The 72,089-nt window shown below is 30.7% G+C and overlaps 1 long non-coding RNA gene across 2 annotated transcripts; it reads right to left on the bottom strand.

Moving 5' to 3' along the window:
* Positions 1-13,465: 13,465 nt before the first annotated feature.
* LOC127722428 (uncharacterized) lies at positions 13,466-32,544 on the bottom strand. Of its 2 annotated transcripts, none has more exons than XR_007991724.1 (3): positions 32,506-32,544; positions 26,751-26,945; positions 13,466-13,652 (listed from the first exon to the last, which is right to left on the bottom strand). It is a non-coding gene; the product is annotated as an uncharacterized LOC127722428 (long non-coding RNA). The 2 variants fall into 2 exon arrangements; XR_007991723.1 differs by lacking the exon at positions 13,466-13,652 and adding an exon at positions 25,376-25,560.
* Between the last annotated feature and the right edge of the window lie 39,545 nt (positions 32,545-72,089).

Here is a 72,089-nt window from a genome sequence, read left to right as displayed (position 1 = left end):
GGCGAATTACATTGCAATGTAATGCAGTATATTACAATTATTTTGACAAAACCATGCATTATATTACAATTACAATTACATGCATTTATCAAAGAAATGCATTATATTACAATTACTTTTGCAAAGTAATGCATTATATTACAAATACTTTTGTAAAGTAATGCATTGAATTACACATTACATTTGTAAATTTTATTATCAAGTGAAAAGAAAAATCAAACATTTTGAAAAACAACATGAAGTCACAAAAGATTCTAGCATATGCAGTAACTGTTCTATGTATTGAATTTAAGTATACATGTAAAAAGTCTATTCAATACGACTATTACATTTTAACATCATAAGGGTTTCGAAGGTTTCATGATGATAAATATTTCTGACTACCCGACTGTTTCACAAAAACTATCAAAGTAGATTGCTCTTCTATCATTGGTTTTAATGTTTAAAGGTAGACATCTCTGTGTTTTCTCAAAAAAGAAATTACAGAGATGAAATTTAATAGTTATTTTAACTAAATGTTAACTTTACTTTTATAAATATGCATTTTTTTTTAATTTCAATTAAGATATTTACTGAAAATGTCTTTCCTGATTATATAATAAACATAGAGCTTAATTTATGGCCAAGTGTCAAAATGGTGAAAAGATTGATTGTAAAACAAACAAATTAGTGTTTTATGACAATGTTCAATTATCTGTTATTTAATCATGTGATCTTTTGATAACAATGGAACACTTTTACAGTAATGCTTTTCAAATATCAATCTTTTTATGCAGGAAAATGTATAAAATAAAATGTAACAATTAAAAAAAAACTTTACCTGATACACAGTGCTGTGTTATTCATTTAGAATTGTAATTTAGTCATTCTAGTATTTATACCACTTTATTTTTTTTTCTTTTCAATTTCTACCTGGGGCAAGGCTTAATCTCCGAATTCCCTCTAGTAATTTATGTAAAGTGTGAAAAATAAATAAAATAGAAAATCAATATTCAAATGTACAATTACAAATTTGCATTACTCCATGCCTGTAATTAGTAGTGGAACAGTGGCTTGAACACGAAATAAATCTATATTTGTACGGTGTTTTGTGCAACTTCGGAAGCCACTACATAGTTGGAACTTTCACTGTATTTGGTTCTGCTTAGAAAAAAGTAGCTAAAAGTTTATGTTTTTTACAGATGTCATTTTCCGAAAATGGAGTCAGTTGGAATGTTGGTGAATTCGTGATTTCCTGTTGCAGAACCTAAATGTAAAATTTACGTCAAACAATAATGATATTATTTGCAGCCTTATCAGCCGAGACAAAAACAAATTCCTTGGCGAGTTCTTTTAGCTTATGTTTGATACGAGAAATAGGGTTATTATTTCTGTTGTTAGGAGTAAAATGTTCTTTAAATGTTGTATACGTATATCAACTATGTTCATTACTGAATTAAAAAAAGAATATAAGGATTTCTTGTGCGCTTTTCTCGTTTTATCCATTTCGAGCAGTAAGTACGAAGTGAACACTCTTTCAAAGTTATAGAACACTCTTTCAAAGTTTTTTTTTTCGAATGTTGTTATGTTGTCTTATTATTGCAGTTTGTACAACAATTGATTTTTCTAGACCAACAAAGTAATAGCATAAGTATTATTATATCAATTCTAGTGTTCATTGTAATGTAAGTACCATTGAACAACAAACACAATGAGAGCTCATGTTCTAGACTTTTTCCAATTATTTTTATTCAATGATTATCTCCCTTAAATCGTTACTTTTTTTTTATTTCTTATTTATTTACAAATTTGTTCTTTTATTTTCTTATGTATTTATTTATCAAAATATTATATATTTCTTTCTTTCTTTCTATAATTTCAAAACGAATATTTCAGGATATTATTGGTACTTTATACGATTATTAAGGACGGTTTATTCTATTTGTAATTATATTGATTTCGGCATTTATAAATACTTCATTTATTTCATCAGATTTATGGATTATTGTTAATAACGTAAGGTATACATATCATTAGATATGACTATTTACTGTTATTTTGATAAATCAGGTAAACTCAGGTTACCATCACCCCCCCCCCCCCCCGCCCCCCGGCCCCCCTTTCCCCCCTTTTGGAAATATATAAACACGTGGTAGTGAATATTAAACTGCATAATTGTCGATATAGAGGATATATATTTAGCTGAAATATTAGAAACATATTTTTGCTACTGCTGTATGATTATTGCGACCTGATGATGCAAAACCATTGTGATATATTGTATACACAAAAGTGTTTTATTAAGTTATAACTGGAACACTCTTTCCAAGTACCTGTATTTTTTTAGATTTTTTTTATGTTGTATTATTTAATAGATTGTACAACAGCGAAATATTATTTTTCTAAACCAACACAGTGATATCATAGTTACGTATTATCATGTCAATTCTAGTGTTCATTGTAATGTAAGTACCTTTGAACAAAAAACACACGAGAGCTCATTTTCCAGATTTTTTTTTAATCAATTTTATTTAATGATTATCTCCCTTAGACCATTACTATTTTAGCATTTATTTTTATAATATTGTATTATTGAGATAACCCTTTGTTCATGAGGAAAAGGGTGTAACTCGTGCAATTAAATATAGAAAGTGCCTTACTTATAAATGTCAAAAGTCGTATGTGTTGTATAAAGAGAAAACTAAAAACAATCTTTTTTTTCCAAGTACATGTATAGTTATTTTGAAGTATATATTGGCAAGGTCATCTTTCTTTCACCATGTACAAAATTGAATTTAAATTTAAAAACATACCATATTTTTCTGTTTGTACTTTTTTTTATTCATACCAATCTTTATTTTAATAAAAGAGCTGCGTCGGATAGACATTCCCTTATGTAAGGGCACGTATACATGTACCTGTATAAAAATTTGATTGATTTTGGAACATTCAAATACGAAATAATAGATGAATTTTGGTCTGTTTTGTAGGGTTCTTTTATCGATTCAATTTTCAAACCGTTACAGACTTTGCATAGAGATGTTTTCAACCCAAAATTAAATTAACAGATGTATTGATATTTATTTGCATAAGGTCAATTTCTTTCCAACGCAGCTCAAATAATACTTCTGCTTTACAGATATACATGGTAGTTCCATCAAATGAACTGAAAATATTTACAATAATTTGTATGTATTAATTATCTCCCTTACACCTCTTACACTTATGATAACTAAGCGATTATTTATTCTATTCATTTAATGACATTTCAGCACAAATATTGATTCAAAAGAAATTCATCAATGAATAAATTGATGTTGTGTTCAAAGACTTGAAAAGTATTTGTTTTTTACATATATTTATACGTTGTTCGGCCCTAAAGAACAAGATTATGCAGTTTTCTTCCTACAAAAATATTTTTTATACAAAAATTACACATAAACAATCACAATCACAAAAGCTTTTTCCTTTTGTGTTGTAGTCTATGACAAATGTACGAGACCGATACAAAAATGTACTAGGAAACATAAGAAAAATAATCTTCTCTGTATGTTCGATTTTCTTATAAAACGACATTCCCTTGCCTTCTGTTAAAATGTGTATAAATATTATAATTGTAAATATATATTTCTAAATCTGTTGTTTTCTACTACGTTTACTTGTACAGCTCAAGTTTGATAAAAAATTTTAAAACATGGTTATGAGGAAATGTGCCGTACAAATAGAGCGATTTGCATACGTTTACATAAAACTGAGAGTCTTCACCTTCAAAGAGTGGTGAAAGATACCAAAGGGACATTCAAACTCATAAGTCGAAAATAAACTGACAATGCCGTGGCTAAAACACCACTACTAACCGTATATTAAAATAAAACACGATCACTAACCCCATATTAATTATACAGGGTCTCCATGTGTTCACTTTTAACCAATGATATTCCTAGAAATATATAGGAGGTAAGATAAAGTATCTTACATATATATTTTTAATTGTTTGTTGGAAGCTTATATATGTGGTCGATGCATATGCAAAAATAGAATATTCCTTTAGACTTACCTAATACATGTACTCAATGCTATATTAGGAAAAATTATAATGCATCAGCAGTTATGTTCTTGTCTTTTTGTCGGTCCTTCTCAAAGACGTAAATATTACTGCTCAATTAAGAAAAATGAAATACTTGTTTAAAAAAGCTTCAAGTAATGCAAGTTTCCATAGATGAGCAGTCAATTCATTCTGATTAACCAACATTTTGAACTCCTATAAAACTAGAAAAAAAAAATCATGTTTATAACGTTGGCTTACATTCTTTTATTTTTTTTCAAACATAAATATATGCTTATATTGAATTTGATATCAACACACGTGCCTATATCTTACTTAAACTTTCATCTCCTTGACGTCCAGGTATGATTTTTTTCCCCATATTTTGATAGTGTGACAAAAAACAACGATATCACCTACAACAAATTATTTTGTTCTTTATGTTGCTACTTCATTGATGTGTATCTATTATCATTTGTAACTGTTGAAAGAGGCATATTGAATGCTTTATAGGTGTTGTATTGACCAAAAATAAGACACAGCGTGTGATGTTCTATATGTTTGGCTTTCACGACTTTTGATCACTACCGTATGTAATAAATTTTATTCAAAAACAAATTGTTGAAATTGTCGGCAACAATAGTTTCGATGATTTGGGTCCTCATTAATCTTTAACTTTGAACTTTATTTTGGCCTTTTGTACTCTTTTTCGAGCATCACTACGTGTCTGGAGTACAATACTAATCCTGGTAGCTATGATGAGTTTATTAACCAATATTGATGGCCGTATTATGATCTACAGCTAATCCCACTTCATTTGGTGTCTGGGCGATAGTTGTCTCCTTGTAAATCATAGCATACCTCCTTATATTTATACTGATTAAGGCTATACAATAAACAGGTGTTGTAGGCACGTACATCATATCATTTGCTTTATGACGTTTCCAATGGAAGCTATCTAGAAAAATATGTTTTTGCGTATGTGTGAGTGTGCAATTATCATAAGGGCATGCTGAAAACCTTTTTAACAGATAATAGGATTCCAAAGATGGATTACATATAAATAATTGAACGATAAACCAGAAAACGCCACACAGAGAACAAAAGATAGAACAACACACACCTTTCAAAAATTAGAAGGAAACAATTTTATGGAATTATATGCGACTGTCATACAAGTAAGAGGTTTTGGTAGCTATAAAACCAGGTTTAATCCACCATTTTCTACATAAGCAAATGCCTGTATCAAGTCAGGAATATGATATTTGTTTTCCATTCGTTTAATGTGTTTGAGTTTTTTGCCATTTGATAAAGGACTTTCCGTTTTGAATATTCCATAGTTCTTTTTTTTGTTATATTTCTTTTGTCAGATGTATTGAAAAGGTAAGCAGTTTCAGTAACACTCGTCAAGCTGCCCATGACAGTTTAAAAGCTGATTATAAGTTGCATTTGTTATTGTCATTGGGTGTTTTCTTAATTTGTTATGAAGCAAAACAGCAAAAATATTTGTTTGCGCATTCGCATTCATTCGACAGAAAATTTATAGGTCTTATCTTAATGCATAGGATGTATAGCCGTCGTTTTAATTTAGAAAAACCTACCTGTGCATGTTTTTGACTTTAAGGTCTGTATATGCATAAGCTACATTAACTATTAATTGTTGTGTCCTTTAGAACTTACACTACAACTCTCCTTTTCAGGTGTCTGCATGGCATCCTGAAAACATATGAATAGACAATTGACCAAAAAAAAAACAAAAAAAAAAAACATTGGATACTTTTTTGATTAAAAGAAGACACAGGGTATATCTATGTGTTACAACAATCCTTTACCAGGTTCAATCCACTATTTTCTACATAAGAAAATGCCTGTACCAAGTCAGGAATATGACATTTGTTATCCGTTCGTTTGATGTGTTTGAGCTTGTGATTTTGCCATTTGATTAGGGACTTTCCGTTTTGAATTTTCCTCGGAGTTCAGTATTTTTGTGATTTTACTTTACCACAAAACAGTACAATCTACATTGAACTTTGGCAAATAATGCGCTTCAGCATGTTGCATTGTTTCAGGAGAACGCAAATGTACATTCTTACATAATGCACATGTTTTGAACTATTGTCACATTTAGAATTTTTGGTGGTAAAGTTTTATTCTGAAGACGATCAGAACTTATTCTATGTTTATCAATATTGTTAGTTATTTGATTAAAAACAGCGCATAAAAAGGATAAGATAAAAATATGTTTCTATATACTGACTGTTTTTTTGGACAAGCATTTAAATGCACATCATGTGAGCAATTTGAGGGGAAAATGAAATGAAATAGTGGTACTCAATTATGGTTTCTATGATCTAGTAAAAAAATGTAATGTTTCGTGCTGTCATAAGGAAGGAAAACTTATTAAAACTCTATTGTTTTATATATTCATTTACTCCTGATTTTGATCAGGAATAAGTTAATATATAACACAATAAAATATTCGTATACACTCAATACCTTATGAATGTTGTCAATGAAAATCAAACTAAAATCGGGAATTGATCAGCGTAGGTCTTCTAGTGATTTTGTCGGTCCTTATCAAATATGTCAAAAGTGGTTAAGAGCACTGCTCAGTTAAAAAAATGAAATACTTGTCTTAAAATGCATCAAGTAATGCCATTTTCCATAAATGAGTACTCAACTTGTATCATAAATCGAGATTTTTAATTCTGCAAATAAAAATGAAGAAAATATCTTGTATAATATGTTCCATTATTTTGCATTTTAACTGTAGCCAGGGTTGTGACGAATAAAAATCATGATTGGTGAAAGAATTGGGCAAAAGAAATATAACGGTTCGACTTCGTCCATCTGGTTAATTTTGTTCCAGGTTTCTCGGACTTTTTTCCTCATCAGACAATACTCAGATTTCACCTTGAACTTGTCACGTGTATCAATTTTGACAGAAAATCAATAATAAGCTGATTACATTTGATAGCACTCGGCAACAATGGTCTAATTGATAAAAGTGTTAAATTTATTGTTTAATGAAAACATGAGGTAAAACTGCGTTACATGTCACCTAAAGGATAGTTTTAACAACTTTGATAAAAATATTTGTTTTGAAGAGGGTACTTCACATCGTTTTAGCGGCGCACCTGTTTTAAGTAAGGTTGAACGTCTCAAATTTTACTTTTAACGACGGACCGGAAAAGAAACTTTTGTTTTGAAGAAAGGGTTCAAAAGTAAGAAAAATCTCTAATCTTATTTCTTTTTTTTTAACTAGGCAAGACGTATCTAATAATCTGAAGATAAATCTTGTGTTCCAAGGAGCAACATTTTACTGTTTCGTTTTGTTATCTCTTGTGTTTAATTATGACAATGTAGGTTATAAAATAGATATGAAGAATAATAATAAAAGAAATAATAATGTTGCAAAAGAGGGACGAAAGATACCAGAGGGACAGTCAAACTCATAGATCGAAAACAAACTGACAATGCCATGGCCAAAAATAAATTGCAAACTGTAATTGTTTGTTAGCAAGAAGGAAAACAAGTCCTAAAAAAATCTGTTAGTTGGCCGAAAAGAAATTTAGAGTTGCGAATAAAATATTGATTTGGGAAAGAATTGCGAAAAGAAAAATGATTGAGGAGAAACCCTGCCCCCAGCCCTAAATTAGCATGCTTTTACCCAATAAGCTTTTATTTGCCGTTTATTATGTTCATCAATTTTGTTTGTTTAAATTTGAGATGCTACGTATACAGTTATATGCAAATGGCACAGATGATGATCAGATGATGATGTAAGGCAACAACAACATACGGTTGTTGTTGACGTATACCCAGAATAACCAAATATTCTTAGCCTGCATTTGTTGTATACGTGTAGACAATAACGATATATATGTTTTCTATTTCATTATTTCAAACAGCAATAATTAACATAACGTGAAATGTACAATGTCAGCTGGATCATATTAGATTGTCAGTCAATGTTTACACTTTATTTTGCTCTATGATACTTTTAACTTATTGACGCCTGTAACTCACCCTTCTGCTTTTATCCCCGGATTGTTTTCGTTATCAAAATAAACTGTTGAAATTCGCTGTTTTTACAAGCAGATATCTACTTATTGAAAGCCATTTTCTACTTCAAAGTTTACATCATATTTGTTTTTGAATTGAACTATGTTTACGTGTGACGAAATATCAATCATTTATTCTGTATATTGTATTTTTAGATTTTATGACTAACTTCCGTATACGTGTACACGTGTTTCTCTTAGGTTTAAACGCGATTTAATGCAATCTCATCATGATTATTCATCATTAATTATTAAAAAATACATTGAATTTAATTATAATTATTCCTTTTGTAAATGCCGCAACCTTTTGTTTTACTTTAAATAGCTGAGTGGTCTAAGTAGTTCTATGCGGAAGTTGACTTCGTCTCCAATTATTATTGCAAATTTTCCTGGCAAAGGTTCGTAATTTTCTCCGGACACTCCGCTTCCTTTCACCAATTAAAACTTGATGCCACAAACTAACCAATAGTGATGAAAGTGGAGTTGAAAAGCAAACCACTAATTATTGAATAAATCTTTGCTTTTTACTTTCTTTTTCTCTGCACAAGTTCTCCGAAAAGGAAAGATATATGATACAATAGGGTAAATATTTTTTAAAGAGTATTTGCATAAAAATTAAAAACACCAAGTGCCTAAAAATGTTTGTTTACATGTCAATATAAAGCACAAATACGCAACGCCATAACTGTTGGAAATTTTATCATAATTTCAGTTTGGAAATAGAAATGATCATAAGAATGTCAATACTAAGAAAAAAAATAAATATAACATTATATGTTCCATTTAAAAACGCCCCCTTGAATCAATAGCACGCAAGAGGTTATTTTCAGTTAGCTTGCTTGCATGGTCAGTTAAAAGTTTGATAAACTTATATAAAAATATTAAGTGTAATTATATGTCCTTTAACATACATGTATAATTCAAAGTCCTGAATTATTTCCGTAAAGGTAGATACATTTAAGAGGTTTATCTAGCTCTAACATCAAGTTTAATCCACCATTTTCTACATAAGGAAATGCTTATACCAAGTCAGGAATATGACAGTTGTTTTCCATTCGTTTGATGTGTTTGAGGTTTTAATTTTGCCATTTGATAAGGGACTTTCCGTTTTGAATTTTCCTTGTAAATCGGTATATTTGTTATTTTACTATTTATGTAATGTCAAAACTTTTAAACAGTTATTATGAAAACTAAACTTGAAGATTTACATTAAACACACAATGTTTACTGCTGTACCCCAATTTTTGACATGTTTACGTATTATGTCTCAATGTTTGTTTTGTGTACACTTTTTTGTCAATATAATGGCATTTTATGCGACTGTTATACAACCAGGTTTATTCCATGATTTTCTACATAGAAAATGCATGTACCAAGTCAGGACTATGACAGTTTGATTTCCATTCCATGAGTTTTTGATTTGTCCATTTGATAAGGGACTTTCCGATTTGAATTTTCCTTGGTGTTCGGTATTTTTGTTATTTTACTGAACAATTAACAAAGCAAACTCTTTCACTTATTTTCATACAAAAGAGATCAAATTATTTCATATTTGTGACCGCGAATGATCAGTGTTTCCGTTAGATACATGGCAATACTATCTAGATGTAATGTTTTCAATTAATAATATTTAAATTACATGTATCATTGTTTATGTAAACAATATGTGTATTACATATTTCATAGTACACAGGACATGTTTACCTTTTGTAGCAATACATATCCATAGCCGATACTTAAACAGCATAAGACAAGTTATGTAATGTGATGAAGACGAATTGCAATCACCAGCTAATCAGCTGATTCTTAGGATGAATCATTTCCGTATGTACTAACCACAGAAAATGGAATTGTTTTACTATTTATTTTTCATAATTTATTTTTTATTTTTACTTAACTTTAGTACATTCAACCTTGACAATCGGTTGCATGAAACTTACTCCGCATATTTTACTATCCGTTCACAGTTTCGGCAAAAGTATGCAACCAGAGTAAATTCAGGATACACATTTTATATCTGTAGGAATACAAACTGACAGATATAAATCATTTAGCAAAACATATGCTTTTTGTAATATTTTCATAATCAAATAATTTCAGCTTCTGTTTGCAACTTCAAGATAAAATAATTCCTATGCATTTGAACAAAATTGAAGGTATAGTGTATAGTAGTTTATACTGTGACGTTTTACAAATCCAAGTGCTTCAATCATAAACGTGATCAATTCATTTTTAACAGGTCGGGAACACTACCTTTTATGGATATGCATACATAAGCAATCTTATGTCCTCGCACATGTAATTGTTTATTTACGTATGACGCAATTTTTTTTACCTGGGTTTTTGACTAATCCACTAAATGAGTAACAATGCATGATGCACTACTACGTGTTTACAATGAACCGAGAACACGTGTTATTTACTGAAATACAACACATTTTTTCATGCATTAACAATTTTGCTTAGTTTTTCATTTTTTTTCCACATTTATAGCGAAGAAACGATGTTTGAATTACCCGAAATATAGCCGTTAATATGATTGCTGATGACACGGAGATTTCAGGTATTCGTCCACAACACAGCAACGAAATAACAGTGAAAAATACAATTACCCATAAGAAAAACTTTCATTCAGATAGTTGAAAAAATAAGGGATCCTTAAATTTTGGGTTCGTAAAAAAGGGGAAAGACTTAGAGTATGACAAATATCTGTTGTGGTCACTAAAATTTCTCAGCTTTTCACAAAATTGATGTTATGATATTGTACCTTCTTTTAAGATTAAAAAGTCTTTTAAAATAGACTTATAGAAGGTATTTATTAATTTGTCTTTAAGAAACAAACACGTGTAATCATCAATCGGGGCCATTTGTAGCCGACTATACTGTATGGGTTTTTCTCATAATTGAAGGCCTTAAGGCTGCCTATAATTGCTTACATCTACTTCTTTTGAACTTTGGTGAATAGTTGTCTCATTGGCAATCATACCACATCTCCTTATTTTTAGATACAAACACCTTTCAGAAAGACTGGTTTTCCATTATCTTGAAAAGAGATATATACTGTAGAATACTGTGTAATATTTGTATATTTAGAATTTGACAGGTACAGAACATGTATAAAGCCTATATTATCTATCATATTTCATCGAAACTGCTGAAGACATTTCTTAATTCTTGTCTGACAATGTTAACATAATCTATCAGTATTGAATTTTTGGCATATTTCAGTTTTTTGGACTTTTTTTTTTATTTCAAACTGTTCCCTTTGTTCTGAAGGTAATGAAACAATATTTTTCTCACTCTATGCAAGCAGCTGTAGTTTCGTTTTGTTTTCGTCTTTGCAAAGTTCGTTTTCTTCTAATGTAGATATTGGAATTGTTGATATTTTTAACAGACTCAGAAATTTGCCAATTTTAATAAAATCATTTATGATGCTATTCATGTTGATGTGCGACAAGGAAATGAACTTTGATATATTTTGTAAAAATTGCAGCGCTGGATCTACTCTAGTCATTTTTGGTCCCTTGATAGCTCATTGTTCATCCTTGAAGGTCGTCCTGTAACCTATGATTGCTTACTTTACTATATTGTGTCTTGAATGGAGATAGATCTTGTTTGGCACTCATACCTCATCTTCTTATTTCTGTATACAATGCACGTTTTAGAAAACCTAAATGGGCAACATAGCACCCACTATGAACCGGAGGATTTAAATGATTGAAGATATTGCACATAAGTCAACAGGACAGCAGCCGAACGTTAAAAATACATCTTAGGTATATTTTTGGACTTCATCGATGGACAAAAGTATACAAAATATGTTAAACTATTTACCGTCCCCGCTTTTTATAACAATTTTTTTTTGAGAATACTGAATATTATAACAGTAGTCACTTCATTGGAAATTTCACTGTTTCACGCCGTGAAATTAATGCACAGGTACAATGCATTAAATGGACAAAACCTGTTCAACTACTTTTACAAGGCGAAAAAGGAAAGTCGAATTGTGAAGACAGTAAACAATATTGTTTTAATCTGAGCATGCAAATTGAAGATTATGTTATACATTTTACATTAAACACATTCGCTGAACAAAAACATTTATAACGAGAATCCCAGACACTATATTAGTTGACAGTTTTCCCACTAATTCAACGTGTTTTTAAATGATAATAAACTCGTAGTAGCCCACAATGCATTGTAGTTCATTGAGTCGATTGGTCAATTTTTCAAGGCCATGTTTACCTTCTATTTGGGAAATTACTATGCAAATGTATTCTGACATCATGAATCTAAAGTTCCCGACCTGTTTAATATTAGAATAACTCGGACTTGAGTTAAACGAACAATTGATAGTTTTGCTTGGTGATATGCTATTTTATAGCTATTACTTTTTGGTAACCCCTGTCTTTATTTCTATGTTTTTTAAACATATTCGTTACTTCGAATAAATTTGATTATAGCACCAATACTAGAATTGACGAACATATTATATTTGCAACGTACAATTTTCACTGTAACCAGATTTGTGTTGTATTTACAAACAGTGCATCTGAAAGTATTTCCATGGAAAGATTTTGACTTAGCAAGCCAAATGATTGTATATACTACCTAACATTATATACTTGTATAAACATAGGCATTTCTTACTGTCCACGTATGAAGGTCAAAGTTGCCAAGTTTTTCCTGTTCGACGATATAACATTTGAGTTTCGGATAAAACTACTTGAAAATGTTTAATTATAAAATTGTGTGTTTTATGCATAATTTTCGTTCTAATTATGTATCATTATGGATAAAACCTATCAACTTGACGCACACATTTTAAAACCTAATAATCGGACATTTATTGAAGTAAATTTTATGTGGGAAACAAACAGGAGAACATGTTACATACTTATTGTAGCATTCTCCCTAGATACAATTTGTCGTCACGTTTAAATCAATAGCGAGTTGAACTATCCTTGATCGTTTAGTCATTTCCGCAATCCTGTGGTTAACAAAAACTATAATAAACAAGTTATTTATATGCTAGGGTTGATTTAAAATTTTACATATTGTGTAGACTTCTTTTTGTTGTTGAGGACCTTATTTTATTAATATTGTCAATTTGTGTATTGTTGAATTTCCTTTTCGATAAGAATTGTGCAAAACAACGGCTTAACATATGATATTGATTTGATTCTTTTTTTTTCTGTTTGTTCAAAGGTATTACTGTCTTGATTTTATTCAAGCGTTGATTAAACATTAATTGAAAAAATAATAATAATAATAATAATAATAATAATAATAATAATAATAATAATGTGTCATCAAACATGAAACCTTTAAAAAAACAATAATCCTTTATGAAAATTATTATTTTTATATCGCTTATAACATATTTCTTTGTATTCTGCTTTTTTTTAAAGATAGTTCTCAGGTTTTGCCAAATTTTACTGTAGTTCTTCTTTCGTCCTATTTTGCATATTACTTTTCTTTTCCAAAAGTCTTATGTAGTACAAAAGAAACTTAAAATTTCATCAACATTTTAACAGTGCTGTTTTTCCAGTTGCCTCTAAATTCTGCAAAAAAGAGAAACAGTTTTATGTGTTTGTAATTTAGTTGTCAATTCGATAGCAACACAACGACAAGTTCAAAACAAAAACAAAATCAAAAGTCAAGATCTATGTTACACAGAAAAAATCTTTTTCATGTTAACACCAAAATAAGTCCATTACTTTTTCAACATCTGTACACTACTTTCATATATTGCACACGTATTTACTAAAACTTATTATTCGTGAAATGAGAGTCTTTGGAAAGAGTGTTAATAACGTAAGGTATACATATCATTAGATATGACTATTTACTGTTATTTTGATAAATCAGGTAAACTCAGGTTACCATCACCCCCCCCCCCCCCGCCCCCCGGCCCCCCTTTCCCCCCTTTTGGAAATATATAAACACGTGGTAGTGAATATTAAACTGCATAATTGTCGATATAGAGGATATATATTTAGCTGAAATATTAGAAACATATTTTTGCTACTGCTGTATGATTATTGCGACCTGATGATGCAAAACCATTGTGATATATTGTATACACAAAAGTGTTTTATTAAGTTATAACTGGAACACTCTTTCCAAGTACCTGTATTTTTTTAGATTTTTTTTATGTTGTATTATTTAATAGATTGTACAACAGCGAAATATTATTTTTCTAAACCAACACAGTGATATCATAGTTACGTATTATCATGTCAATTCTAGTGTTCATTGTAATGTAAGTACCTTTGAACAAAAAACACACGAGAGCTCATTTTCCAGATTTTTTTTTAATCAATTTTATTTAATGATTATCTCCCTTAGACCATTACTATTTTAGCATTTATTTTTATAATATTGTATTATTGAGATAACCCTTTGTTCATGAGGAAAAGGGTGTAACTCGTGCAATTAAATATAGAAAGTGCCTTACTTATAAATGTCAAAAGTCGTATGTGTTGTATAAAGAGAAAACTAAAAACAATCTTTTTTTTCCAAGTACATGTATAGTTATTTTGAAGTATATATTGGCAAGGTCATCTTTCTTTCACCATGTACAAAATTGAATTTAAATTTAAAAACATACCATATTTTTCTGTTTGTACTTTTTTTTATTCATACCAATCTTTATTTTAATAAAAGAGCTGCGTCGGATAGACATTCCCTTATGTAAGGGCACGTATACATGTACCTGTATAAAAATTTGATTGATTTTGGAACATTCAAATACGAAATAATAGATGAATTTTGGTCTGTTTTGTAGGGTTCTTTTATCGATTCAATTTTCAAACCGTTACAGACTTTGCATAGAGATGTTTTCAACCCAAAATTAAATTAACAGATGTATTGATATTTATTTGCATAAGGTCAATTTCTTTCCAACGCAGCTCAAATAATACTTCTGCTTTACAGATATACATGGTAGTTCCATCAAATGAATTGAAAATATTTACAATAATTTGTATGTATTAATTATCTCCCTTACACCTCTTACACTTATGATAACTAAGCGATTATTTATTCTATTCATTTAATGACATTTCAGCACAAATATTGATTCAAAAGAAATTCATCAATGAATAAATTGATGTTGTGTTCAAAGACTTGAAAAGTATTTGTTTTTTACATATATTTATACGTTGTTCGGCCCTAAAGAACAAGATTATGCAGTTTTCTTCCTACAAAAATATTTTTTATACAAAAATTACACATAAACAATCACAATCACAAAAGCTTTTTCCTTTTGTGTTGTAGTCTATGACAAATGTACGAGACCGATACAAAAATGTACTAGGAAACATAAGAAAAATAATCTTCTCTGTATGTTCGATTTTCTTATAAAACGACATTCCCTTGCCTTCTGTTAAAATGTGTATAAATATTATAATTGTAAATATATATTTCTAAATCTGTTGTTTTCTACTACGTTTACTTGTACAGCTCAAGTTTGATAAAAAATTTTAAAACATGGTTATGAGGAAATGTGCCGTACAAATAGAGCGATTTGCATACGTTTACATAAAACTGAGAGTCTTCACCTTCAAAGAGTGGTGAAAGATACCAAAGGGACATTCAAACTCATAAGTCGAAAATAAACTGACAATGCCGTGGCTAAAACACCACTACTAACCGTATATTAAAATAAAACACGATCACTAACCCCATATTAATTATACAGGGTCTCCATGTGTTCACTTTTAACCAATGATATTCCTAGAAATATATAGGAGGTAAGATAAAGTATCTTACATATATATTTTTAATTGTTTGTTGGAAGCTTATATATGTGGTCGATGCATATGCAAAAATAGAATATTCCTTTAGACTTACCTAATACATGTACTCAATGCTATATTAGGAAAAATTATAATGCATCAGCAGTTATGTTCTTGTCTTTTTGTCGGTCCTTCTCAAAGACGTAAATATTACTGCTCAATTAAGAAAAATGAAATACTTGTTTAAAAAAGCTTCAAGTAATGCAAGTTTCCATAGATGAGCAGTCAATTCATTCTGATTAACCAACATTTTGAACTCCTATAAAACTAGAAAAAAAAATCATGTTTATAACGTTGGCTTACATTCTTTTATTTTTTTTCAAACATAAATATATGCTTATATTGAATTTGATATCAACACACGTGCCTATATCTTACTTAAACTTTCATCTCCTTGACGTCCAGGTATGATTTTTTTCCCCATATTTTGATAGTGTGACAAAAAACAACGATATCACCTACAACAAATTATTTTGTTCTTTATGTTGCTACTTCATTGATGTGTATCTATTATCATTTGTAACTGTTGAAAGAGGCATATTGAATGCTTTATAGGTGTTGTATTGACCAAAAATAAGACACAGCGTGTGATGTTCTATATGTTTGGCTTTCACGACTTTTGATCACTACCGTATGTAATAAATTTTATTCAAAAACAAATTGTTGAAATTGTCGGCAACAATAGTTTCGATGATTTGGGTCCTCATTAATCTTTAACTTTGAACTTTATTTTGGCCTTTTGTACTCTTTTTCGAGCATCACTACGTGTCTGGAGTACAATACTAATCCTGGTAGCTATGATGAGTTTATTAACCAATATTGATGGCCGTATTATGATCTACAGCTAATCCCACTTCATTTGGTGTCTGGGCGATAGTTGTCTCCTTGTAAATCATAGCATACCTCCTTATATTTATACTGATTAAGGCTATACAATAAACAGGTGTTGTAGGCACGTACATCATATCATTTGCTTTATGACGTTTCCAATGGAAGCTATCTAGAAAAATATGTTTTTGCGTATGTGTGAGTGTGCAATTATCATAAGGGCATGCTGAAAACCTTTTTAACAGATAATAGGATTCCAAAGATGGATTACATATAAATAATTGAACGATAAACCAGAAAACGCCACACAGAGAACAAAAGATAGAACAACACACACCTTTCAAAAATTAGAAGGAAACAATTTTATGGAATTATATGCGACTGTCATACAAGTAAGAGGTTTTGGTAGCTATAAAACCAGGTTTAATCCACCATTTTCTACATAAGCAAATGCCTGTATCAAGTCAGGAATATGATATTTGTTTTCCATTCGTTTAATGTGTTTGAGTTTTTTGCCATTTGATAAAGGACTTTCCGTTTTGAATATTCCATAGTTCTTTTTTTTGTTATATTTCTTTTGTCAGATGTATTGAAAAGGTAAGCAGTTTCAGTAACACTCGTCAAGCTGCCCATGACAGTTTAAAAGCTGATTATAAGTTGCATTTGTTATTGTCATTGGGTGTTTTCTTAATTTGTTATGAAGCAAAACAGCAAAAATATTTGTTTGCGCATTCGCATTCATTCGACAGAAAATTTATAGGTCTTATCTTAATGCATAGGATGTATAGCCGTCGTTTTAATTTAGAAAAACCTACCTGTGCATGTTTTTGACTTTAAGGTCTGTATATGCATAAGCTACATTAACTATTAATTGTTGTGTCCTTTAGAACTTACACTACAACTCTCCTTTTCAGGTGTCTGCATGGCATCCTGAAAACATATGAATAGACAATTGACCAAAAAAAAAACAAAAAAAAAAAACATTGGATACTTTTTTGATTAAAAGAAGACACAGGGTATATCTATGTGTTACAACAATCCTTTACCAGGTTCAATCCACTATTTTCTACATAAGAAAATGCCTGTACCAAGTCAGGAATATGACATTTGTTATCCGTTCGTTTGATGTGTTTGAGCTTGTGATTTTGCCATTTGATTAGGGACTTTCCGTTTTGAATTTTCCTCGGAGTTCAGTATTTTTGTGATTTTACTTTACCACAAAACAGTACAATCTACATTGAACTTTGGCAAATAATGCGCTTCAGCATGTTGCATTGTTTCAGGAGAACGCAAATGTACATTCTTACATAATGCACATGTTTTGAACTATTGTCACATTTAGAATTTTTGGTGGTAAAGTTTTATTCTGAAGACGATCAGAACTTATTCTATGTTTATCAATATTGTTAGTTATTTGATTAAAAACAGCGCATAAAAAGGATAAGATAAAAATATGTTTCTATATACTGACTGTTTTTTTGGACAAGCATTTAAATGCACATCATGTGAGCAATTTGAGGGGAAAATGAAATGAAATAGTGGTACTCAATTATGGTTTCTATGATCTAGTAAAAAAATGTAATGTTTCGTGCTGTCATAAGGAAGGAAAACTTATTAAAACTCTATTGTTTTATATATTCATTTACTCCTGATTTTGATCAGGAATAAGTTAATATATAACACAATAAAATATTCGTATACACTCAATACCTTATGAATGTTGTCAATGAAAATCAAACTAAAATCGGGAATTGATCAGCGTAGGTCTTCTAGTGATTTTGTCGGTCCTTATCAAATATGTCAAAAGTGGTTAAGAGCACTGCTCAGTTAAAAAAATGAAATACTTGTCTTAAAATGCATCAAGTAATGCCATTTTCCATAAATGAGTACTCAACTTGTATCATAAATCGAGATTTTTAATTCTGCAAATAAAAATGAAGAAAATATCTTGTATAATATGTTCCATTATTTTGCATTTTAACTGTAGCCAGGGTTGTGACGAATAAAAATCATGATTGGTGAAAGAATTGGGCAAAAGAAATATAACGGTTCGACTTCGTCCATCTGGTTAATTTTGTTCCAGGTTTCTCGGACTTTTTTCCTCATCAGACAATACTCAGATTTCACCTTGAACTTGTCACGTGTATCAATTTTGACAGAAAATCAATAATAAGCTGATTACATTTGATAGCACTCGGCAACAATGGTCTAATTGATAAAAGTGTTAAATTTATTGTTTAATGAAAACATGAGGTAAAACTGCGTTACATGTCACCTAAAGGATAGTTTTAACAACTTTGATAAAAATATTTGTTTTGAAGAGGGTACTTCACATCGTTTTAGCGGCGCACCTGTTTTAAGTAAGGTTGAACGTCTCAAATTTTACTTTTAACGACGGACCGGAAAAGAAACTTTTGTTTTGAAGAAAGGGTTCAAAAGTAAGAAAAATCTCTAATCTTATTTCTTTTTTTTTAACTAGGCAAGACGTATCTAATAATCTGAAGATAAATCTTGTGTTCCAAGGAGCAACATTTTACTGTTTCGTTTTGTTATCTCTTGTGTTTAATTATGACAATGTAGGTTATAAAATAGATATGAAGAATAATAATAAAAGAAATAATAATGTTGCAAAAGAGGGACGAAAGATACCAGAGGGACAGTCAAACTCATAGATCGAAAACAAACTGACAATGCCATGGCCAAAAATAAATTGCAAACTGTAATTGTTTGTTAGCAAGAAGGAAAACAAGTCCTAAAAAAATCTGTTAGTTGGCCGAAAAGAAATTTAGAGTTGCGAATAAAATATTGATTTGGGAAAGAATTGCGAAAAGAAAAATGATTGAGGAGAAACCCTGCCCCCAGCCCTAAATTAGCATGCTTTTACCCAATAAGCTTTTATTTGCCGTTTATTATGTTCATCAATTTTGTTTGTTTAAATTTGAGATGCTACGTATACAGTTATATGCAAATGGCACAGATGATGATCAGATGATGATGTAAGGCAACAACAACATACGGTTGTTGTTGACGTATACCCAGAATAACCAAATATTCTTAGCCTGCATTTGTTGTATACGTGTAGACAATAACGATATATATGTTTTCTATTTCATTATTTCAAACAGCAATAATTAACATAACGTGAAATGTACAATGTCAGCTGGATCATATTAGATTGTCAGTCAATGTTTACACTTTATTTTGCTCTATGATACTTTTAACTTATTGACGCCTGTAACTCACCCTTCTGCTTTTATCCCCGGATTGTTTTCGTTATCAAAATAAACTGTTGAAATTCGCTGTTTTTACAAGCAGATATCTACTTATTGAAAGCCATTTTCTACTTCAAAGTTTACATCATATTTGTTTTTGAATTGAACTATGTTTACGTGTGACGAAATATCAATCATTTATTCTGTATATTGTATTTTTAGATTTTATGACTAACTTCCGTATACGTGTACACGTGTTTCTCTTAGGTTTAAACGCGATTTAATGCAATCTCATCATGATTATTCATCATTAATTATTAAAAAATACATTGAATTTAATTATAATTATTCCTTTTGTAAATGCCGCAACCTTTTGTTTTACTTTAAATAGCTGAGTGGTCTAAGTAGTTCTATGCGGAAGTTGACTTCGTCTCCAATTATTATTGCAAATTTTCCTGGCAAAGGTTCGTAATTTTCTCCGGACACTCCGCTTCCTTTCACCAATTAAAACTTGATGCCACAAACTAACCAATAGTGATGAAAGTGGAGTTGAAAAGCAAACCACTAATTATTGAATAAATCTTTGCTTTTTACTTTCTTTTTCTCTGCACAAGTTCTCCGAAAAGGAAAGATATATGATACAATAGGGTAAATATTTTTTAAAGAGTATTTGCATAAAAATTAAAAACACCAAGTGCCTAAAAATGTTTGTTTACATGTCAATATAAAGCACAAATACGCAACGCCATAACTGTTGGAAATTTTATCATAATTTCAGTTTGGAAATAGAAATGATCATAAGAATGTCAATACTAAGAAAAAAAATAAATATAACATTATATGTTCCATTTAAAAACGCCCCCTTGAATCAATAGCACGCAAGAGGTTATTTTCAGTTAGCTTGCTTGCATGGTCAGTTAAAAGTTTGATAAACTTATATAAAAATATTAAGTGTAATTATATGTCCTTTAACATACATGTATAATTCAAAGTCCTGAATTATTTCCGTAAAGGTAGATACATTTAAGAGGTTTATCTAGCTCTAACATCAAGTTTAATCCACCATTTTCTACATAAGGAAATGCTTATACCAAGTCAGGAATATGACAGTTGTTTTCCATTCGTTTGATGTGTTTGAGGTTTTAATTTTGCCATTTGATAAGGGACTTTCCGTTTTGAATTTTCCTTGTAAATCGGTATATTTGTTATTTTACTATTTATGTAATGTCAAAACTTTTAAACAGTTATTATGAAAACTAAACTTGAAGATTTACATTAAACACACAATGTTTACTGCTGTACCCCAATTTTTGACATGTTTACGTATTATGTCTCAATGTTTGTTTTGTGTACACTTTTTTGTCAATATAATGGCATTTTATGCGACTGTTATACAACCAGGTTTATTCCATGATTTTCTACATAGAAAATGCATGTACCAAGTCAGGACTATGACAGTTTGATTTCCATTCCATGAGTTTTTGATTTGTCCATTTGATAAGGGACTTTCCGATTTGAATTTTCCTTGGTGTTCGGTATTTTTGTTATTTTACTGAACAATTAACAAAGCAAACTCTTTCACTTATTTTCATACAAAAGAGATCAAATTATTTCATATTTGTGACCGCGAATGATCAGTGTTTCCGTTAGATACATGGCAATACTATCTAGATGTAATGTTTTCAATTAATAATATTTAAATTACATGTATCATTGTTTATGTAAACAATATGTGTATTACATATTTCATAGTACACAGGACATGTTTACCTTTTGTAGCAATACATATCCATAGCCGATACTTAAACAGCATAAGACAAGTTATGTAATGTGATGAAGACGAATTGCAATCACCAGCTAATCAGCTGATTCTTAGGATGAATCATTTCCGTATGTACTAACCACAGAAAATGGAATTGTTTTACTATTTATTTTTCATAATTTATTTTTTATTTTTACTTAACTTTAGTACATTCAACCTTGACAATCGGTTGCATGAAACTTACTCCGCATATTTTACTATCCGTTCACAGTTTCGGCAAAAGTATGCAACCAGAGTAAATTCAGGATACACATTTTATATCTGTAGGAATACAAACTGACAGATATAAATCATTTAGCAAAACATATGCTTTTTGTAATATTTTCATAATCAAATAATTTCAGCTTCTGTTTGCAACTTCAAGATAAAATAATTCCTATGCATTTGAACAAAATTGAAGGTATAGTGTATAGTAGTTTATACTGTGACGTTTTACAAATCCAAGTGCTTCAATCATAAACGTGATCAATTCATTTTTAACAGGTCGGGAACACTACCTTTTATGGATATGCATACATAAGCAATCTTATGTCCTCGCACATGTAATTGTTTATTTACGTATGACGCAATTTTTTTTACCTGGGTTTTTGACTAATCCACTAAATGAGTAACAATGCATGATGCACTACTACGTGTTTACAATGAACCGAGAACACGTGTTATTTACTGAAATACAACACATTTTTTCATGCATTAACAATTTTGCTTAGTTTTTCATTTTTTTTCCACATTTATAGCGAAGAAACGATGTTTGAATTACCCGAAATATAGCCGTTAATATGATTGCTGATGACACGGAGATTTCAGGTATTCGTCCACAACACAGCAACGAAATAACAGTGAAAAATACAATTACCCATAAGAAAAACTTTCATTCAGATAGTTGAAAAAATAAGGGATCCTTAAATTTTGGGTTCGTAAAAAAGGGGAAAGACTTAGAGTATGACAAATATCTGTTGTGGTCACTAAAATTTCTCAGCTTTTCACAAAATTGATGTTATGATATTGTACCTTCTTTTAAGATTAAAAAGTCTTTTAAAATAGACTTATAGAAGGTATTTATTAATTTGTCTTTAAGAAACAAACACGTGTAATCATCAATCGGGGCCATTTGTAGCCGACTATACTGTATGGGTTTTTCTCATAATTGAAGGCCTTAAGGCTGCCTATAATTGCTTACATCTACTTCTTTTGAACTTTGGTGAATAGTTGTCTCATTGGCAATCATACCACATCTCCTTATTTTTAGATACAAACACCTTTCAGAAAGACTGGTTTTCCATTATCTTGAAAAGAGATATATACTGTAGAATACTGTGTAATATTTGTATATTTAGAATTTGACAGGTACAGAACATGTATAAAGCCTATATTATCTATCATATTTCATCGAAACTGCTGAAGACATTTCTTAATTCTTGTCTGACAATGTTAACATAATCTATCAGTATTGAATTTTTGGCATATTTCAGTTTTTTGGACTTTTTTTTTTATTTCAAACTGTTCCCTTTGTTCTGAAGGTAATGAAACAATATTTTTCTCACTCTATGCAAGCAGCTGTAGTTTCGTTTTGTTTTCGTCTTTGCAAAGTTCGTTTTCTTCTAATGTAGATATTGGAATTGTTGATATTTTTAACAGACTCAGAAATTTGCCAATTTTAATAAAATCATTTATGATGCTATTCATGTTGATGTGCGACAAGGAAATGAACTTTGATATATTTTGTAAAAATTGCAGCGCTGGATCTACTCTAGTCATTTTTGGTCCCTTGATAGCTCATTGTTCATCCTTGAAGGTCGTCCTGTAACCTATGATTGCTTACTTTACTATATTGTGTCTTGAATGGAGATAGATCTTGTTTGGCACTCATACCTCATCTTCTTATTTCTGTATACAATGCACGTTTTAGAAAACCTAAATGGGCAACATAGCACCCACTATGAACCGGAGGATTTAAATGATTGAAGATATTGCACATAAGTCAACAGGACAGCAGCCGAACGTTAAAAATACATCTTAGGTATATTTTTGGACTTCATCGATGGACAAAAGTATATAAAATATGTTAAACTATTTACCGTCCCCGCTTTTTATAACAATTTTTTTTTGAGAATACTGAATATTATAACAGTAGTCACTTCATTGGAAATTTCACTGTTTCACGCCGTGAAATTAATGCACAGGTACAATGCATTAAATGGACAAAACCTGTTCAACTACTTTTACAAGGCGAAAAAGGAAAGTCGAATTGTGAAGACAGTAAACAATATTGTTTTAATCTGAGCATGCAAATTGAAGATTATGTTATACATTTTACATTAAACACATTCGCTGAACAAAAACATTTATAACGAGAATCCCAGACACTATATTAGTTGACAGTTTTCCCACTAATTCAACGTGTTTTTAAATGATAATAAACTCGTAGTAGCCCACAATGCATTGTAGTTCATTGAGTCGATTGGTCAATTTTTCAAGGCCATGTTTACCTTCTATTTGGGAAATTACTATGCAAATGTATTCTGACATCATGAATCTAAAGTTCCCGACCTGTTTAATATTAGAATAACTCGGACTTGAGTTAAACGAACAATTGATAGTTTTGCTTGGTGATATGCTATTTTATAGCTATTACTTTTTGGTAACCCCTGTCTTTATTTCTATGTTTTTTAAACATATTCGTTACTTCGAATAAATTTGATTATAGCACCAATACTAGAATTGACGAACATATTATATTTGCAACGTACAATTTTCACTGTAACCAGATTTGTGTTGTATTTACAAACAGTGCATCTGAAAGTATTTCCATGGAAAGATTTTGACTTAGCAAGCCAAATGATTGTATATACTACCTAACATTATATACTTGTATAAACATAGGCATTTCTTACTGTCCACGTATGAAGGTCAAAGTTGCCAAGTTTTTCCTGTTCGACGATATAACATTTGAGTTTCGGATAAAACTACTTGAAAATGTTTAATTATAAAATTGTGTGTTTTATGCATAATTTTCGTTCTAATTATGTATCATTATGGATAAAACCTATCAACTTGACGCACACATTTTAAAACCTAATAATCGGACATTTATTGAAGTAAATTTTATGTGGGAAACAAACAGGAGAACATGTTACATACTTATTGTAGCATTCTCCCTAGATACAATTTGTCGTCACGTTTAAATCAATAGCGAGTTGAACTATCCTTGATCGTTTAGTCATTTCCGCAATCCTGTGGTTAACAAAAACTATAATAAACAAGTTATTTATATGCTAGGGTTGATTTAAAATTTTACATATTGTGTAGACTTCTTTTTGTTGTTGAGGACCTTATTTTATTAATATTGTCAATTTGTGTATTGTTGAATTTCCTTTTCGATAAGAATTGTGCAAAACAACGGCTTAACATATGATATTGATTTGATTCTTTTTTTTTCTGTTTGTTCAAAGGTATTACTGTCTTGATTTTATTCAAGCGTTGATTAAACATTAATTGAAAAAATAATAATAATAATAATAATAATAATAATAATAATAATAATAATAATGTGTCATCAAACATGAAACCTTTAAAAAAACAATAATCCTTTATGAAAATTATTATTTTTATATCGCTTATAACATATTTCTTTGTATTCTGCTTTTTTTTAAAGATAGTTCTCAGGTTTTGCCAAATTTTACTGTAGTTCTTCTTTCGTCCTATTTTGCATATTACTTTTCTTTTCCAAAAGTCTTATGTAGTACAAAAGAAACTTAAAATTTCATCAACATTTTAACAGTGCTGTTTTTCCAGTTGCCTCTAAATTCTGCAAAAAAGAGAAACAGTTTTATGTGTTTGTAATTTAGTTGTCAATTCGATAGCAACACAACGACAAGTTCAAAACAAAAACAAAATCAAAAGTCAAGATCTATGTTACACAGAAAAAATCTTTTTCATGTTAACACCAAAATAAGTCCATTATTTTTTCAACATCTGTACACTACTTTCATATATTGCACACGTATTTACTAAAACTTATTATTCGTGAAATGAGAGTCTTTGGAAAGAGTATTACGGCTAATGTATGCATATATATATTTTCTATCGATACCACGTGCCTGTGTTAGGTTCACACAATACCGACAGTTATTAGTCCTTTGTTTGTCTTGTTTTTATATATATGCTACTAATTTATTAACCGACTGTGATGTCGGAGCGTGAGAATATTGATAACAAACAAATATCATAAGATTTACCCAGGAACCACATAAGGAATAAACATATATAGTTTGGAAGTGATATCAGGATATAACCTTTGCTTAAGAAAAAAACTCAGTAGTCTTTTTTTTGGTACAAATTAATCGAATTGTAAAGTCTTGGATTGTATACTTGATGTAAAGATTTTCCTTTTAGTATTTTTGTCACTGTAGGACTTTTTTTTATATCGATTCAGAATTTGTACAATATTGGAATCTTTAGACATGTTCCTTTTGAAGTGAGCTCTGTCTAGTTTATATCATGGAAATGAAATGACATTCCATTTCGGTAGACCTTTGATAAATGCGAAACATGTTTTAACTGACCATTTATCCTAGTATATACGATGAATATTCTGTATTTATTTTAGGATTTGTCAGTCGGCATACTTATATGCTAAATTAAACTTTTCTTCAACGTTTGTTTTAGGTTTTGGATTTTTAAATAGTTTGGCCTAGACCATCATTAACGATACATACATTAACTGTCAAAATGTGCTTCTTGTGAAATGAATTTGCTACCGTGAATAAAATTACACGCTTAAAACATCACAAAATGAGTGATGTACCTTTTGTAGTGAACAATTTTGATCAAAATTCATAGAATTTGTACAAGTTCTGCATCTCTACGTATACTTTAATCAAATAACTTCTAAAAAAATAAAACTATAACACCCACTAAAGACATTTTAGCAATCTTTTTTTTTCTTTTTAAATGTTGGATGGATATTAAAGACTATTGTATGTATCTTATATTTACCTTTCGGATTGGAGTTGTATTTCCAAGTTTTATGTGGATCTCATTGGGTATAATCCATAGGAATGTCCCTTCCCTGTGGTTCTTGTGTACAGAGTTAAACTCATCATTGGGTATAATTGGTATTGTTCCGCCAATTCTGATAGACAGGCTGTTTTTCAACCCTATCAATCTTTTCTCACAGAAACAGTTCCCATTCTGAAAAAAGAAATGTAAAGAATCATTTTGTGAATGATATATAATGAGTGCTTTAAATTGTACTTATCGAAATATACAGTTAAAAGCACAAATATATTTTGAACGAATAATTTGATTTTGTATTTGTACTAATCATGCTAATAAAAAAGCATATACATCTTATCGTAAAATTCGTCATTGTACACCCAGCGGATATTTTATTTAGCGTCTATCCCTTTCTAGTCCACTTCGCAGCGATTTCATTTGGCGATTTTCTAATTTACTTGATTTAGTTAAATAAATATTTGCGTTATTTTTCTACTCGCGAAAGTCGCGAAAATAAGTTGGTTTACAGTATACGAGCATGACATATAAGGGGAAGGTATGATGGGTAAGGGTAGTTACCTAACCCTTGATATCGCAGAAAGAGTAAAATTCACAAATTCTTTCTATACTTTAGTAAAAACATGTAAACGAAAATGAAAATAAAGAGTTTGTCATTTTACACCTTGTCTATTATGGTGGTAATAATGCTTTGACCTCAATCTTTAGTGTTGTATGTCATCCTAATATTTCTCCGGCACTCCGGCTTCCGCCACCAATAATAAAAACTGACCGCCACGAAATATCCTGAAAGTGGCGTTAACAACAGATCAATCAATCATGATTATAAACTTGAGATTGATAAAGTTTTTGCCTACTTTGATCTGAAGATCTGTGCTTACATTTTAAACTTTTGCGTTCGATCATGTAGAAATGTAAAAAGGAAATGTTTCAATTGTTTATCGATTAAATTTGTCGTTTTGTATTTTTGTTTCCTTCTTCTGCCATGGCAGTGTCAGTTTGTTTTCGACTAAAAGAGTTTGAATGTCCTATTAGTACCTTTCGCCTCTATTTAAATTCATTTACAAATCTACTACGGTGTGATCGCTTTTTACAAAATGTAACTTATCAGCGAATTTCATGGTGTTCTTTTTTGATTTTGATTAATTGTTCTAGCTTAGACTTGAGAAAACTCTCCACAAGAGACCAAATGACGTAGAAGTTAACAATTATAGGTGTCAGTACAGGTTTATTTGTCGATATGCATTTCTGCATTTTGATGCGGATCTGGATTTTTACACTTTTAATTTGTGAGCATTTTTATTAGAAGAGCATAATAATTTGTGAATTTCACGTTTTCAAAAATTTTAATCTATTATCATGATTATGTCTATATTTATATAAAATGATGTTAGTTTTGTTTATTTTAGATATCACAGAATAACTAATTCAGCAAATTTTGTTTATATTTTACAGAATTATAAAATGAAATTGCAATGTTCATCCAAACACACATGACAAAAGAGAAACAACTCAAATCAATATATATGAAATAGTTATTAAGCAACACAAGCTAGTTGTGCTTGTTTAGCCTTTAGACGTTGCTGTTTTAATTGTATATGGTTTGATTATGATAATGAGTTGTAAATATATGTCTAAATAAAGATAGTTTTGATGCTCATAAGAATATATTTTGAAATGTTACATTTCATGAACTAATTCTTTTAGTTGCTTTAATCCAAGGAGTTTAAGATTTAAACTTTTAAACAATATTTCCAGGCAATTCAGCATAGTGTAATATCCTTTAGTAAACAGCAAATTATGCAAGGTAGGGGTAGATGTAGGATTGGTCTAGGGTTATTAAAAGCAGTACAGAACACTTGGTCCATTCACTACCATAGCGGGCGTTCAAAATTGCTCCCGACTCTTTTCAAATTAGACAAGATGCACTCCTTAGAATATGTAGTAAAAGTCTCCCAACAATGCAAACTTAACGCATGAAACCGTACAATGTAATTTGTGTCTGACAATATAATATACGTTACAACAACACAAGCATACATCAGATATATTATCATTTACATCTTGTTAAAGTTCAAATAAAGTGTAAGTTCTTATCCTCTGTAGTCCAGTTTGTACTAATTTGAAATAACAAGAATTCCACGTGTTACAATGGTTGATTGGTTGATTGGTGTTTGGTTTATGTCAAATTGCAAATATTCATGCATTATCACGATGAAAACAAACATGACAAGTAAACAAAATGTTGGTCCTGTAAAAATATTACCTCGGAATAGACTACCGACAGATCCCTCAAAGAGTTGTTGCAACAGTACTTAACTTGCAGAGTGTTTGCCACTCCCTCTAAACGAGGCATCGGATTTAAAGTCCCAATTGTGATCTGTTGTGACTTCGTATTTACACATCCGACACAACCAATAAGACGCCCAAGTTTGTTAGGAGTTTTACTGCCGATCTAAAGAAGACCACAAGTGACAAATTTTCTATTCCCCAGTCACCCTTGGTATACTTTGTAACAACAGTTGAAATATATGACGACCCCAGTCATCCTTGGTGTTCCGTGTAACAACAGTGAAAATATATGACAACTCAATTGTGATGCTAATTATACGAGACAGTATATATGTAAATGTGTTGGAAATAAATGTATATTTACCATTGCTGCTGGCAGTGTATGTATGTCTGATGTAAGGGTTTTCCCCAAAATTCGCGCGCTTTTGAATGAGTACTCTGCAGCAAATGAAACGTAGATGGTTTACCGAAAAAAAAATACAAAAGTAAAATGAAATATATTCAAGAATATTTTAAAAACAAATAATTTATCAAATGCAACTTAAGAAATGTGTCATATTCACCATGTTTACTATTTGAAAATTCTAATAAAAAGAGGGCGCCACTTGCATCGAATACTACCTATGGACGACATGAAAACACTCGGTCATAAAAACAAAAGAAGATACTTGATTTTCATTATAGTTTCAAATATTTCAGTCTGGTAAGTAAGAAACATTTAACCATAATTTGTTAAAGCATTCAATGCTATTATCAAAATAGAAAGTTGAGGTTTCTGGTGGAGTATTGGCACATTTTCATCAAAAGGGGGGATGGAATCAGACTTCTAATCGATGAAGATGGTACTAGTTTTTACCCTAAGTACGATAAAAATGAGTATGGTTAGATTAAATGAATTAAACAATAACCTTGCTTTTGACATGTAATACTCATTTTATGGTATTTATTTATTTCTCTTCAATCATTGATCCAGGCTCAGCTCGCTTGATAAAATGAAGAACTGAATTTAAAACCTAATAAGCTTAGAACTGAAATTAAATATTTGCAAGAACGGGTGTAGGCAACAAAAATCAGACACCAAACCCAACAAATGAAGTCAGGAACAGAACAAAAACCTTTAAGTTATGGAAGAATAACAAAACACAGATTACTACATGTATTACTCGAAACACCCACATATTAAATTGATGCCTGATGATAAAAAAACATGATTACCATTTTAAGGGGGAAATGCTGCCAGGACCTTGTTTCAATTCTTATTTTTTTTTATTCTAGCATCAGAAATTAATCTCTCATTGCAATCGAAATGTACATGCTACTTAGGATGACAAAACTAAATATAAAAAATGATACAAATTATATATTTATAAATTCAAACTGACGGAAATACACATTACCATAGATATTTGTGTACATGATGTAATACACAAGGTCAAAGGCTAAATGTATCTATTTGAAATTTTAGTTTAAGGTGTGAAATCTGATTGTAAAATTGAGAATGGAAATGGGGAATGTGTCAAAGAGACAACAACCCGACCATAGAGCAGACAACAGCCGAAGGCCACCAATGGGTCTTCAATGCAGCGAGAAACTCCCGCACCCGGAGGCGTCCTTCCGCTGGCCCCTAAACAAATATGTATACTAGTTCAGTGATAATAGACGCCATACTAAACTCCAAATTATACACATGGAACTAAAACTAAAAATGATACAAGACTAACAAAGGCCAGAGGCTCCTAACTTGGGACAGGCGCAAAAATGCGGCGGGGTTAAACATGTTTTTTGAGATCTCAACCCTCCCCCTATACCTCTAGCCAATGTAGAAAAAACAAACATACAACATACGCACAGTAAAACTCAGTTTAAGAGAAATCCGAGTCCGATGTCAGAATAGGAAACAAAAGAAAATAAAGAAAATGACAATAATACATAAATAACAACAGACTACTTGCAGTTACTGACATGCCAGCTCCATACCTCAATTAAACTGATTAAAAGATTATGTCGTCATCATATGCATATCAGGCACAATCCCTCCTGTTAGGGGTTTAGTATACATACTTTATTCTTGCAAACAATGAAGCAATCATGATTTCATCTTTTTAAGAAGGAAAAAAAATATAAACGAATATGTTCATGTGAAACTAAACTTAAAGCATGTCTACCCTTTTCACTTATATAATCAATCAATAGCAAAGCTGATATCCATATTTAGTTCGGCACCGAATGCCAACTTTGGAAAAAAAATAACACCACATTAACAATACAAGTTCCACTGTTATGTTGGTTCTGATCAGTGTTTCACGCGACTCATGTCATTTCATTGCACTCTTATACTTGAAATATTGGTTTTTGCAATTATATAAATTTTAAGATGATCTTTCTATTTCTAGTTTTTATTTCCATAGTACTTACACATTTATGTAGAAATTGTCTAGTGAAACAAAATAACAGCATTAAAATTGTATGTCTTTTCCGTCTTTCTTTTGCTTCCTTTTACATACAGACTAAGTTTTAAGAGTGTGGTTAAAATAATATTACATTATAGACATTTCCCCAGATTATTCATTGAATTATTTCTCTTTGATCGTTAGATACAAAAACATTCAAATCAAATCCTACAAATTACAACACTGCTTCTGGAAACAACAATAATCGATAACACGTCTGTGAAAAAGTTCAACAAATAAAACTGAAAAAAACTAGTTCTTTCAGTTGTTTCATAAAGTAGTATTTCTTCTTTCGGAAAGAAAATGAAACTGGCTACCTCCTAACAATTTAAGTTCTTTGTGTAATGAAAAATCAGCAGTGACTCCACTGACTTAAGCAATTAATAATTGTTAAAACAAAGAAATGCAGTAGTTTAAAGTGGACCAGATCACAAATCTTCGAACTACAACAAAAAAATACGCTTATGGTTTGCTGATAAAAATAATAATACACGTGTGTAATTCATATTTTCAAATTTATAATGTTACAAATATAATAACTTTTGTATTTGTTTTTGAGAAATTTTTTTTTAGGAAAGGAAGTTATAGTTAGATAAGTCAATTGAGATTTCAAGGATTTGAATTTTCTATTTTAAAGCAATTGTGTCAGGTACTTTTGAGAGTAGTATTTGTTTGTATGCGTTTTCTCCAAAAGATACAAGCACCTAACGTGCAAGTATAAAATGATAAATTGAATTTGTTTAACTCATTATATTTGCAATAATTATTAATAAACCTTCCAAAAACAGAACACCTAAATCAGTAAATTGAAAAAAAGTAAACACTACAGTTAGAAATAACAAACCAATGATTTTGGATTAATTAATCAATTCATCTTTTAAAAATAAAGAAAGATGTGGTATGAATGCTAATAAGAAAACTATCCACAAGTGACTAAATGATACATAGACTTTCATGTAAGTTATAAGTTTAAGCTGATAAAAGTATATTCTTACCTTTTGTGTGTGTTACAAGCTATGACCGCTTATTATTTGAATTCTTATCTTTGTCATAATTTATATTTAAACAATCGTTTTGATTGGACGATACAATTTGATGCACCCATATTCAATTTACCAATGTTTAAATTTTTTCTTTTCTTTAAAAAAATAATCCTGCATATCAAAGAGTGCATCTCAATTTCTACGAAATAGTCCTAATTTGAATTCATTGATTTAACAATTGGACATTTGTTTTTGTTGCGTGCATCAATTATCACGACCTTTACCCTTTTTTAGCATAGATATTGATGACGCTGGAGTTCATATAGGAGGAAGATAACATTATAATACAGAACATTGAAAGCTAGGTTTTCATTTTTATTTTATACGACAACATTCATAATCAAATTGATGTATGTTTATTTTCCATACCAAATGATTATCAATAATAGAAAATGCTAATGCGGAAGCAAATACACGTCATTAATGTTTAAAGGGAAACACATAACAGCTAGGAACAGTGCCAATCCCTAGCAAAACAAACAGGAAAAATTTATACACATACTTTTGATCAAAAATTTTCACACCATGTTAAAACGTTATTCAAATCAATAAAAACTTGCAGCTTGAAGTTGTGATATTCCCAGTACGGATTTGTCATACCTGTTGTCAATGAACACATATAAAAAAGTATTTTTTTTTTTAATTTTTATTAACCTTTATCATTTGTCCTCTTACCGTGCTTACCGTTAATGTATACAATTTCCTTGATAAAAATTTCTAGTGGTTAAATTACAATTACAATTTAAAAAACTCATCTAAGATACTTGAGTTTAAATATAGGTACGACAGGCGCGCTTTTCGTCTACATAGGACTCATCAGTGGCGCTCTAAAAAAAAATAGTTGCAAAGCCAAATCGTATATTACAAAATTAAATAATATAATAATAAGATAAGAAAAAATTATTTTGATTCGGCATAAGTGAAATATACAACACAAGCTCTAAGGGGCTTTTGACCGAATATAAAAACATATACATAACATATAAAACAACCTGTAATAAAAAGTTGAATCTCACACACATAGCATGCAATAAAAATTAAGCAACAAATTCAGAATGAAGTAAAACATTGTTTACCTATATAAAAGTTTAAACTTGAGATTAAAAATATGGTAACTATTTAAATAAATAGATTACTTTTATAAAAATCAAAGTTTAGAACTATGGTATATGCTTTGAGATCTAGAAATTTCAAAGTACAGAATATTTTCAGCATGAATTGATTACCCAATTTCTTGAAATATGTGTCAGAAATTAAAATTTAAATATAAAAAAAATCGTGAAGAAATACATCAATATTAGTCCAAAGCAACAAAAAGCAACATAAATACAAAACAGCTCAAGAGTTATCTGCAAGCAGAACAGCGACATTCCAAACCGTTCCAGGACTGAACAAGTCTTTTAAAATGAGAAAAACTATTTTCAGTCCTGAAATGGTTTGGAAGGCTGTTCCATAAAGTTGCGGCAGCAAATCTGAAAGAGTTTTTACCGTAACGGGTTGACTTTACCTGTGGAACATCCAGAATATTTACATACCTGAAAGAATACTTAGATGTTTTGACACTCACCAAATTTTGTAAGCACACAGGAGCTATATTGTTCGTAATCTTAAAAGTTTTTGGAGCCATTGTTCTTATCCGTCTGATCTGCAAGGAGGGCACCTTAGCTTTATGTAAGAGGTCAGCGTAGGAGCTGCTAAAATCCTTGTATACAAAACGGAGTGCTCTTTTCTGCTCCTTTTCTATTTTTTTGAATTTTTCTCAGTGCAAAAATGCCATGCCGAAGGGCAAAAATCAAAATTACTAACAATAAAAGTATGAAAAATCGTAAGTTTATTAAGTCTATCCAAAACAGAGCCCAAACGTTTCAAAACATTTAGTCGCTGTGAGGCTCTCCTGCAGATTGAGCTGATATGAACCTCAAAATATAACTGATAGTCAATTTCAATGCCTAATAATTTTACTGTTTTTTCACATGTAAGGTTCGAATTTTGAATATGTATAGATGGGTTTTCTTTAAATGTCTTTTTGCCAACAGCCAAAACTTGAAACTTGTCGGGTTTGCTTTGAACAGCATTAATAACCGAAAATTCCATAAAGTTGTGGTCAATACGGCTAATATAAAATTAGAAGATGTGGTATTATAGCCAATGAGACAATTCTCTACGAAATGACATAGAAGTTAACAACTATAGGTCACCGTAAGGTCTTCAACAAAGAGCAAAACCCATACAACATAGTCAGATAAGTCATTCTATACTTTTGGGTAGAACAACCTAATCTGTTTTTTTTTTCATTTCAACATTTTATAAACAGAAAATACACATAACAATTATATTTCATGTCAGTATAAAAGTGCTGACTACGGGTTGTTAATTATATCATTAGTCTGATACTGGTATTTCGTATTGCGTTCTAACATATATTACAATGGCGTTTAAATTGTAAACCTGCAAAAACGATTTCCCTTTTCAATTATAACATGTATAATTCGACTCGTCACATCAAAAGTGTTATTTTCATTTTGAAGGCAAAGGTTGTGACATGTTATCAAATATAATTTACGTGTAGTTAATGTATCAAATGCATTATATTAAACCAGATATTACACCAATGGTGTAGGGAGTTTAAATACAATAGAGAGATTTTGTCTCCCATATTCCGTTAACAAAAGTATTTACAAAATTATCGGACTCCAAGTTAACTTAAAAAAGGAGGAAGTCCATAAAACCTGATCAAAACTTAACGCTCGGCTATATATCAATCAACGATATGATTGAACGACAACTAACATATTCCGGACTTCATAGAGGCAATTTCCTAAGAAAAGTATTGCAATTTAAAAAATGGCCTCTTACGAACGGTTTTTTTACTTAAAAAAACAAATGATTTAAGATAAAGTGTACATGATGTATGTAATTTGCTTCACCAGACATGCATTTCTTGTACATAAGACTCATCAGTGGCTATCGTATTAAGTCAATTGGAAAGACAAATCAATTACAAAGTTGACGACAATTGAAAGTTGATACAATCGCTAACAGTGTGTACCAAATGTGTTCGGAAGTAGAAAAGCCATACACTGCTGTACCCATATTTTTGAAATTTTTACTTATTATATCTGTTTGTTTTGTTCACACATTGTTGTCAACATAATGGAATTTCATGCGACTGTCATACAAATGAGAGGTTTAGCTAGCTATAAAACCAGGTTTAATCCACCATTTTCTATATAACGAAATGCCTGTGCCAAATCAGGAATATGACAGTTGTTTTCCATTCGTTTGATGTGTTTGAGGTTTTGATTTTGACATTTGATAAGGGACTTTCCAATTTGAATCTTCCTTTCAGTTCAGTTTTTTTTTTTATTTTACTTTTTTTTAACCTTAAAATACGTAGGTTAATTAAGATAAATGAGCCAATAGCTTTTTGTAAATATTTTGTTTTTAATCGTGCTATGACACGGTTTTTCATATTCATTTGGAAGGCGTTTCGCGTGTTTGTATATCGATTTCTTCATATACTGAGATATGAACGCTAAGCATAATTCATGGAAATTGATATAATTTGTTCGACCATAAGCTAATTGATATAATATAAACTCCATTGTTGCAAGAAATACTTAAAATTACACACAATAATTACAACTTTGCGAGATCTAATATTTGTATATCGTTATTTTGGTATTTCCACTGCATATATAATGTCCTGTTCAATCATTGAACAATTAAAACGCATATAGTAAACGTTTCATGAAATATTAAGTTCCTCATAATATAAGTTCCAAAGGAAAGAAATGTCAGAGACTATTAATCCACTGGAACAAATATTACAGTCATATATTACAGTATTTGTTTCAAACGGACTTTAGTGTATAGAATACAGGAACAGATATTATGGCATTGTTTTTAACAAAATTTCTAAGGGAACTTCTGTTAGGTGGAACAGATATACGTTTACAAACGGAATGATACGTAATATCACTGGATATGTTAATGACAATAGTTAAGATTGAAAGAGTTTAAAATATAATCATGATAATCTAAAGATCTGTAGCAGGTAAAACAATTGGAAACCAATTAATGAAAATATATCTGATATGCGTGGGGATGAACAATCTATAGTACATTAACCTTAGAGTATAATTAGTTTGTAACTGGATTTATAAAGTGTCTGTCAGATGTTGATGTTATCCTCCAAAAGAAATATTCGTGTCTTTAATTTTTACATTTAATAGTTATTATCATTATTATTGTTAATTTTATGTTGATCGAAGAGATTTGACCTTTCTGTAAAGGGCATAACCCCAGTTAACGGTTTCTGAAAAGATAAAATTAGCTTTAACTATAAAGCCAAAGGTCCTAAATCCATGGGGTTGTTAACAATGACATCAGGAACCAATGCCCTTTACAGGAGCACTTGCTATGTAATAAGTGGTAGGGATGAGCCGCTGGTTTCATGCTCCATGATATATGAAAAGGGTGAGAAATTCAGATTAAATATATCATTAGGTTGATAATTTTACTTGCTTGATTATATCATAAGTATCTGAAACTAATCAGATGTCAGTATATATTTTTGATGCGGTTAAACCACAGTCGTAAATGCATCAGCTATTTGTCAAACCAATTCATCTCTATTTATCTTCTAATGTGGTATTTCCACTGATGCTATTTATAGATGCTATAAATCCGATTATTTTGACATTTGCACCTAATTAACATTCAAAGGTTTGTATACAGAAGATGCTTTATTTCCATCAAATGGGCTCACAAGGAGCATAATATAATATCATTATAATATTATTTTTACAAATATAATAAACAATACTGTATACATAGTTACAAACACAAATAAGAAACAACAGTTTTCACATATTCGTATATATATAGGAGTATATAAAAAACCTTCATCTCAGGCACACCTCTAGAAAGTAACAAAAAAAAAAGAATTCTGTGAGTAGGCTAAATATATCTAGCTTAACTGCAGGAGGCACCAAGGGACGGTGCTATATGGCATGGTGGGTGCATATTAAAATGTGTATTGGGACATTAACATGATTAATGATATGGTAAGATATTGTAAGAAGTTGCACATAACTGGTATGGCATCCTCGTGCCTGGTGCAGAGGAGTCAGTACTACAGCACGACTTATTGTATAAAGACTTGACCATGCTTACAATTTGTAAATCTCATTACATAGTCAGTATACATGAAACATGATAACAATTATTTAAAGAAATTCCATAGTTTCAGCGTCCTTCAAGAGGGCACGGCAATGGAACTTTTTATCAGTTTTTCATTTATATAAAACTGAAAGTGTTACTCTCTGGGGTGTAATTATCTGACCAAACATATTTTATAAGAATTGTCTTTTGAAATTGAATTTTCTTCATACTGAAAGACATAAAAGAGGGGGAAAAATCGCTATACTAATGTACCAGAAAATGAAAAATATCCACATATATCTATAGGTATGTTTTTTGTTAATTGATATATGACAGGGTATATATTTTTGATAAACCAAATATATTAAGAGTGTGGAGTACTTGATGTATCAGGTGCTCACCACTACCAAAAAAAGATTGAAGTGCCCCCCCCCCCCCCCACCCCCCCCCCCCCCCCCCCCCACCCCCCGAGAATGCATGACATTCAAAATGAGATTCTATGTTCTAATCGTTATATTCTCCTATACGACATTTCTTAGATTTGAATAAGTATACATTTGCATAATTTATTGGTACTTAACTGATAAGAACACACTCTTATAATCAAATTCTAAATTAACAATACAAATAAAAGATTTTTGACAACAACCTTACTAAAAATGTCTCGTTAATATCTAAAATTTGTTTTTTTTGCAGAAAAACATCAAAGACAAATAATTATATCTGCATTATATACCTCATATGATTTTAAAAGAAATGAAAATATCTAAATAACAAATACAGTACAAATTACATCTAAAAATATTTGTAGTAAGACGGAAATGATTCAGTTGATCACGCCAGGTTTCAGTTCTTAGTCACGTGATTTCAATTAGTCGTTATGACATTACGTAACTAACAGATATATAAATAGTGTTGAACATATGTTGTGGATAAATTATCATCTATATCGGTAAGGTTTTGTTTTACTTATTGTATAAAGACTTGACCATGCTTACATTTTGTAAATCTATGACTTATAATATGACACCGGTCTGATACTAACCATTCTTCATATACATGTAATATCGAAGTTGTTTTTACTGATGCCATTTCCTTCAAAGCCTTTTGTCGTAAGATGAAAAGTCGGTGAATGAGATAATGATTCATAATTTACGAATAATGCAGTTTGTATATTAAATATTAAATGAATAGTATTCTCACAACATCATTTTACCGGACGTTTATATAATTTATAAGCTTATTTGAAAAGGGTATGAGGTAAGCGTTAATTAGTCGGGATCCAACCAATATGCATGTAGTTAGTCGTGCTGCACATAAAATGTAGATTTTAAACCGAAATTCTTCATTAAATAAATTTTAATGAATGAAAAATATTTTTAAAAGTATACACTTTTTATTATGACTAACATCATAGTATAGTTATATACATATACACATGTATGTGTTTAGGAAGTTTATTCTGTCAATTATTTGGGGATATCTAACATGTCTAATTGTCTGTTTTATAAATAACATTGATGATTCATAAATTAGTAGGAATGACAGTTTTTGTAAGAATCTTATCACATCACAGCTTACCAATAAATAAAATCTTGCTGTGAATGTAAATTTCGGTGAAAAGAAAACAAAGTATGTTAAAGAAGATATTAATAAACAGATACATTCATCTTATTTTATTTACGGAAGTGATTTATTGTCATCAGAATGAAATGGCTAATACTATCAAATAAATTTCTGCAACTGATATTTGTTTACATCAGCATGATTTTAATTCACCATGGCTTCATTTACTGTTGTTTTCATTCGCCTTTTGCAACATTGTTTATTCTCTTTACTGTTAGTGATAACTGTGTTGAAATTTTCGACATTCCTTCTTTCTAGTTTCTAGATGTTAAAGTTGTATTGTTATGATAATTTGTTTTAATTAAGTATATTATATTTTAAAGGACAAATATTGATTATGACATACGTATATACACCATTATAAACAAGTCTGAATTGAAAACAACGTTCAAAACTATGATTGAATTGGATAAAAATCGCAATGTTTACACCAGTATAAATACATATATGTGAGTGTGAATTTGTTTACAATGAATACTTTGTTAACATTTTAAGTAGATCGATAAAAATTATAACAGCTGCATTTCCGCTTTATAAATAACTTGATGAAACATAATCAAAAATGAATGACAGTGTTATAAATATAATAGCACACGAAATTTCTCACGGTAATTAAATATGGTCTATATTTATTTGTTTCCATACAACTCCGTATGTATTAAACAAAATGATTTTCTTTACTACATGTATGTAGTATACAAAATACTGAAGAAATTTTGATATCGATGTGGTACTATATATTGAATACTTTTATCCTCCTTAACATGAAAATCTCATTTGTAAAATTATCTTCCTTAAAAAAAATAATTCGGAAAATATAAAATTAATAAGATAAATATAGATTGTCGCTTATTTGATAGGCGGATAAATTGAAAATGACTGATATATATATTTATATTAGTTTTCATCATCATACATTTACTACTTTGAAAAATCAAAACTTTTTATACAACAGACTTTACAGGAAATAATATATGTATAACTGGGTCAATGAGGTCATAAACTTTTAATTTTCAATCTATTAAATTATGTGTAGAACTCAATCTGGAATAATTAATTCTGATTTATGTGATACAGATTTTTTAAGTTTCACATATTAATGAATAGTAAAATATATGTAAACAATTAAAGTATGCTCATGCATTAAACTTATTTATATTAAATTACAATATATCACAGAATACACTTATCTTATTATACAAATTTGACGCTAGCTAGTTTACTTTGTCTTTACAATTCAAATTGCTCTAAATACTGTCTTACTGTTGTTCACAGCACTTTTTTTTAACATAAAATCCACTCTATTTTAGTAAGTTGTTTTACAACTACTACATGTTTTGTCAAGTGGAATTGCCTGATAATGCAATAAAATAATGAAAATATACGCTGTGCCTAATTGTTGGTTCTTGAAGAAAATTAACATGATATATTTTATCTTTTATTCGATTTTAAGTGGCGTTGTATAGGATTTATCTTAGAAATGCAATTCTATCAACCAATACTACAACAACTTTTAATAACCGTTTGTTAAGGTGTCTATGATTTGGACACATTGATTTGTATCACTTTACATCAGTATAATAACCATCTTAAAAAACAAATCTCTACTTTAACATCCCTTTTCCCGAGCGAAACTGGTTGTAGGAAAATAAATAACTGTTGAGGAAAACATAATTAATCTCAGTAATATATTCCTAGATGTACGAGGCACTAGCTAAATTTTCACTTTTTTCATACAAAATTATCTATCTTTAATGATGATTGAAATTTGTTGTTTTGTCGGGATTTGTATTTTTTATATATTCAGCAAAAGTTATTCAATGTGTAAATTGTTGTATTTGTAAATGAACATTAGCTAGCATATGTTCGGCAAAACAATTCATATATCTACATTTAGTGTAAATGTATGGTTTACAAAAACGAGTTCCAACAGTTTCTTTAGATAATATATTTGTTTAAAAATTTTGTGAAAATAGTAATACTGCAGTAATGAAAGTGTTAATTGAATAACTGTAATTTAAATAATCAAAATCAATCCTTAAAATATGGTTTGTTTTGTCATTATATAAAAGTGGTGTTACTGATTCCCATGTGTGATGCTCAACAACCCTGTATCTGGTGTATCTGTCACTTTAAGATGTCGTATATCATTATTTGTGAAATAAACAAACAAAAAACATCCATACACGGTTTATAAAATAACTAAATCATATGTGGTACAATAATTGTATATATATTTGAATAAATGTGTGAAATTCAAATACGGAAATGTATGCATTATTGAAATTAATAGAACAAAAATCAAATTTTGTGTAAATTATTGAAATTGGAATAACTGTGTATAGATTTTGATAATAATAAAAGATGTATATATTTCCTGAAAAAGCGTAATAATTAATGTAATAAAATGTTGAATTTGTATCTATGATTATGAACTAAAATATATAAGTATCGAAATATTCAAAATCAAATATATGTAAATGTAAATGTAAATAATAACGGTACTTTTCTACTGACGTTAATGAAATTCTTCGTAAATATCAAATAGTTATTTCATCATTTCCTTTTTCTTTTACCCCTGCTGACTCCTGAAACCTATGATATCTTCCCATAAATTATGAAAAACTGTACTGAAGAAAGACATTGTCCACCCCTCATTTGATCGATGTATTAAAATTAATTTGATAGATTTTTCAAAAAAGACATGAACATGTTATCATAGTTTTTGTCGAGTATGCAGTAATACACCCACATTATATAACACGCATTTTCACACCGGAAATAAAACTTTATTTTAGGACTCATTAAACTTGTTATGATTGTTGTGCTAATGTAAGACTAAATATGAATAATGTCTGGTTGAATTGTTTTTATCGCTCTTTTCAGTAACTCAGTTTTTTCTGTTGTTTGTCAGCGTCATTTTTCGTTTTTTTGCCATGGTATTGGCAGTTTGTTTTCAACTGAAGAGTTTGAATATCCCTTAAGTATCTTTCGCATCTGTAGTATACGACAACTAAATATATCTATATATATTTTTCTCTAATTCTTCGTCAATTTATCCCTTTCTGCACCCATTGTATAAAAAAAATTTAATCAACGTGTGGTTCGTTTGATCTCAGTTCTTCATTGGTAAAAATCCGATTATGACGTCGAATTTTCTTGCTTTCCTCTGAATTTCCTATTGTGACGGCATGAAAAAAGGCGACCATGCCTGATGACGTCACAAAGAAAGAACACATCTTTTTGCAGATCATTCGAAAAGAAGGAATAAATTTGCCTGCGTGTTGTTTGAAAATCATTAGAGAAACAGATTCCACCACCAAATCTCGTGTAATACTTTATTTATCCACTCTCGACAGTTAAATTTAAATATTTAAAACGCTCGGCGAGCCTCGCGTTTTGAATTTGAAAATTTAACTGTCTCGAGTGGATAAATATCGTATCACACTCGATGCAGTGGTAGAACCTATATATAAGTAATGCCTTTCCAAAATATTGAAACTTCGTCGGGGAATAGTTCCTATACAAATAAGTACAACCTACCATATTTTTTTCATTTACCCAACATGATATAGATTTCTATGTACAGCTAGCGTATCTGCTTATTACAGAAAGCACAAACATATGTATATGTATTGCACTAGCAATGAGAAAAAAAATATATGAGAATGTCTCCTGTCTAATAATATCGCCACTCAAGTGTTTTGTTTTGATATCCGGTGAAAAAGGTTTTTCTAGATATTACATAGACATCTATCTCAAAATTCGTTATGAATGAATTATAAGAGATAGTAGAAGGACGGAAATTAAGCTTCACAGTTTTAGTCATTACAACATATATGTGCTTATTAACCGACTAAGACATGCATATAGGTATTATACTGTATTATGTTATATCAATGATGGGGTTTACGCCAATGATACATGAACTAAGCAACAAAAACATATCTACATAAGATATAAACAATATTTAAGGTATATACAATATGTCAGGTTCGTGAATTACACTAGGTTTGAAAATTAAGGAATAATGCTATGCAAATGTAAGTCTATAAGTTAAAAATATTAGTATTGATTAATATTATATTTCCATGTCTGGCTTTAAATACTTTTAATTGATACTGTAAGACTTGTATATCCCAATTTAACTGTTTAGCATACTTGGATAAAGAAATATGATACCTATATCAGAAAGCTACCATGAACAAATCCCCTAAATACATAGCCACAATTATCAGTCACATCTTGTTCGCCTATTTGGAGACCAACCATTTATGAAATGCAGATTCTAATGAAATGTAATTTTTTTGAAAACGACGAGGGATACAATCTAAATGTAACCGATTTAACTTCAATGTTAAAAGATGTGGCTCACGAAAGACCAAAGACAAGTACAATACTATATGTTCCACCCAATTTGATTTTCATATTTAGTAAATAATGACCAACAGTTTTGTTTTTGAATGCAATTTAGACAATTGCATAAAACAAGACCATGCTCATTATAAATTCGATAGTAAAACAATGTTCACAAGTTAAAAGGATCCAACAGAATGTGCCTTCTATATAGAATACACATTCAATAACTCCTAACAGTAAATTGTGTATATTTGTAATAAAAAAGCTTTTCATGTCAACAATGTAGACTTCATGTACCTGTAATCAATCAAACTAATGAATAATCTGAAGTTTATTCCACAGATTTATTGCATGGGAAATGTCTGAAAATTTTTATTTATTCCTTATCAAACTATGATAGTTTAAGACTTTTCTGATTTAAATATTATATCAATAATACAATATATTCGAAAGCAGTTTTTCCATTAAAACTTTATTCATTGATTAATGAAACTCACCTTTTCTATATCAATTTCCTACGTGGTTAGTTGTTTACTTGTTTTGTTGAAATGATACTGCTTTGCATTGTTGACAGCTGTATCCTAATTTTCGACATTTTCCCCTATTATATCTGTTTGTTTTGTTCACACATTGTTGTCAATATAATGGAATTGTATGCAACTGTCAAACAAGTAAGAAGTTTAGCTAGTTGTACAACCAGGTTTAATCCACCGATTTCTACATAAGGAAATACCTAAACAAAGTCAGGAATATGACAGTTGTTTTCCATTCGTTTGATGTGTTTGAGCTTTTGATTTTGACATTTGATAAAGGACTTTCCGTTTAGAATATTCCTTGGAGATCGGTATTTTTAATATTTAATTTTTGCATACTCGTTTGAACTATTTCGGTCACATCCATCGAGAAAACTCCTAAGAAAAAGATTCATTACTTACAAAATGAAGAAATAATAAGGGTTATAACCATTGAATGATAACTAATAAGAAATAAGGAAATCATTTTAGGCGATAATATTTGATATTCACCATCCATAACATGTTCAAAGAACACAAAGAGTTTAAGTTTACTATTTTACTTCATATATTTCTATTTGTAATTTTATATAATAGATGCCTGTCAACACTAATAACTTTAGCCACTTTTCATTTCAAAATTGTGACGTCATATTATTATTTAATCTTTATTAGACACACAATTGTGTCTGTCTTCATGTCTGACCTGTCTGTTGTTATACTTTGTATAGTTATAGAGTAATTACAAAATCTCATTATATAAGTAAGACACCATTCCTGACTGACATAACAAATCAATGCTGTGTGTCCCTTCAGGTCTTGTATGTTTTCATTTGCAAGTGTAAGATAGAACACATATGCCTGGAAAAGGGTCTATATAATCCAATCATTTCTTCTTGCTTTTTGCAGATTTCCGTAAACAGTCTATATGAGAAAAATATCAATTGCTCATCTCGAGAAGAAATATAGTACTTGATACTTTCAAAGACGAGTATTTATTTTTTCTTACCTGGGCAGTTTTATGAACAACTATGAGGAACAACTGAGATGACAGGTGTGCAGCAGTTCGATATAAATCAATAAAGTAATGCCTTTCGAGAAGAAATACTATTAATCGTATTCCTGTATTTCGATAAAGGTAAGCATTGTATTATATAGTTGAGTAACAACAATATATATGTTTGTTTATTTTGATACATTTCAAAAACAGTTCCCCTCAAAACCTTTAATTTATCATTGCTTTAACATTAACTGAAAATGACACTTAGAATTACGTTTGAGTCACTTTTCTAAATTTTAGTACAGTTGTTTCGATTTGAATTTACTGTCCGTAGAAAAAAAAGCCAATTTTATTCATAAATTTCATTGACAATGGATGTAATGTTCAATCCTTAAATATTGCAAAGGTAAGAAATCAGTAGGAAGGTAAACCCTTCTTTATCCTTTGACACAGTTGGCCGTATTTAAACTTTTTAGTCCACAGGAAGACATGTTAAACAAGCCATATATATTACAATGACTTCGAACCGACGAGTACTTGCTCTCGTTAATGCCACGTGCTAAACGGGGGAGCAGCAAATACTAATTTTGAAGTGTTTTGTTGAACTGGCCAAAGATAGCACGGTTATTTGAAACCTCCAAGTCAGTTTAGACTTATAGAGTATATAAATTGAATATGTTTACTTTGGGGGCACATACCACTTACCGCTTACCTCTTATGATTATGTTTGAAATTACACTAAATATATCTTATAATGTCATTTTTATTGTCAATAACCTATATTTATTTGACTTCAAACATCCACGCGAGATATTACATGGAAATTAAAGTAGACAATGCATTTAAAATCTTTGTAAAATAATGTACGGTTTGGCCCAATTAGATTATTCTGAAAGATGTAAGACCAATTTCCCCTGAATTAATTTCACTTTAAATTATCTAAGTTAGATTGGCCTTTAAACCATAGCCATTTTGAAAAAAAAATACAATAAGGACTAAAATCATATTTTCAAAGATTCCGGTAAGATTAGAAACGGATGTGTGGTTTATCTTCACATGACATTAATTGAAATGTTTTTAGAAATAGCTGCAAACTGAAATTTTCATAGATTTTTCCAATTCTTTGGTCTGTAGAAAATATGCACATATATAAATAATACATAAAAAGGTTCAAACCCCAAACCAATATACACTCGCACATACACATTGTAAGACCTATTTTCATTTTGGTTAGTAATGATTTTCGAGGAAAAACATTACCTAAATGGGGTTGGTTGTCATGTTTTATTTCAGCAAGAGTAAACTCAATTTTATAATTGGGTCAAGTTTGCAGATCTTTATCCAGCGGGATCAACCTCTTTTTGATCAATGGGACAAATTTTCAAGATTTGTTTTGGTGATTTGATTAATTTTTATCAGTGTGGCGATATTGAAGATCTTTATCCCTCGGTATCTTCTTTTGATCATTGGGTCGACTTGCTTATGAGTGTTTATGAGTGGAGTGAGTTTGTAGAAAGTTGACTTGTTTTTATGCTCATATGAAGTAAATTCATACAGAACCTTCCCAATCAATTACCAAAAGAAAAAGTATCTTGCGAAGATCTTTAATTTCACTTTCATTGGTTATATCCCGTCACTCAATTACCCACATTTTGATGAGTGCTAACATCTCATGTATCCCAGTGAACTTGATAGAAAGGATACTACTAAATAAGAAGTGTGATTCATTGACGACTTCAAACTAGAATTTATGACAAACGTGATGATTTCAATTTTCAAATTGTCAACTTCCCATTTCGCAGTAGTAATATACCCTCTGTTCCGTTTTTAGGCGTTTACTTATATCATGTCATACGTTACGATCGTACATGTTCATACAATGCGAACTTTATTAACAGGGGTATGCTCCTTACATAGAGAATACTCCAGCAAAGTAATAAAGAAAATATGAATCGACATATCATAATATTTACGGTCCCCATCACGAAATGATTGACTGATACGGTGCGTCCTAACTCACTAGCGACATGTTTTTGCGGCCTTAGATCTGTATATACCAGAATAGTAATTTTGCCGATCGTGTACTATTTACGACTGGAACATTTTGACTGAGTGTGTATTATCATGGCGGGTAATGTTAAATGTGCCGATGTTCCTAGTCTTGCTTTTTTGAAGTTCATATGGATACTCTATTTGTTACTTAGATTTGTCTATTCTAAGACCGGTAAACTGCTTTCGCCTAAATTTAAATCATACAAAAAGATGTTATTCAGCATCATACTACATGTATATAAAACTGTTGAGATGTGATTGTCCGTGAGAAAACTATTTACAACTGACCATAGAACAAGGATATTTTACAGAACATTTCATCGTCCGGTCTTACACAATGAACAATGCCAATACCATATAGTAAAATATGCTAAATTTAAGAAAATTCAAACGAAAAACTAATAGCATGAATTATGCTGAAAACAATAATCTAAAAACTGCTATGATAGACAGCTACTAACAACAAACATTATTCTAAAGGCACCTGACATTGTTGAGACGAACAGAGAATGATTAGTTGTACATATATTTATATAGACTTCCAAAGATCTTAAAAAAGGGGGAAAAAAAGAAAGATACGCTTAGAGTTAAAAACTGTAATATCTAAAATTACATGGGTATTTTAGCATGTTTAGAACGAAAAGTTTTTTATTATGTATTCATCAACAAGAGATGTCTGTGGAATAACACATTTGTATTTTTCAAATGAGTTTGTTATTAGCATAGAAATTCCTTGTTTCTTTGAGGATCACAGCATAAAATCTGCCTAATTCCAATTATATACAACACCACCATGCTTCAAGGTTTCTTTATTTTGAATGTTTACATGAAAACAATATTAATGCATGTTTCACTTGCAAAAAGAAAAAGACTTTACAAATCTTTTTTTGAATAAAAGTTATCAACCTCAATCTCTTATAAAATATTAATATGAGATGCGATATTTTAAAACTGAGAACCGATAATTGTATTTTATTCTATCAAAAACTCAAACAATTTCATGTAAACAAATGATTCTATTATTTGAGATAACTCCTTAAGTATCGACAGAATAATCTGTTATTAATTTAATCGTGTATATTTCCTCGGTTAATATAAGTTGATACAAATATAATAATTATTTTCATTATTTAATACATAATGTTTCTTCTTCTTTCATCATCTTCAACATTTTTCGTCATGTTCATTTTTGACCAAATGTAAAATTCAGCGGAACAGTTTTACTCAAAGAATACAGATTCAGCTTTCATTTCACTTATCATTTTAGAACAAATATTCTGAAATGACTTTTTTAATCTGTACAATTTGACATCAGTTCAGTACATCTGGCATACGTATCATCTTACGATTACTTGAAATATCAACAATGTTTGGGATTTCATAAAATATGGGAACTGTATGACCAAATTTCATGTCTGATGTCCACTTATCTGCTATTGTATTGCCAAGTCTTGGTATGAGAGAACCATTGAATTTTTCCTTTAGTTGACAACTGAGGTATGCATGATAATCTTCGGATGCTATTAGCGGAAAAATCTTTCCGAAGGGAATGTTAAGGTCCTACAAAATAGATGGTAAGATGCATATTTGTAGAAAATAAAGACACATCACATTTTTTAAGAAACATTAATCAATTTTCTTTTTTTACATCTTATCGAAATGTGCTCAATGCACAAGAGTATCCATCAGTTTTAAACACAACTGTAATAATGTATCAGTTTACTTTATTGTGCTTTTAATGCAAGTGTTGGAATATCCGTATAGCATTATTTTAAAACAAATACTTGTTAATCCATCGTTTAATTTTGATCCAAATGTAATTGTTTTTTCGTAAGGGTATGGTGTGTTGTAGAACTGTGCGTGTGATGGGAATAATAAGGCTGGATTTAGTTTAGATAAAATATTCCAATGATACAAAAAACACTGGTATTACCCGTAACAAAAACAGTAAAAGAATTAAATCACACATGATTAACAATGCTTCTGTAAAGTTGACCGATTTAAAGCGAAATATACTTACCATTCTGCTTACAATGATTCCTTGATTTAACTACACTATAACAACCGGATTTATTCAAATGTATCACTAAAATCTTCAAAACAAACACGTGTTCGTGACCCATATATTCAATCATCTGTAAAACCCAGTCTCCCTGGTTTGAGGTCTCGGTTTAGAGTGGATCTCCTTTCTTGTGACCTACTTATTCTTGTTCTAGTTACTATTTCAGATTACAATCAATGATTTAGGATGTCCTCCGTTAAATTGATCAAATCATTGCATAGTGCTTGTCGGATTGGGTACGCTATGTCAAAATACAGTGAAGTACAGGCACCAAATGCAATATACTGTTTAAGATTTTTGTTCTTATCTGTATAAAGAATTAATTTTTATATATTTAGAACTTATGTAAAAAGTCCCAGATGTAAAGCATTATAGTTCTTTTTAATGTTTAAATTATCGCATTAATAAAGTATATCTCAGGATATATTCGAGAACTTAATATTTGATTTTGTATTCAATTTAAACATGCAAAACAGTAGTATAGCATTTTCACGTGGAAAATAAATAGATTTATAATCAACTTCCATTTATTCCATGCGTGTTTTAGCTATTTTTCATAATATACAGAGAAAATAAACAGGAACTGTCAAAATACCAAAGTGTACAACAGACGATCGCATTTTTTCCCGTTTGACCTTATTTTATGGCTATTTTTCATATCATCATTAATCTTAGCCCTTTCATTCAAAATAAATAATGAAAATAGTATAATTTTATTGATATCAACATAGATCATGTTGATAGTATAAACATGAAAATAGCTTTTTCGTCATTTTCTTTAATTGATTTCACATGATTTTTAACAAATGTACAATTTATATGTCATTTTTTATAACTTTGCACAATTTACTTTTTTATTTCCTATAAAATATTTTTTCTATCTTAAATTTACCTATAAATCAAATGTGTCTGTGTTCCTCAGCCAATACAAAATATGAAACATAATTGCCAGTCGTTGGCGGTTAATTAAATACTTGAATGTGAACACCTGTTTATTTGACTTGCATGTAGCACTATCTAACTTCAATAGAAGTCCATGGTTTTATTATTCTTTTTTAATGTCTGACATCTCATGTCAAACACAGAGGTACTTGTAATTTATCAGACTGTGTCCTGGTATATACTGTAACCTCGATTTAAAGAAACATAAATATTGTGTCATGAATGGACACAACAGATTACAAATATCGGTCGCATTTTTCAATGACATGTTAGAAGTATCGTGGATGGCCATTATTAACATAGGGTCGGGTAAAATAAATGAATAGCCAAGGCGTAACTGAAAAAAAAATATGTTAAAATGACACTTTTTGGTCGCTTTGCAGCGATGCAATTAATAACATCAAGTTTGAATTCTTAATGTTAAAAAGAAAGCACAATTATTTGAATATTTATGTCTAAAAGACTAGTGTTATTTGATTATCTAAGATATCTGCTTTGGAGGTCAAAGCCCTTAATGTTTTAAAAAAATCAACATTTAATAAAAGGTTAATTTACAGGAAACGAACATTTTCACAGTTTGGATGAAACCAGGCCACTCAAAATGCTGTTTAAGAGATTGGAAGATTTAAAATAATGGTATTGTCGTATTCATGTTGCTAAAGAAGGGTCTAACCATAATTTCTTCTTTTGGGTTAAGAAAAAAAAAACAGAACGATTTTTTTTCAAAAACTTATCTAATCATTTATCTACTCAAATACAATAAAAACAAAACATGCAAATACATAACAAAATAATATAAAATCATTGCAGCTGAGATTGATCAAAGGGAGATAATTGTTGAAAAGATCAATCGATTTCATAAAAGATCATTTGCAAAAAGAATGTGCTTGTTTCCTCCATGATTTCAATAATACATTTGTAATTAAAATATTGATTTTTATAATCAATTGTAGTTTAATTGCAACTCAAAGAAGGAGACCCTAAAACAATACTGCACGAATAACAATCAGATGAAAAACAACGATCAAGAGTTATTGTCGTTTTTTCTAAACTATGTTGAAGTCTTTCTTTAATCACAAAATGATTAAAATTGTTATAGAATTGTCTCTCTTTGCCTGTTGTTATTGTAATTCACAGATACCAAGATTAAAATACTACAGACTTTCTGTATACTATACTCAGTTGTGTAGAGGTTCCATCCTCTGTTATTCATTGATAACCGTTACCACTTATACAAAAAACAATCATTCAAATTAAACATACATTTTATTACGCCAACTTGTATTAACATTTTCATTACTAGAATATACATTTTTACTTGGAGGCATTACTTTGGCTACAGAGTATTCTATAATATTTTTTGAGGCGCCAGGGTTACTACCGATTACCTATTCACAATGGCTATCAGCTGACCTATGTTGACATAATGTCATAAAACCCCTGGTAGTTAAACACGGTTACACCACCACATACCATGAGGAGTGACCGGGGAAAACACTCGTATTATCAATGCTCCAGTTATTAGTGTCCCAACTGTTGGCAGGTGTAGGCCTCCCCTCTAAAAGATGAGGTGGAGGACATCACAGAGTTACCCATCTGTAAACCCCACCGTTACCACTAACCACATTTTCCAAACCTGCAAATTGTAGAACTTGTCTGGCCCAGAGCAAGGGCCGAGTGAAATAATCCCCCAATTACTACCAATCTCCCTGGACCGCCACATGAGAGCCCCAGTCAGCTACCAAATCAGACTTGGGTTCTCACCTCCACAAAATTTTAATTATTGAAGTATTGTGGAAAAATGGATTTTGTTGTGCGTAGAAAAAACTCAACATCCCCCCCCCCCCCCCTTGTATATTATTTAAGAAAACATGTTTTCCAGTTTGTGATAAATGAGTTCCATCTGTTCTGTATATGGACACTTTACTTGCTGTAATGTTCTCATGTAAAATAGCTTTCCCCCCATTTTCTATTTTCCTCTTCTGTTCGATTATTGGACACGCATTTAAGGGTGCAAAATTCCAGTATCTGCGCTGTAGCATTGAAGACCAGATTATAATAACATTTTTGAATAAAGCCTGGTAACGTAGGATATAACATTTTACATTTTTCACTAAACCCTCCCTGTCAATTCTAAATCTGTCAAATTATTAGCTCCACAGTGAATAATCATAAAATTGGGAGAAGGTAAAAATTTCCTTTTCGCATCCAGTAGGGAGTTCAAATCTTTTAACTGTAAACCATGTTGACCAATCCAGTTTGTTGTGACTCCTTTGGACTCCAGTCCAAGGTTGGTCCTACCATATTTCTTTGCATCTATATTGGCCCAATGAACAAGGGAACTTCCAACAAAATCTAAATTTTATGTTTGAGTTTATATAACAAGATGACTCAATTTTCAATGTGTGATCCAGATAATGTGAATTCAACCTTAAAAGCATATTGCAACCTGATTATGCACAACCATTGTGATATATATTGTTTAAGCAGAAGTATTTTATTAAGCTATAACTGAAACACTATTTCATAGTACCCTGTATTTTTTTTTAAATTGTCTTCTTCATGTTATTATCTTTATTGTACAACAACGAAACGTTTTGATGTTTTTTCAATCAACAAAATCATCTCATAAATATTATAAGACGTATTATATCAATTCTAGTGTTGATAATGTGTAAGAACTTTTGAACAAAAACACATGAGAGCATATTTTCCAGTTTTATTCAATGATTATCTCCCTTAGATCATTACCGTTTAAAGCATTAATTTTTCCAATATTGTTATATTTCTGTAACCCTTTTGTCATGGTAACAACGGTTATATATATACTATTAAAGGCAGTCGGTGCCTTACCAATACATTTTAAAAGTTGTATGCTTTGTTAAAAGAGAAAACTTTAAAACTTTGTACATTTCAAGTATATATATGGTTATTTTCAAGTAGACATTCGCAATGTCATCTCATTTATTACAATGTACTAGAACAAATTTAAATGTAACATAAACAAACCTACTTTTTCTGTTCGTACATATTTATTTTTTCATACTTATCCTCATTTTAATGACTAATACTTTTGATTAACAAATAAAAACAAGTGTTCATATAAATGTACTGAACATGGTTTTCATATTTTGTATTCAAATCATTTAATAATATTTCGGGTAAGCAGTTTCTTCTTCTCTCGGGTCACCCGTCAGTTCAAAACCTGTTACAAATGTTGAATATAATAGTAAAAACATCAGTGGTACCAGGTTTTCTGCACCATATGCGCATTTCGAGAATTTACATCTTTTCAGTAATGCTCGAGGCAAAAATATTTGAAAACTTTAAATTTACTAGAACATTGTAAAACAAAGAATAGCTTATAAACGAAAAAGGACAAAAGATATAGAAAAAGCGGGGAAAGGAATCAGAGCTTTGCTTGAGGGTGATATATTCATAACCTAAAAATGACAAATAGATGTGATTTAATGACGTTTGGTGTTTTTAAAATTCATTTGGCTAACCCATTGTCTTTTATCCTAATAATGTCAGGGATATGTTGTTATATAATCTATAATAATTTAAGTATAAAAGCTATATGAACTTGTATCCTTTGCAGCATAATTTACATAGGTTTCTTGTCAAATGTCCTCTTTTTATTCTAAAAGAAACAAAAATTAATAAAATAACTACACCAAAATTGAAAATATCGTTAACGTTTACCGGTCATTGATCATTGACAACGAGGTGAACTACAATGTACATTTAAGTTTTGCAGACGAGAATATCGGACCAAACGTACATTATTATCCAGTGTTCTTCTTTCAAAAATATAAGGCTATTTATACTAAGAGTTAGCATAAACACAATCACAAGAGTCCTTTGTAGTATATGACAAATACCTGAGAGCGATACAAGCATGTAAAATAAACTTTCATAACCGAGTTTACATGTGTATATTAGAATTTGAATATTATTATATGTTACCATTTTCATGTTGTTTAAGGAATATTTTTTTCAAACGAAAATGATAAATAAATGCTTTGAGGAAATTTTTAAAAAGTAATCTGGTATGAATATTTGAATTTCTGATAAAACGACATTTCATTGCATACTGAAAAAAATTGTATAAAAGTGGTAATTGTAAATATGCTTCTCGAAATATTTGTATTCAATACAACGTTGACAAGCATATATATCGTCCAATGTCGAAAATAAATTGGGAAGAGTGTCGTCAGGTTATTAATGATGCTCTTTCATCCTATTGTAAATAATGGTGTAAACGGGAGAAATCTGACAAAAAGTCAGTTGATTCCTATTTGATTAATTGTCTCAATATTGATATTCGCATATCACATTTCGAAAATAATTTAGAAATAAATAAAATGATAAGTAATACGCCCATTTCTAGCATTAAAAACAAAATTCAAGCTGTCGCAAAGCGTTTTATGTTCGTATCGGCCGACAAAGCAGCCAACAATGTGATGGTGGTATGACGTAAATACTACAAGAACTCCTTAAGAATGAAATTATACATTCAACTACATTCAAGGCATAACGCTCCACAGAGAGTCATATAATAAACTATCATGTCACAACCACAGCTCTGAACATTTGAATGTATTGGTTATTAAACTATACAAAACACCCGTAAAATATCGTTTCATCTCGGCCTCTAGTAAGTATTCTACTACTAGAATTTCAGTGCTTTGAATGAGTTCCTTAACTACTATCAAAGAACTGATAATTAATTTTTGTAATAAAACATATGAAAATAGTGGAATTAACCATTTGTGGAGTTTAAAGAATACAGTTTATTGACAGGTTGTAAGTATTCCTATTGACACCAATTGTGCCCCTTTAATAGCAGACTTGTTCCTGTACTGTTATAAAACACAGTTTATGGTCAAACTCAGTAACGACCCGATTCTATTAAATTGATAAATTCAACAACAACAGTTACCTATTTTTCTTTCCCTATTGTTAATTTTTCCTTTTTTGGACCATGATGTTCTTCTGGCACCTCCTTACGGTGTCTATATATCCCACTCGTTCGTTATGCCCGTGTCTGTAGTGACGTTTTGGATCTAAATGAGCGTAATCTATGTATAACTGATGAATTTTTAAGTCAGGGATTTCGTTACCACAAATTACTTAAAACCTTCACTTAATTATTCCTTAGATACAAAGAATTGGTTTACAAGTTTGGCTGTACCTGTACAAAACTTATTTCAGACGGAATAGCACTAACTTTTACGGTGATGTTGTTTACCGAGTCCGGAAATTTATATACGAACCGAGAAAACTTAGCTATCCTTTAAATAAACTCATTCTAAAAGATTACCTATTCAACACTATAATTAGATCTTTGAATATTGTTTTTATTGATATAAATATTGATTTCGTTATCAGTAAATTAAAATCATCATGATCATACTGATAGTTTTGTTATACACATATGCCCTTTAACGGTACTACAATCTGTCGATCGTTTGGCATTTTGGCATTGCACAAGGTCATGTTTTTCTCTGACTGTTAATGACGTCTTTACACCAAATCCATTTGATGTTGGATGTGTACTGATTGATATTTAAGTCTTAGATACATGAATATTTTATTAGTTGTTATTAGCTTTGAACTAGCTGTCAGTAACTGCGAGTACTCTAAGATCTGTACTTAGTGTCCTTTTTGTTGTTAGGGATGAGAGATAGATAAATATCCTGCCACATCCGGTCTGTGTTTATGTCTGATGTATCGATATGATGAGTTACGTATTTTTTAACTGATTTTTATAGTTTGTTCTTATGTTGTGCTATTAAACCACTATTCTAGGTTAGGGGAGGGTTGAGTGCTCACAAACATGTTTAATTCTTTTTGTGCCTGTGCCAAGTCAGGAGTGTGAAGGGCAGTCGTTTTCGTTGGTTCATGTCTGTTATATTTGTTTTTCGTTAATTGTTTTGTTATAAATTAGGCCGTTAGTTTTCTCGATTGAATTGTTTCATTTTTTTTTTATGTGGGGGCCTTTTATAGCAATCTTTACTCATCTCCTTATCTTTATACAGCTTAATTACATTAAAATTTAAAAAAAATGGCTTAGAGGGAATATGCCGTCAATGTGGATAGATTTTCATATACTGTATAATACATTAAACGTAGAGTCTCCACATCTAACATGGTGTACAGGTTCGAAATTATTTTAATTTGACCTCAACCTTGGTTTGAGTAATTCTTTGTTTTTACTACAATCAAGGTTTGAAATATGCGAGTAAGCATTCATCTAGATATTTGTTTTATGTCTAAACTTATCAGCTATTTGAAGCAAGTTGTTCTTTTTTAATTTTAAATACGGCCCAACGGTCATTATTTGAATCTTTTTCAATAGATTTAAACAATATTTTTGCATTCTATAAAGATTATTTTTGACTGACTGGTTTAAAAAAAAACATGCATGTATTTGTAACAAAGTAATAAAGGAATAAAGAAATACCCCCAGATCAATCAATGGTTACAGGTAGTCATTGTTGATTTAGACTAGTATTTCAATCCCAAAAATTTTCTTTTTATCAATTGCGTATGTTACATATTAATCCATTGACAGAAAGTAATTTGCATATCTGTTTTGTTTATTGTTTTCCGAAGCTCATACATGAATATTTGTCCTAAGCATGTGAACAAAATAATAAAATTCCTTTATGCTTACCTCATATATTTGATTATCTGTCGGAACGCAAACTGAGTTTTTAAATGTAAGACATAAGCATATGTTTTTTTAGTGTTTTAATTCACAATTCCAGCATGTGCTTGTTTCCATATGAAAAACTAATACATAGTCATCTAAAAGTAAATGAAGCTATCGGGTATGGTAATTTGTATTACAATGTATATCCTGTGACATTTTACAATCCGTAGAGTTTTAAATCACAAATGCGACAAATCATCTTTAATATAACAACACTATGACTTTAGTTAATTGAATAATTGATGGATTTGCTTGGTAATATAATGTTGTCTAGCTATTGATTTTAATTTTTTGGAAACCCCTGTTTTCATTTCATGTTTTAAAGTTGTAAGTGTGTGATTCACATCACATAAACATAAAATTAAACTAAAATTGTCTGTTCTGGGATGCATTCTTACACAAAAATATCACATATTTGCAATGTATATTTCATACTAGAACTAGTATTTGCTTTTTTTCCATTGTATTTACATTGCGCTCACAAACGTGCATATACTATCTTAAATGTTCTTCTTGTATACAAATATGTTTTTCTTACTGTTGACGTATGGAGGTTAAACTTGAATAGTTTCTCCTGTTCGACGATATAAAATTGGTGTACTTGAAAACACTTATTGAAAATGTTTACTTCTAATATAATGTGTTATATTTATAGTTTCCGTTCTATTTATACATGCATGTTATTATTGAAGAAACAAAACTGTACACCTGACGCACAACTTTCGAAACCAAATAATCTGATTTTATTGACATGATTGAAGTGAATTGTATGTGGCAATCGAACATGAAGAGCATGTTGAATAGTATTTGTAGCATTCTTCCTAGATATAATTTGTTTTCACGTTAAATTCAATAGTTTGTTGAACTATCTTTGTATTTTCTCGTTTCCGCATTTCTGTGGTTAACAAAAACTATGACAAACAAGTTAAAATCTCGGGTTAGTTTCAGATTTAAAATATTACGTAAACATATTTCTTTTGTTGAAGACCGTATTGTATTGATAATGTCAATTTGTAAGTTGTTGGAATGCCCTTTTCAATGAGAATTGTGCAAAACAATAACTCATGGTATGATATTGATTTTTTTCTGTTTCTTCATTGGTATTAATGTCTTGATTTTGTTCCGAGCGTTTATTTTGACATAAATTATAATTTTAATTGTTCGTGAACAATTGAGAGGTCTTTCCTTTTCGTAATGTCAAATATATGTTGTAATAGGCGTATAATGCATTGAAAAGCTCTACAACACGCTTAAAACATTGAAATAAGGTCGAAAAACATAAATCGCTATTTGGAACATGACCTTGACTTTTGACCTTATGACCTTTGTCAAGTTCATTGGTCCCCAATATCGCTGCCAAAGATCACATGGGTCTAGGACGTTTGGTTCATAAGTTAAAGCTAATTGTGTCTTGTCAGAAACCGTTAACAGGGGTTATGCCCCTCATGGCGAGTTCGAATCTCTTAAGTCAAAAGGTAAAAAAGGTTCGCCTAAATGACCCGAACATTTTTCACTATTCACAATTTCTGTAAGTATTATGGTTTTTGAGATATCCCATAAAAAAATGTAAGGTCAAAGTTCAAGGTCAACATTTGATGCGACTGTCATACAAGTGAGAGGTTTAGCTAGCGATAAAACCAAGTTCAATCCACCATTTTCTACACAAGAAAATGCCTGTACCAAGTCAGGAAATATGACAGTTGTTATTTATTCGTATGATGTGTTTGAGCTTTTGATTTTGCCATTTGATTAGGGACTTTCCTGTTTGAATTTTCCTCGGAGTTCAGTATTTTTGTGATAAGCTTTAAAACACGGTAAAATTTTTAAAAAAAGGTAAAAAACACAAAATTCGCTATCTAAGACATGGCCTTGACCTTTGACTGTGTGACCTTTATCAAGGTCAGTGGTCCGTGGTCCCGTATGTCTTTACAAAATACACCATGGGTCTAGGACCTTTGGTGTATTTATTTTATTTATTTTTTGGTGTTTTAACGCCACTTGTAAGCACCGCTTTTGGGCTATTTCGTGGCGGCCAGTTTTTATTGGTGGAGGAAGCCGGAGTGCCCGGAGAAAACCACCGTCCTTCGATAGGAAAACTGACAATCTTAATCAATTAAGATTGGAGTCGAGTGCACCTGCACGAGCGGGGATCGAACTCACAACCTCAGTGTTGACTGGCTAGTGTTTACAGTAGTAACTACTTAGACCACTTGGCCACCGAGGCCCCGACCTTTGGTGTAAGAGTTTTGCCTAATTATGTCTTTTAACAAACCGTCAATTGGGATTATGCCCCTTACACAACGGTAAAATCAATACAGTCATCCAGTTACAAAGTTGCCCATTGTAGACCCAAACATATGACCTTGACCTGTGACCTTTACATATACTTTCAAGTTAAGGTCCAAGGATCTCATATCAAAAGACCCTAGGGCATTGCAACTTATGGTTTATGAGGTACTTCAGCATACTGATAAGTAAAATATTCAAGGAGAGATAACTCCTATAAGAAGTCGATGGATCGGTTCGGTTAAATCATTTAAAGTTGTTACATGTGGCAAGGAACATTTAAAAAAAAACTTTGTCGCTTACTCTTATAGTTTATGAAGAGTAGCAGTAACAATGTTTTTGAGAATGGGGGAGATAACTCTTATGAGGTAAACATTACGTTTTGCTGCCTCTACCACAAGAAAGTATTTAGTAATCCGGTACTTGGTACCAAAGATCACATCAATATGTCGTGTACTTTTTTTTTATTTTTCACTTTGAAATTTGGCAGAGGAAAAAGAATAATAATAATGTTAGTAATTAAAATTTCAATTCTTCATGAACAATTGAGAGGTCTTTCTTTTTTTTAATGTCAAATGTTGTTATAGGCGTATGTTGCATTGAACAGCTCTAAAACACGCTTAAAAACCTTGAAATATAGTCAAAAACATATAAATCGCAATTTGGAACATGACCTTCACTTTTGACCTTATGATCTTTGTCATGTTCATTGATCCCCAATATCACTGCCAAAGACCATATTGGTCTAGGACCTTTGTTTCAAGAGTTAAAGCTAATTTTGTCTGTTCATAAACCGTTAAAAGGGGCTATGTACCTTATGGCAAGGTCGAATATCTTCGGTAAAAATGTATACAAGGTGTGCTTTAATGACCCAAACATTTCTCACCATTCACAATTTCTGTAAGTAAAATGATTTTTGAGATATCCTATAAAAAGTTGTAAGGTGAAAGGTTAAAAGTCAACATTAGAAAAGCTTTAAAACACATTAAAACTCCTTTAAAAAGGTCAAAAACATATATGTCGCTATCTAGGACATGACCTTGACCTTGTGACCTTAGTCAAGGTCATTAGTGAGTTATGTCATTGCAAAAGACCCCATGGTTCTGGGACTTTTAGTTTAAGAGTTTTGCCTAATAATGTCTTTTAACAAACCGTCAATGGGGATCATGCCCCTTACACAATGGTAAAATGAATACAGTCATAAAGTAAAAAAGTTGCCCGTTTTTCATTTTTCATTATTTAAATTGTCTCTTTTTATAACCATTTGAGAATAACAGGGAACACAAAGAAATGTCAAAATCTAAAATATGACCTTGACCTGACACCTTGAACTATATTTTCAAGTTATGGTCCAAGGATCTCATATCAAAAGACCCTAGGTCATTGCGACTTATGGTTTATGAGATTCCTCTGCATACCTGTAAGTAAAATATTCAAGGGGAGATAACTCCTAGAAGAAGTCAATGGATCATTTCGGTTAAAATTTTTCAAAGTTGCAACATGTGGCAAGGAACATTTGAAAAAAAATATTTGTCGCTAACTCTTATAGTTTATGAAGAGTAGCAATAACAATGTTTTTGTGAATGGGGACGATAACTCTTATAAGTTTAATAGTACGCTTTAGTGCCCTACCACAAGAAAGATACCTGGTACCAAAGATCATTTCAATATGTCGCGTACTTTGTTTGACTTTTGACTTTGAAATTTGGCGGAGGAAAAAGAATAATAATAATAATTAAAAAACCAATTGTTCAGAGAACAATTGAAGGTCTTTCCACTTCAATTTTCTAAAAAATTGATAAGAAGCTTCTTCTGGTTTTCGTTAAGTTACTTTTAGCGTCCAATAATAGGTTTCTTCATAATGATTCAAAAATCATATGGTTTATATATACTTTTGCCTGAAATAAGGGAGATAATTGCCGATGTCCAGTTAAGAAATTGTGATTTTCGGTCTCAAATGATAGCTGTTTTTACAATAATTCCACAAATATATGGGTTTTATATACTTATGCCTCTAAAAAGGGTTGATCTAATGATTGTTGTTTGCTCTACGCCGAATTAGCACAAAAAGGCTATATCGGGGCGAGTTCTCTAAAAAGGGAAATTTTTTTTTTTTTTTTTTTTTTTTTTTTTTTTTTTTGGAACCAGTACTCATAAAGCTATCATTTGAGATCGGAAGTGACATTTTCAAAACTAAACCGGAGGTGACATTGTATAAACCGAAAGTAGCCAATTATCTTTAAAAAGGGAGAAACTTGGCTACTTTCGGTTTTTAAAATGTCACCTCCGGTTTAGAACATGTCACTTCCGATCTCAAATGATAGCTTTATTAATACTGGTTCCAAAAAAAAATAGTTTGTATATACTTATGCCTGTAATAAGGAAATAATTTGCTACTTCCTGTTTATAGAATGTCACTTCCGGTCTCAAATGATAAGTTTATATATGCCCATTTAAAAATTATATATGGTTTCTAGGTACTTTTCCATATAATAAGTGCAAACATGACAACTTCCAGTTCATTAAAGGTCACTTCCGGTTGATATTTTTTCAAGGTCATCTGTCACTTAACATTTTGTAAAAGACCTTATGGCTTTATCATGTACCAATCTGAAGTAATAATCAATTTACCTTAAAATAAAACATTTCAGGGGCAATAACTCCTATTGGATGTCACTGGCTTCTTTCTGACCAAATGTTTTATATCTCCATCACAATATAGCAAACATTTTGCACTAGTTCTTTTATATATAACATTTATAATATCACAGCAAATGCAAAAACAAGCAAAAAGACAAAATTGAGGACTGACCTATTATCTAAGTTAAGATCCAAGGACCTCAAATAAAAAGACTCCAGGTTTATACGGCTTACGGTTTATGAGTTACAAAAATATAACGACAATTTTTTTTGGTAAAGGTAGATAACTCTAATAAGACTTCAACGAATCGATTCGATCCAAATCAGCCAAAAATGCCTGAGGATGTAACAAACAAATATGAAAAAGAATTTTGTCTTTATCTTTTTTTGGTTATGGAGGAGATACAATAACAAGAAAAAGAGTGTTTGGGGAGATAATTCTTACAATAAAAAGTGTTCCGTTAAAAGGGTCAGTTTCCAAAGCGCAATAACTGTTCGATATCACATGCAAAAAATCTAAGCGACATCGTGCGAAACCACATTACTCCGTAAGAAAAAATGTGGCGGGGGAAGAAAAAAAATAATAATCAGAACAAAATCAATAGGTCTTTCCACAGAAAAGTGGAAAGACCTAACAATAATAATAATAATAAACAAACAAAATGCAGTAAGGTCTTTTCATTAAGAAAGGAAAGACCTTAATAAACAAACGAAATACAGTAAGGTCTTTCCATTAAGAAAGGAAAAAATAATAAACAAACGAAATGCAGTAAGGTCTTTCCATTGACAAAGGAAAGACCTTAATAATGATAAACAAACAAACGAAATGCAGTAAGGTTTTTCCATTAAGAAAGGAAAGACCTTAATAATATGTCATCAAACATCAAAAATCAACTTAAAAAAAAAATCAACAATATCTGATTAAAATTATTATTGTTTTATCACTAGAAACGTAATTCTTTGTATTAAACGTTTATTTTAAAAGATAGTTCTCAAATCTCACTGAAGTTCTTCCTTCGTCCTAGTTTGCATATCACTTGTCTTTTCCAAAAGCAACATAAGATTTCATTATTATTCTACTACTGTTGCTTTAACAGCTGCATCTAAATCCTGCAAAAAGGAAAACAGTTTTTTACATTTGTGGTTTATTTTCAATGCGACAGCTGGCTGGTGTATGCATAGCAGAATACTAGTATACTTGTTACATCAACACCACGTGTAAGGTTCACACAATGCACCTAGTTGTCACTCCTTTGTTTTGAATTGTATATGTGTATATGCTTCTAATATATAAACCAATTAGACATTTGACTAACATACGAAACCACATGCGAAACAAATGATATAGAAATTGCTGTCGAGCTCCGTAAATATCTGTGAAACCCTACAATAAAATGTCTGCTCAAAGTTCAAAATACAAATCTGTGTTACAAACTATTGCTGAAATATGTACATTGTCTGAAAATAATCGATAAACGTGTTATTCATTTAAAGACATTTTATTTGTTATAACATATAACAAAAAGGATCAGATACAAGTTATCACAACTTAGATAGTCCTCTCCTAAATATAATAAGTTATAATATATAAATTTAAAGACACGCAATATCAGCATTAGACAATTATGGATTCGTACAATAGTTATAGAAAAAAGAAAGTTCACAATTTCTCAAATAAATAAACAACAGTCCTACGTCAAAAAGCTTATTCATCGACAAACTAAACTACAACAGTTAAAAAAAAAATCTGTCTCAAGGTCAAAACGTTCATTTGTCCGAATAAAATGCAAAAACTTCTTAAATTAAGGATGTATTTTGACTAGGAGTTAAATTTTCTGTTTGTTTTAAAAGTGAATTTTGATTTTTGCATTAAGCGGAATTTAAAGCAAAAATAAAATCTGCCTCTAATCCAAAAAAAGTCATAATTTAGTGTTGAACATTTTCTTTTGTTAGGAATACTTAAATTTGGTGATGGAATCTACATTTCTAATTACGCTATCTGTTTTATTCCATTGCCTTATAGTATTAGACATTTGCGGAAACTCATACACCTACGATAAAAACTACAATTACACTTACAGGTACCATTTAAGTCATGGATCGTCTCAAAATGTAAATATAAGCCGTCGTTTAAAAATATCAAAGGCTAACTAACTCCTATGATGTTTTTTCATAGTTGAATATAAGGGGGTTTTAAGAGATATATGTAATAATGTGTAAACATTAATCATTGTGTATAGTGTTTTCTAGGTTGAACATGCTGTGAATGTACGGAGTTTAATAGAATGGACAGAAATCATTTAATTGACTTAACATGACACATACAAACAAATTTTCGCAATTGTTGTTGCAGTGAGTGGTTGGGACAATAAAAAAATAATTTCAGCAAGATTAAGAGTTAAGAAATTGGCAATCAACTAAGAAACATGTTAACAGTATTTTATGTTTATGCTTAGACATACATTTTCAATTTTTGTTTGTTTAAAGGGAATGAGTGGAAACAACGGGCAGGAGTTAAAGAATTATTTATCATTCATGGCATTTCATTTGCCGTTTTTATATTTATCTATTTTTTCTGAATTGGCCAAGAATTGTTTTCTATGTTTTGGTATCAATGAAAAATAAAGAAAAATTATACGAAAAATACAACACCTTTATCAATGAACATCTTTATGTCGAATATATAATTCTGGTGAAATTTAAGGATAGGTGTATTCAAATATTTGGAAATTAACTATCTTTGTTTTCAAATTACAAAAAAATGACAACCGTGTTCTTTCTTTTGTGTACTTTTTCTAGAGATCGTAGGAATCATTAAAGTGTGGAAGTTTTCTTTCACGGTGTCGATCATTATCTCCCATGAACATGGATGATTCTTGTATGCTCGAAGCATGAACATTGACTCTGGGTCCGAAACCGACAAACTTTTCTTGAAATTGTACCATAGGGCGCACTTGTGTAGGTCTCCATGTCAACACAAAAGTTTATCTGCAAAATTATTCCTATTCATTAAAAGTGATAAAAGGTGTGAATGTATATTAGGTAAGAGAAGAAATTGTTAAAAGAAATCACACACTACATAAATCGGCAAGGGAGCAGTTGCTGATGCAAAACTGTAATTATGTAAAAGAACGACACCTGACATCAATATTTCAAATGCACTGCGCTGCGGTGGGTTTGATAATCATATTGTGTAACCTACTTGTCGCATTTTTCATCTATTTTCAAGCGCATTGTTTGTAGAGTATCCTCTGAATGAAATGTTTTCTGATTTTGCCTTACGAAAAAAAGTAAGACACATATTATAATAGAAACGTAACATAGAAGGAAGAATAATTACTATGTTCCTCGATTAAAGCGTATGTTTCTCTGCTGTCTATGCGGGGAGACAAAAGATATCCGAACAGCCATCCAGTATTGCCACCTTATACAGCGCAACAGATTGCTCAAAAACGCAATAATATGTAGAAGCGTAAAAAATTAAATAAACTTATTACACACTGTAGGGTAGAGGTTGAACACGCCATCGGAGAATTAGAAAAAATACAAAGTAACGGGGACCTTGTGGCGACATCAAATCTTATGTGACTATATACGATGCATTTGTGTGTCGTATTTACATATAAAAAAGTCATTTAGCTTTATTATGTAACTCTTGGTTTTTTTTATATTTTGAGATAACCCCTTGTTTTTTGTCAACTGTAATCGTAAGTCTAAGTGTAATTCTAGATATAGACCTAGTTTCCGTAAATGTCCATTGGAAAAAATGAATGCATTGTTAGTTCTAATCTACAAAATGGTACTATGAGGTCAGGGCTGTTTCGAAGATCATACCCAGAAATAATTGATACAGGAGGTGGTATTAATGTTCGTATATAATTAAGAGCATGTCCATTATAACTATTGTAAAATAACGGTTTCTTCTATCAGACAAAGATTCCCAACTCGTTTTAGAATATAAAAATGTTATAAAATTTCACAGGATAAAATATATCAAAAGCATGCACTGCTCGTGAACTCCAATCGAAAAATCAATTACCTACAGTAACTAAAAAAATACGTAATGTTCTTTTCCGCCTATATACATGTTGTCTGTTCAACATCTCCACCTAAATAGAAAGAAATGTGTTAAATTTTCGCGTACATAAACAAGCCTCGTGACGTCATAATCCGCACGAGAGACGCACGCGGAACCTAAAATAGAATAAAAACTTTCCAATCTTAATATAGAATCTTAACAAAATCAAGAATGCGGACCTCTGTATGAATATGTGAACTTGGGGTCCTGTCCCTCTATTTATTTCGGGGGGAATCATCAAACCTGTTTCTTTCTTTTACTGTATCCTAATAAATAAAGACATATCCTTCACTGGACGGTACATCTTTTGTGTGGGTTTTACTTGTGCTTTTGTCTCTCCTTATAATGAAAACAATCGACTGGTAAACGTTGAGATATTCAATGAAAAAATTAATAAACAAACAAAAACAAACAAACAAACAAACAAACAAAGCAAGCTAGCAAGTACAAACAAACAAAAAAAAACCAAAAAAAAACCAAACAGAGCATTTATCAATTATGTTCCGAAAGGGGAACGACCGTCTACAATTGCTTTTTTTAAAGCAATTGATTTATATTATTCACTAGCGTTTTTAACAATTCTAATGTACCGTTCATATCATAAAATGTTTCCCTTTCCGTCTTTTTTTCCTTCACTCCATCCACTCACACCTCTGAAATAAAGCTGTATTCTATCTTGGCAAAGGAGAAGAACTACAACTCTATTCTTTTCCATTAATTAAGGTCTTTTCTTCGTAATGGAAAAACCTGAATGTATTTCGTTTGTTTATTATTATTATTAATTTCAATAATATTAATTACCAAGTTTCGGTTTACTAAAATCTTTGTGTTTAGGGCACCAAACTGTACTGTTGACCTTATAAGTGTTATCTCCCCCAATCCCCAAAACAATGTTATTGCTACTCTTCATACACTATAAGAGTTAGCGAAAACATGTTTTTTAAATGTGATTGGCCACATGTCGCAAATATAATACATATTGTCCGAAGTGATCCGATGACTTCTTATAGGAGTTATCACCCATTTAATATTTTACTTAGGGGAAATGCTGAAGTGTCTTATAAACAATAAGCCGTAAAGACCTAGGGTCTTTAGATTTAAGATCCTTGGACAATAAACTGGAAATATAGGTTAAGGTCAAAGGTCCTGTTTTAGATTTTGACATTTCTTTGTTTTCCCTAGTTTTCCCGATTGTTCTCTAATGGTTATAGATAGAGGAGATTTAAATGGTGAAAAATGTTTGGGTCTTTAAGGGGTACATTTGTTACTTTATATCTGTATTGTTTTTATCATTCTGTAAGGGTCATAAACCCAACTGACGGTTTGTTAAAGGAAATTATTAGCTATAACTATATGGAACAGCAGTAGTATAATAGTAGATAGAAGAGGACATATTCAAAATCATGAAGATAGTTGAAGACATTGATTGAGGACATTTTTTTTATGTATGATGTAGATAGCAGAACCTAGGTGAGGAATTGCCGTAGACTGTACATAATCGTGACCGAATTAACAGTTATCTAATGTATAAAATCAAGAAAATTACAAATTCCTAGACGAACCAGATATTTTACAAGATTTCCTAGATTTTTCTTTTGTAACAAAAACACTAATCAGAATCCCCTCCCGATAACTACATTGCATAAGCTTTTTATTCTTCTCTTTAATCGAGTCATTATTTTATCTTTATAACAACAGCATTATTTATAAAAGCATTCAGGTTTTAACGTTTTTATATAAGTTTATACACTTATATAAGATTTTGATATCGTCTGATATGGTTCTATGTTGTAGGGAAAGTTATGTAGACAAGAAAATAATAAGATTGTGTTACCTCGACACACGGTGCTCGGTTGTGGAGAAAGTTACGTAGAAGAAACAGAAGAAGAATCCTCGAGAAAACAAGATGATACTCATATTCAAGCTATTAATGTGTTAAGCACAATTCTTTAATTTTACTTTTAGATATATTGATGGAGTCATATCACTGTATAACCCACATTTCAGTCAGTACTTGCGTCTTATTTATCCCAGTGAACTTGAAATTAAGGATACTACTGATACAAGAAGGACTGCTTCACACCTTGATCTTTTCCTCAATACTGACACAGATCGACGACATCACACTGAAATCTATGACAAACGGGATGATTTCAACTTTGCAATTATCAATTTCCCATTGCTGAGCAGTAACATACCCTCTGCACCATTGTGTGGAGTTTTCATATACAAGAGTGTGCTCCGTCCGCAGAAACTGTTCAAACGGAGTTATGAGGTGGAAAGATTAAAGATGACAAACCGTAAATTTGTATGTACACCATCACTCATGATACTCATAAAGCTGTATTCTTTGATCTATACGATGTGTCTGCGTCTAAACTAACTAATGACATTTTTACCACGTCTTAGATTGTGATTTAATATCTATGTTGTCTGTCTTCCAAGTTTCGAACGTGAACTATTCCCGAATATGACTGTTATACCGAGTGTGATTTGCATTGCTATACGACGTGTCTCGATAGTTTGTACATCCAACATTCATGTATTCATTTTTTTATGTTTCTGTTATGATTTCGGTTGGATAATGTTTTAAGTCTTATCGTTTGAAGTCCAAATAATTATAAAATAGCCTTTAAATACAATCATTGTCATGAAACTTGTTAGGACTGGTATTGTGAAATAAATTGTATAAATTTCGAGATTACATGTTCATCACTGTATGTGTGTAACACTATGCAGTGATCGAAATAAATGAAATTATTGAATATATTTGGTAAAGTTTATAATTATCAAATGATATTATGTATTATTGTTAATCTACAAACGTGACTTTCTATATGTACATGCTTTGGCTTTAGGGATGTTCAAGTTTAGGAACATTGCTTTTTCTGTCAGTAATAGGCGGTCATCGTGTTGTAGCCCGTTAATTAAACATTTATAGTTTTGTTTTGATTAACCTAATGTTAAATTTATGGGACCAAAAGTAATGGTCACTGTTTAGAACAATTTTATTTGTGGCTTTGGGCTTTCTAAAAGTAAGTACCTAGCACAAACAAAATTCTTTCTAAATGAAAGTCAAGTTCGTAGTTGTATAAAAGGAACTGTCTCTGACAAGACAATTCAGACTGTAACTTGGCACTGAATAAAAAAGTTCCTCTTCTCAGCCCTTAAGTTTAATAGTGCCGCATAGGGTTGTTTTAGGTTGCCGTGTCCAGGGATCTTACTTTGTCAGAAAAGATAGGTGATTTTTCTTGTATTTTAAAACGTTACTTTTTCACTATGGCTGAACAAGAGGGACAACAATTTGGGGTAACACTCAAAACTTTTCGTATTAATTACAAGGCTTATCGACAAAGTTAGGAGTTCAAGGGGTAAATCAAATTATTCCTACACTTGCGGGCGATCAAGTTCAGTTCAAAAATTGGAGGAAATCAATTGAAAAAGATGTTATGCTAACAAACTTAGAAAAAAATGATACAAAACTAGTAGCATAGCAGTAAAGCACAACCTCGGTAAGCGATTTTATACATAGATAGCTTAGGGACAACCCAAAGGAAACTTGGCATCAGTTAAAAGAAGAACTGAGTTCAAAATTTGCTGAAGTTACTAACTCTCAGCATGCCTTTGAAATTTTGAATAAAATAAAACAGAAACCGATAAAAAATGTTCAGGTCTTTGCTGAGCGTTTATTGACTTTGGCAGAAGAAGCGTTCAGCGGTTTAGATGGAAATCAAGCGATAATCCAGTCGCAACTTATCATTTTTTTCATTAAAAGATTGTCTCAAAATCAACTAAAAATGAAAATGATGCGAGAAAAACCCTGACACACTGCAGTGGGCAGTTACAATTGCTATGACAGAGCAAATTTTAAGAAAAAAGTTCGACTTGAGGAGGGAGAGGTTAACTCAGACAGGACGGGATTTTTGGACGAAAAAGAGAGAATTAACAGACAAGTAACGACAAAAATTTAAACAATAAATTTGGCAGGAAATCAAAATAGTTGCATTATAAATATTAATCGAAAAAAGTTAAAATCATTAGTTGATTATGGAGCGGAAGTGTCTTAATGCATTTAAATGTTTATTAATCTTTAGATAATTTATCAAAACTAAATAAAAAGACAGTTCAACTCCAATCAGTAAATTCACTTAACGTTTGAGGATGCATAGAAATAGACTTTTATATAAAAAGTACTAACATGTCATAATTATTTTATGTGGTTTTGGACATGAACAGAAATTTAATACTAGGTCGTGACTGGCTTGTTAAAAATGGGGTAAGATTTTACTACGATTTGGGAATGTTAAGGGTAGGCAATATATATGCTAACATATTTCATATTTCAACAATTTTGAGATTATCAAACAAAATTGTTTTGAAACCCCAAACTTCAAATATATGCATGGCAAAATTGAAAAAAGGAACGGAACTATAAAAGTCAAAATTATATGAAATTTCATCCCTGGATAAGGGAAGTTTAAGTTCAGAACCAGGTTCAATGGTAGGAAATGCAGAAGCAAAATTTCAATGTTTAAATAAAATACCAATTCATTTAGTAAATAGTACCAACAAAACTTTTAGATTTAAAAGAGGAACAGCAGTTGCTAGGATATGTTCGATTCTTTAAAAAAATTTAGTCAGTTTTGAAAGAGATTAAAAATGTCAAACTATAAACGGATTTAAAAATTTAAAGTATATTTTTAAAATCAGACAAAAGGTCCGTCAACAAACTAACATTCAAGTCTAAAGCAAACTGTTTATTAACAAATAAAATTCAACACTCAGATAACGTGATTAAAATTAAAATCGTTTTAAATTTATACAATATTTTTATATTTTATAATATATTCCAACTTCTTTTAAGAATGAAACAATATTTGTAATTGGAACACTATTAAATTAATCATACATATTATTGACATTGAAATGCTTCCTACGAATATCAGCAAAGTCAATACAATTAATTAAAACATGTTTAAAAGTATACTTGCAGTTGCAAGGAATACATTGTGGTTCATCTTTATTTTGTAGAAGATAATTGTTTGTTATTCTAGTATGACCAATACGGCATCTAGAAATAACACACTGATCTTTTCTGCACATAAAATATTAAAAGGTTTACCTAATTTAGATTTAATTTCATTTAATTTATTATCATCTTTTTTACTCCTTTCATCCTTCAATATATTAAAAACATATTCTCTAATATTAGATCTAAAATCGGTATATGGTATATCACAGTTAGATAAAGGGTCATCAAGGGCATTTTTTGCTTCCATGGAGGGCATTTGCAAGTTTCAACTTGAGCAACAGATTTTAAATCAAAAGTGGTTGAAAGTGGTTTTGAAGGTATTCCTTAAGGAGGAATTTTATTTTCATGTTTTGCAAATTTGAGTCTGAAGGACCATCAGAAAGTGACGATTCTCATGGGGAAAACATTGATATTCGTCATTATCTTGGGGGTGGCAATGCCCTTGATAGAGTTTTAGGACGGCGAGGAGTTTAAAGGGTTTGTGCTGGACTATATTATGGAACCTCCACTGAACTTTCAGAATGTCGAATTCGACATTTAACTTTTATTCCACTGGTATTTCTGGTCCATGTCGAGTGCCGGATGGGAATAATACCGACCTGGACTGTTTTAAGTTATTTGTTTTACCGACGAACTCATAGATAAAATTTGTAAATGGACCCAGAAAAACGCAACTACCAAAATTGAAAGTGACACTGGCCATAACAAAGGAATAATGGACGCCAATAACATTACTTTAAATGAAGGCATATTTTGGAATTAGATAGGCAACTCTTATGTGTGGAAATTGTCATAGACTTGAAAGATACTTCTAACAAAAGCCAGACAAGTGGATTTTTGCAACTCCTGGATTTTCTAAAGCATTTCAGTATCGTAGATATTTACATTTTCATGACTTGCCCGATACATCAGACCGGTTATAAACCAAAGGTCCTATACCTATTTGGTCTTTTGAAATTATATTAGAGATTAATGCCTTTGATAAAGGTCATAAGATCAAAGGTCAATGTCACATTCTAGGTAATGAACTTTGAGTTTTTGACCCTATTTTAAGGGTTTT

Source organism: Mytilus californianus, unplaced genomic scaffold, assembly GCF_021869535.1.
Source record: "Mytilus californianus isolate M0D057914Y unplaced genomic scaffold, xbMytCali1.0.p SCAF_12, whole genome shotgun sequence".
NCBI classification, from domain to species: Eukaryota; Metazoa; Mollusca; class Bivalvia; order Mytilida; family Mytilidae; genus Mytilus; species Mytilus californianus.
The sequence above is the reverse complement of the archived record's forward strand: the minus strand, read 5'-3'. Positions and strand labels throughout refer to the sequence as shown.